At 35.7% G+C, this 72,089-nt stretch overlaps 4 protein-coding genes, 4 non-coding genes and 1 pseudogene across 8 annotated transcripts; 7 read left to right on the forward strand and 2 right to left on the reverse strand.

Annotated features, from left to right (window-relative positions):
* Positions 1 to 1,030: 1,030 nt before the first annotated feature.
* On the reverse strand, positions 1,031 to 12,756 carry LOC133874180 (calcium-transporting ATPase 4, plasma membrane-type-like). Its single transcript, XM_062312029.1, has 7 exons — positions 12,329 to 12,756; positions 6,042 to 6,096; positions 4,015 to 5,954; positions 3,762 to 3,920; positions 2,270 to 2,441; positions 1,891 to 2,189; positions 1,031 to 1,776 (listed from the first exon to the last, which is right to left on the reverse strand). Exons 1-7 carry the CDS (start codon positions 12,497 to 12,499, stop codon positions 1,474 to 1,476), a joined length of 3,099 nt encoding a protein of 1,032 aa, XP_062168013.1. The 5' UTR covers positions 12,500 to 12,756; the 3' UTR covers positions 1,031 to 1,473.
* A 13,364-nt stretch (positions 12,757 to 26,120) lies between these two features.
* On the forward strand, positions 26,121 to 26,316 carry LOC133874437 (U2 spliceosomal RNA). Its single transcript, XR_009901297.1, has one exon. It is a non-coding gene; the product is annotated as a U2 spliceosomal RNA (small nuclear RNA).
* A 2,497-nt stretch (positions 26,317 to 28,813) lies between these two features.
* On the forward strand, positions 28,814 to 29,009 carry LOC133874442 (U2 spliceosomal RNA). Its single transcript, XR_009901301.1, has one exon. It is a non-coding gene; the product is annotated as a U2 spliceosomal RNA (small nuclear RNA).
* Positions 29,010 to 31,755: 2,746 nt separating this feature from the next.
* On the forward strand, positions 31,756 to 31,951 carry LOC133874400 (U2 spliceosomal RNA). The gene has a single exon (XR_009901264.1). It is a non-coding gene; the product is annotated as a U2 spliceosomal RNA (small nuclear RNA).
* Positions 31,952 to 35,540: 3,589 nt separating this feature from the next.
* Positions 35,541 to 37,661, forward strand: LOC133873471 (pentatricopeptide repeat-containing protein At2g17525, mitochondrial-like). Its single transcript, XM_062311172.1, has one exon. It carries the CDS (start codon positions 35,615 to 35,617, stop codon positions 37,637 to 37,639), a length of 2,025 nt encoding a protein of 674 aa, XP_062167156.1. The 5' UTR covers positions 35,541 to 35,614; the 3' UTR covers positions 37,640 to 37,661.
* Positions 37,662 to 38,804: 1,143 nt separating this feature from the next.
* LOC133874169 (mitochondrial acidic protein mam33-like) lies at positions 38,805 to 42,128 on the reverse strand. Its single transcript, XM_062312017.1, has 3 exons — positions 41,683 to 42,128; positions 40,634 to 40,965; positions 38,805 to 39,230 (listed from the first exon to the last, which is right to left on the reverse strand). Exons 1-3 carry the CDS (start codon positions 41,794 to 41,796, stop codon positions 39,065 to 39,067), a joined length of 612 nt encoding a protein of 203 aa, XP_062168001.1. The 5' UTR covers positions 41,797 to 42,128; the 3' UTR covers positions 38,805 to 39,064.
* LOC133874439 (U2 spliceosomal RNA) lies at positions 42,009 to 42,204 on the forward strand. Its single transcript, XR_009901299.1, has one exon. It is a non-coding gene; the product is annotated as a U2 spliceosomal RNA (small nuclear RNA).
* A 1,241-nt stretch (positions 42,205 to 43,445) lies between these two features.
* Positions 43,446 to 60,219, forward strand: LOC133872636 (nuclear pore complex protein NUP93A-like; annotated as a pseudogene).
* LOC133872637 (pentatricopeptide repeat-containing protein At2g17525, mitochondrial-like) lies at positions 43,453 to 47,078 on the forward strand. Its single transcript, XM_062310218.1, has 2 exons — positions 43,453 to 43,587; positions 44,886 to 47,078. Exon 2 carries the CDS (start codon positions 44,963 to 44,965, stop codon positions 46,979 to 46,981), a length of 2,019 nt encoding a protein of 672 aa, XP_062166202.1. The 5' UTR covers positions 43,453 to 43,587; positions 44,886 to 44,962; the 3' UTR covers positions 46,982 to 47,078.
* Positions 60,220 to 72,089: the final 11,870 nt, after the last annotated feature.

Here is a 72,089-nt window from a genome sequence, read left to right on the forward strand (position 1 = left end):
ATGTGGCATGGTCCCCTATAAAATTGGGGGTTGACACACAGACAACTCCCATCTAACTATTGCACAACTCTAAGGCACATTGCGGTGGAGCCCACACATGGGGTCCCATCCCAATGTCCCCCACTACTTTTTGAGTTTTTTTATTTTTTAAAAATAAATTAAGATGACGGACCACCTTGTCACATAGACAAGGTGGTGAAAAGTTGTATATTTAGGTGGTAGTGAATCATTACTCAATGCTATACACCACCCCCTCATCTTCCTAAAGCTTACGTGGTATAGTCCTTCAAACCAAAAAGTTGGTGAAAAATTGTATATTTAGGTGGCATTGAATCATTACTCGTATAGCATTACTCAATCCCAAATAATATCAATTCTAGCATCCTAGCCTTGGACGCAGTTCAATAAAAATCAGCCTATGAGAAATCATATCCAGAAAGCATTTCAAGAACAACTTTTAATAGAACAGTTGAGTGGTAGCAAACCACCCCCCACCATCATTCACTGTATGTACAATTCTATTTCCCTTATTAAAATTGATGGTGGTTTTTGGTTGAATATAGAAATGCCCTTTCACTTAAAAAAAAAAGCCATTCGCTCTTATTTTGTTGCTAATATCTTTAACATATACTCTTCGTCTAACCCTACTTTTAATGATGAATTGAATGAGCTAGTCCGTTTTTAGGTATCGAAACGCTTGAAAAATACTACTTATTAAAAATGTGACATGTTATAATTGTGAATTAAGCATATTCTTGCTCTTTATATTGTAAACAAGTTTTGAGTAAAAAAAATTGTCTTTTAATTTTATAAAAAAGAAACCTCTCAAACGTGAAAATGAAGCCTTTGAGGAAAAAAAATTCTTTTTGATTGTCTTCATAATATGCGGTATTTTTAATAAGTGACATTTTAGCGTTTTGATGCCTAAAAAAAAGTCTAAATTGCATAATTTGAGAATTTAGGAGATCATGATTCGTTAGGTGTAAAAGATACATATGCTTGATGCTTCTATAATAAAATAATCACAATCTAATTGGGAATCCAAACATACCATGATGTCAGATAAAATGAATAAAATAACGATAAAAGAATAATGTTCAAGTGCAACATCAGAAACGTTTCTTTTGTAATTCTAATGTCCCGCAGGCATTAAAAAAAAAAAAAAAAGCATTCCACAATGAAATATAATGTCCAAGAAAAAAAAAATAAGAAGCGAAATCGTAGAATTTATTAAGAGTTTCTTTTAGCAAGAAAAGGGCTAGGCTGAGAGCCTGAAAGGTACTTCTGCCAGCAATGTGCCCCAAGTATAGAGAAAAAGAGGCAAATCGGGTCATCTTTATACGGGTCAGTGCAGTCACTACGAAAGGAAAATCCACGATCCATGTCATTCTACCGTCTACCAGTCAGTTGGCCTACCTCTGAAGTTGCTTCAAAAAAGGGAAAAACAAAAGCTGTATCTCCTCCTTCCCCGTCTCAAGCCCGTTCTTCGCCTGTGGGGAGCGCATCGTAACCATCATGGTGCTTAACTGTATCTCTTCCGACGGGGATGCATTTTAGGATAACAGCAATCGGCAAGCTAACCGATCCAAGTAGGACGCAGAGTAGCCATAGTTGCCAGCTTAGTGGCACAGTGCTTGCAAAAGTCCCCAGAAACTCAACTATGATTACTTGGAAAATCACTGTGGAAACCATGACTCCTAGGAATATCCAGCTGTCAAATATTCCTCGTAATATGTTTATCTTCTCTATATCCCGGCTGTTTATCTCATTAAACACCTGAAAAGAGTCAAAAGACAAACCCCCCAAAGGAGAAACAACATGCTCGTATATTATCAAACACAAAATGCATATTTCAAAAACAGTAGCCCCTGACAGACTGATACCGCATACCTGGCAAAACACAAACGAGTTGAATATCACAGTGTTGAGAACCTCAGTTGCATCAGACCCACTAAGTTTTAGTAGCCGCTCCCCATCAAAATTGAGAACTCCAAGGACAGCAAGTTGATATATACTTTGACCAATAATATTTCTCCACATGGCCATGGTGATAAAGCTCACACCCCTACCAACTGGGGGCCTCTTCAAAAGACCTTCATTTGGAGGTTCTGTAGCCAATGCCAGCGCCCCAAGAGTGTCCATAATCATGTTTACCCAAAGCAACTGGACAGCCGTTAGGGGAGCAGATCCTGAAAGTGATGTGAAAAATTGAAAATTAATCTGCCATTGCCCAAAATAAATATAATGGGTTTTTCCTAATCCAACATACCAGAGATACATGCAGAAACAAAATTCAGCACCAGGGCAACAACATTAACAGTTAACTGGAACTGCACAAATTTTTGAATGTTTATATATACCGCACGCCCCCATTTGGCTACATTTACAATAGTCGCAAAGTTGTCATCCAATATAATGACATCAGCATTTTCTTTGGCGACCTGAACATTATAACCATTAAGGGAAGATTAAGAATAAAATAAATATGGAATAAAATCAAACCACTGTGTGAAGCAGAACAACAGATAGCATTGATACAAGTCCAGAAGTTTAAAAGCCCACGCGAAATACGGGAGGAGAGAGAGGAGGTTGGGTGGGGATGGGGATGGGGGGGGTGGACTTTTCATATTACAGTCTAGTGTGAGGATTTAGAGGATATAAAGACACTAGAAGATTCCGAGAGTGCGCAACCCATTAGAAAAGAGAAGGGAAGGTGCATGATTTAGTTTTCCATGGCCTTTTTTATATGAGAAGTGGGACAGAGATATTTATAATATCAAAAGGACTAGGAACAGAGATCTAAACAGTAAGTATTGATTCAGCATTAATTGAAAGGAGAAAGTCAAGTAATATCCAACTGGAATCTCAACTTGCTCAAGTCCCCAATAAACGTGATATAACATGCAACTCGTATTTATATTTATCATCACATGCATCCTACTGTCCTGGACCTTGGCGCTTCAAAATATTAGAGAACAAAAGTATTGAAAATTTGAAATCATACATCTGAAACTGCCACCACAACCAGATTAACATAAACTAACTATATCTCAGTTTCTATTTCTAGACAAGTAAATACAACTCTGCCCCCCAATAGGATTGAACCCGTGATTCAGCCGTTCACCCCTAGTTTAAAGTGGGAGGAGATGTCATCTGATCCAAGAACCAGTGGCATATATCTCTGTTTCTATTTTGTAAGAAATGGATAAATAAGTTGGTTTCTACAAAAGCTGAAGTAGAAGAGTGTGCTGCGAAAGGTAAAGCAACAATGAAGGTGAAAGCTAATCCAAAGGAGAAGTTTGAGATCATCAGACTACGAAAAGGTTTCATATTGTAACAACATAGAGGTAAGTTTTGTTAAACTGGATACTCAGTCAGAAAGGAGTTGTTGGCTAATAAGTTGGTTGATTAAGATTTTCTCTCATAGGACCATTGGATGCAATGGTTTAAGCATATGTGATATGTTTCTAAGTACGCTACTAATCAAAAGAAAAATAAACAGTTTCAGTTGAGTTATGCATTAAAAGTTTGAATCCACGTAGTTGGAAAGAAATCTTAAAACTTAAGACATTATTAATGAATGATACTATCCAGCACACATACATCTTCATAATGCTTCATTTCATATAAGAAAGCATGATGCGGAAAGAAAAAACTAGGACTTAAGTATTAAAAAGACAAGAAGCTTATGTGGCAAAGCTAGTACGGATCATCAATATCACACAAGGGACGGGAAAAAGAAAAAAGGCAGAGACAAAAACCTCTGTTCCTGCTATGCCCATTGCAAGTCCAATGTCTGCCTCATGCAAAGCAGGGGCATCATTGGTCCCATCGCCAGTAACTGCAACAACCTCACCAAACATACCCCTCAGATGTTTTACCAAGGTGTGCTTGTCCAGTGGCAAAGACCGAGCCATAACCTGTATTCCACGGTAAGCAGTTAGGATCCACAAGTACTATCTACCACCACACATAGTTAAAGGTCAAACCTTGCCAAAGCAAAAATTTAAGAACCTGAATTCTTGGTATAATTTCCTTCATCCGCTCAAGAGACATGCTGCGAAATTCTGGTCCTTCTATGGCCACTCCATCCTCTGTGAGTATACCACACTCTCTAGCAATGGCCTTAGCTGTATTTATATTGTCACCAGTGACCATACGAACAGTTATTCCAGCAGCTAAACAAGTTTGAACTGCTTCCTTAACCCCACGGCGCACAGGATCCTTGATTCCAACAACTGCTATCAATGTATAACCATTATCAGGGATGTTGTTCTCACTGGAAGTGTTATCTATATCTCTAAAAGCCAAGCATAGAGTCCTCAGAGATTTGGATGCAAAGCCATTTATAACATCTGCGATATTCTTTTCCTGTTCTTCAGGAAGAGGAACAGATTCTCCATTGCTATCTACAACTCTGTCACACATTCCTAATATCATTTCAGATGCACCTTTGCAAAATGCACGTACTCCTCCATCAGGAAGAGCAACAAGCACAGACATCTTCTTCCTCACTGAATTGAAAGGCTCAACCTTAAGTATCTTAAATTCTCTGCGCTGGGCATCAAAATTGCCCCCCAAAAGCAAGCCAAATTCTAGGAGTGCTGATTCTGTTGGTGTTCCCAAAATGGTATCCTTTCCACTTTCATCCTTAACCACTTCGGAGCCAGTATTTTGAAATATAGCCTGCAATAGGATGCCTAGAACATTCCCAGAAATTTCCGATTTCAACACATCATCACTCGCATTACCTTTTACCTCCATAATTTTTTCAGAGATCCATATTTTTTCAACCACCATATGGTTTGTGGTCAATGTTCCTGTCTTATCCGTGCAAATACAACTAGCAGAACCCATTGTCTCACATGCGGAGAGATGCCTCACAAGTGCCCTTTCCTCCATCAATTTTTTCATTGCAAAAGCTAGGCTCAAAGTCACTGCCAATGGTAATCCTTCAGGGACTGCAACAACAATAATGGTTACTGCAGTAGCAAAGTAGTTCAGAATCGTCAGTGCATCACTTGATGACCAATCTGAGAACTCATTGTTAAGTGCTTTTTCCAATAGATACCTCCCTACCAATACCAAAAATGTCAGCACAGCAAAAGTCAAGCCAATTTTACCAATAACTGTAGCAACACCATTTAGCTTCACCTGCAATGGAGTCTCATCTTCTCCCCCCTCGTTCAGAGTTTCCATCAACTTTCCCCATTCAGTCCTCATTCCAACTGCTGTCACCAACATCTTTCCTGAACCATCTTGCACCTTAGTTCCTGAAAGAAGAAAAGGTTTCTCCTCATGTACATTCACTGGCTCGCTTTCACCTGACAAGCTTGATTCATCAATCAACAAACTGTATCCTGATATATAAATTCCATCTGCTGGAACTTGATCACCAATTGACAAGTGAACTATATCTCCAACGACCAATTCAAATATAGAAACTTTTTTTCTTTTTCCATCTCTAGTTACGTTTATAAAAATCTTCTTCTTTTCCCTATCCAAATCCTTGAATTGCAAGGACTGCCTGTAGTCACTGATGGCAGTAACCATGACTACCAAGAATATACTAATAATAATACCCAAACCATCATATATGCCTTTTGGCCACCCTTCAGTAGGAATTCCTACCGCAAGAGACACCAAAGCACAAACCATAAGCATGATTAGTGTAAGGTCCAGAAATGCATCCCACATGAACATCAAAAAAGTTCTGGAAGGTTTTTCTGTATACTGGTTGAATCCATAAATTTTTTGCCTAGTGGGTAAATCGTTTTCACTGATTCCTTCATTCAGTGAGACAGAGACTTTCCTCGCAATCCTCTCAACTCCACCATAGATTTTCAAGCCCTTAAAATCATGACCACGAACAATTGATGCAAGTTCATCTGGGTGAATACTAAAACCTGCTTCTCTAGCCTCTTCCGATAGCTTGTATTCAGCTCGACCACCAGCTGCAGAAGAACATAAAATAACCATACAAAGCTCAGATGAAAGAGATCTATTGGTTCAGAATTAAAGTGAAAACTACAATTTCATACCATCAATGAACTGTATTGCTGCTTTTTGAACATAAAGTGCGACTCGTATCTTTTCCTGGGGAAAACAAGAAATGGGAATGGTAGAATCAAATATAAGTCATAACAAAAATGGAGTTGCAAAAATGGAGCATCCTATGGTCTAGTTGCAAAAAGAGTTACTTAAGCGCTGTAGTTCTAGGAGCTTCACCAACCAAATGCATCAGTGACCTTCACAGTGATAAAGTAATGCAATTCAAGTAGCTAAATGTTGTCTTTGGACATCAAAACGAATCATATTCTAAACATTAACATAGGTTGTTATCAGCGGATTTTAGAAGACCAAAGGCTTAAATTAATCTTCAAAACATTAAGATGAGCTCTATTTTTGGTGAAAGAAGCATCTTCTTGCTAATTACATTCAAGAAATGTTTCTGACTTTTTTAGAAAGACAATGTTATTAGATATGGAACGTTTGCCACTGAAACGACCAATAACTAGATGCAAACAAGGTTTTTTTTTTGTTTTTTTGATAACGAGGACAAACCCCGTATGCAGAGCTAATCACATGAGAATTATATTGTACTTACGAGTAAATCCTAAACACTTGAACTGTCCCTGACCCAAACTCTAGTTCATTCAGCGGATTTAAATCTTGAATAAAAATACTGGTAGCATACCTACTTGCCAGCTCATGTAACCCGCACGAGACGATGCAAACAAGTTAAGAGAACAAAAATCTTGAATGACATCATTTGCTCTTCCACTAGTTGGCAGTCATATGCACAAAGAATATACCTGTGGTTGTAGGGAGGCTAGCATAATTGAAGAAAAAACCAAAAAAATAATTTCTAAACCAGGATCTACCAAAAGGCAAAAAACAATTGGTATTCAGAGTCAGACCATGCACCCTATCCCAAAAGGATGACTTCACTCAATCTGTTTTTTCTCTTTTAAATATTTTAATAGCTCTTGAATAAAAGGAATTTGAAGTAATCACTTTAACAAGATTGATTAATTCATATAAAACATGGGGAAAAAACAAACAGATATTTTCTTAAAACTTTGGTACATAAATTTGTTCAAAACACAAGGTACAAGACTACTTGCCGGCTTTTAATACTAATAATTCTAACAATAGCAAAAACGATACTTTACTTGAGGGTATAGTTGTAATCGAGCTGAGTCGAATATTGAATGTTCAAGCTTTGTTCGTTTAATTTTTTTGTTCGAACAAGAGCTCAGCTCGAATTTATCACCGAGCTAGATAACATGTACAAGCTTTGTTCATTTATTTTTTGAATAAGCTCGAACTTGTTCACGAGCTACTCAATTAACTTATTCATTTTGCATATAAAGTAAATGTTGCGATTGTTTATTTATTTATTTAATTTTTGTAAATTCATACTAATTATTAGTTATTTAATTATTATTGAGATTATTATTTGAGTAATTAGATAGATTAATTTGAACCTTAAACAATCTAATCTAGATTTTGTATGTTTATCTTATAGTATGTAGATATGAATAATGATTCACTACCACCTAAATATACAACTTTTCACCACCTTGTCTATGTGGCAAGGTGGTCCCCCACTTTAATTTATTTTTAAAAAATAAAAAAACTCAAAAAGTTGTGGGGGACCACCTTGCCACATAAGCAAGGTGGTGAAAAGTTGTATATTTAGGTGGCATTGAATCATTATTCATGTAGATATACATTACACCCACACATATATATACATATGAGACTATGAGTAATGTTTCTTACACAACTCTCACACAACTTTTGCATAACTCTAACTACTTTTTTTTTTATGATCAACCATTGGATTTGTTTTCCTACATGTGGGCCTTAAATATTCAATGGTTGATCTTAAAAAAAGGTTGTTAGAGTTGTGTAAAAGTTGTGCAAGAAACATTACTCTACATACAAATACACATATATCTATATCAAGACCCACAATTATAATAATTCAAGTTATATTTATTACATTACGTAGAGAATTCCATTTTATCTTTTAAAATACTTAACATGTTCTCATTACAAAATTAAAAATAATAAAATTAAGTAATACGAGCTGAGCCGAGTTTATACGAGTTCGGCTCATTTAATAAATAAGCCTAAATTTTTGTTCAAGCTCTATTCATTTAATAAATGAATCAATCTCGAGCCAAGCTCATCCAAGCCGAGCCCAATCTTATTCATAAGCGGCTCTATTCATTTATAGCCCTACTCGGGAGTGTTTGGCACGTTTTGGAACTATGCCTCAATAATATACGGAGATGGACAAAAGATATGTAAAAAGGAATAAAACCATACATTTCTCTTTTAAAATATATATCATGAGTTTGAAATTGAGGCGGACAAATGCAAATTGGATATGCGAACAAAGACAGTGTATTTCATTTTATAGATATAGATAATCATGTATGTGTGTGGGTGTGTTTTATTTTTATTTTTTTGGTTTTCTAATTACCAACTTATGTAATTGATATGTTTTGGGTCTTTAGAATTGTGTCTTTATTTTTAATCTTTTCCATTAAAATATTAAGTTTGATTGTTAGATTTGCAAATATATCCATGTCTGTTAAAACCAAATTATAGCATATATTACTTAAAAAAAATAAATAAAAATAAAAAAGAAGGAAAACTTCACTTATTCTTGAAGTATGTTTTGCAATCGTAACCTCGAAATATCAAAATTTACAATGATGATATTCCAAGTTTCAGCCCCTTTTAATTTCACTTCTACTGTTACGATTAAATCAAATAGCAAACACGTGAAATATCTCTTATACTCCGTAAAATTTATAAAAATAACAAATTTACCCTTAATTAACAAATCAAAAATTATATATAAATAAATAAAATCATTCCGCTCACGACTAGGGTGACCTACCGGCATGGGTGGCTGTGGGTAACCAAGGAGGCAAATTTTGACTTCTCTTTTAATGGGGGTGTTTTGATCATTTGGGTATCCTCCCTTAGGATTTAACAGAAAATTCTAAAACGGATTAATAAAATTAAAAGGGGTTGAAACTTGGAATACTGATATTGCAAATTTTAATAATTTGAGATTATGATTGCAAAACCAGTGATACTTCAGAGGGTAAGTGAAGTTTTTTTTAAAAAAAAAAAAAATATATATATATATATATATATATATATATATATATATATATATATATATATATATATATATATATAATACAAATGCTGGAAATAAATTGGAACATATTTTAAGTTGAAGTTAGACAAACTGCATATTTATCCAAACTAGTTCTATATTGACTAAGGACTAATAACGTCCATTCAAAATTAATCTGATTCTATTTCAGGTTCAATTTAGACCAAAACAAAGGGTTCGTTTGGGTTTGTAATTTTAATAAGTGTGATTTTAAAATGTGTGATTTGAAAATATGATTTTTAAAAACGCAGTTAATCGTTTAGCAAAATCATAGTTTTAGCTTTTAAAATTGTGTGTTTACAAAAATGTAACATGCGTTTATAAATCGCAATTTTTAAAAAAACGGAATTCTAAACAATTCATTTTCTACGATTTGGTTTAAAATCACACATTTTATCTACAAAATCACAATGCCAAACACATCCTAAACCAATAATGCGATCCATCAAACATCTCTTAATTTAGTTATTTGACTTTTTTTTTGCTTCATTTTTTTAGTAGTACTCTGTCATAATTTTTTTAATTACTAGTAGATAATATCGTATTTTGACTTTAAAGGGAAATTATACAAGAGCTTTATTTCGGCTACAATACAAGGAATTATATTCTTTCTATTTCAAATGAAATTAATACTATGCATTTTATTTTATGGTCAGAATTTAAAGTTGGTACATTAAATCCTTACCATAAAATAAATATTAAATATTTCAAATGAAATAGAGAACATCCTATTCTACAAGTTCTGTCCCAGCTGGCCTGAAGGCTCAAGCAAATGCCATGATTCATTAAACATAATATTCGATATCCTGTGTTGCAGCCACATTTGAAAATTTTGAGAAGTGTTCCACAAATGGTATAATCTAATTATGAACTTGATATTTCCCTATTGAGTACGATTAACAAGAATAATTAAATCATCAAGATAACTAGATAAGCTATATAAAGAAAGAGGAGAAGTTAAGCTCTATTTCTTTGTTGTACATTAAAAAAGGGACTCAACATCATACTGGTAACTAACGTGATATAGTTTAATTAAAGACCTAATAACTAATCATATAGTTTAACTAAAGCCTAACAATGACCAAGACCGCGTCTGTGTCATGATTATTATAATGAATCATATTATATATCAGGCTCGGCAGACCACCAACTACTGCTAAAACAGTTTCTATAAAGAGCAACGTTAATAAACAAATGGAAACAAATGGACCCAAGCATCGGATACCGTGTGCAAGATGGCAAATGGATGGATATTGTGAAGACAAAAAATGGTGGTGTGGGGCAAACACTATGGGGGGGGGGGGGGGGGGGGGGGGGAGCATGAGAGCCAACGATGCTCTCATACAAAAGAGCAAATGGGCAAGGGATCTGGTCCCAAAAATAAAAATAAAAAAAGAAAAAGAAAAAAGAGCATCGGGCCTCTATATAGTCACCCACACTCAAATATCCCTCAATTCATTCCATGTGATGTGATTGTCCTTTTCCGTATAAGTCACGCGTCATTTCTGTCGTTTTAGCAATTCTTCCTGACCTCTCCACATGACTTTTGCTAGCAGCGAAAGTTCCCAGAAGTTTCCTCTTGTTGGAAGATGGAGTCAAAAGTCGCTTATCTTTGATGTTTATCGAACACCTATGGCCTAGAGTTTTCCACTCAGATCGAAGCCCCCATTAAGGCATTAATGATTGCCAGAAAGAAAGGGGTAATACTTGGGAGAAGCAGATATGGATGGCATTTTTGTAATTTTCAGATGAAATTCAGAAATTTTGCTAGTGCGTAGCACTGCTAGAAAGAAAGTAGGAATTTTTTTGGGACGCGCTAGGATTTGCTTCGAGCACCGCTGGGCATGCGTAGACTTGCACAGAAAATTATTATTCCCACTTCATATTATTCTATGTTAACTGTATTTCAAAACATATTGATTGTAAAATTTATGCATATATGATTCACATATATAAAATTCATATGCATGAATCTTACGTCTTATATATTTTGACGTAAAATTTAATATAAGATAATGTAGAAAAATTATTTTTCATTTGCACAACAGGGTTTATTGCTGTTGGATATGCCACCTTATCATCCAGATCTGGCATGGTAGGTCCAATCTTACGTGGCGGCATCCTGACGTGCTAGAGCCATAGGCAGATCTCATTGCAAAAGATAGGATTTCGCCCAGAGAAATACTAGACGTCCTAATTTTTTTTTTTTAAAGTTGGTTCTCAAATGATGTGTCACAATCCTATGAGATTGTGGCACATTTTTTAAAATAATAAATCACATGAGATTGTGACACATATTTTGGAACCAACTTTTGGAAAAAAAAATTGAGATACCTAACATTCCTCTTTCGCCAATGAGATACCGACACCTAAGAGCTCAACGTGAAGACGATCAAATCGTTTCAACTAGTCTCATTGCCGAACATGCCGGCAGTAAAGGAAGCTCAATCTCAGCCGAACGACGAATACTTTTATTTGTAGAAATTAGTCAAAGAATCGGATCCGCACAGCGACTTGTGCACATGGTGCCAAAAGAAAAGGCCCCCCAGCTTTTATTTGGAACCGAGAAGAAAACCAATGGAAAATATATGAAATACAAGAAACAAATAGGTGGACGCCGGTAACTGTCCAGTGAGTGTGGGGTGCAGTAACTGCTCGTGCCTCGTGGCGAGAGATTACTCGGCATAAACCTTGATACCTTGTCTTAGAAAAGAGAAGTCCAATTTCTAAATAGGGATTAAAAAGTAAAAACTAGTTCACTAGGTTAAACTCAGATCAAATGGCAGTACCGATTTCTTTCCGTTAGGATTTTTACTTTCTAAGAACCGAAAAATTGGATATTTTGAAATTCAGAATGTTGATTCTTTTATTTTCCTCTGTTTGAGCGTTTTCTACATCTACCTTAGCCACAAAAAGGAGCATAGTCCTCTGTTTGTCTGCCGAGAAGACAGAGGAAAATGAAGGAAAAAAAATCCTAAAAGCCAGACCAGGACGCATAGCAATATCCCGAGCCTCACGTTACCAAATTCGAATCTGAATCTAGAATCCTAGATAGAAAATTTTCGTTTAATGAGAAGCTTTAAAAAAAATTTAAAAAAAAATCTATGTAAGCTGAGTGACCTGGATTTTGAGCTTCTTCTTCTCGCCCTCGGAGCGCTTGGCGAGATCGGCGACCATGCGGAACCTCCGGCGGGGATTCTTCACTATGGTGACCGCCTTCCTCCATCTCCTCTGAGCCGCTTCCGACGGGTTCTTGGCCTCCACCTCGAAGTCCTTCAGCATATTCTCCATTGTTTTCCACAGATCTCTCAGAACAGGTTCTCAGAGTTCTCCAAGAGAGAGAGAGAGACCGAAAACGGGAGCCAGTGGTGGGAACCAGACCTGACTTGAAGGCGAGGGAGCTGCGGGGACTGGCCGTTATCTTATATACCCGCGAAAATATACTTACACAACATTTGTGTACAACACAAAATACGTGGTGGAATCATATGAATATGAATGAAACCTATCACATAAATCTCGCTATATGTTTTTTGTATTGTACACGATTGTTATACACAGATCACTTCTTTATATACACAACCACAGGCAAGTGTGCAGTGGTTACCCTCTAGAGAATCGGTACGGTGCGCCGTACTAACCGTCCATTCTGTTTAGTCCGAGTAACTAATTGGTTGATAAACTCCAGCATATTATTGGAGTTGTTTGGCAAAGACATGTACATAATGAATAGTGGGTTGTTAGTTTTAAAATTAGTAAAAAATGATGACGTGATATAAAATAAAAAGAATTTGTATAAAAAAGTAAAAAAGTTTTATATTGTAGTGAATATTTTTATTTGAATAATAATAAAAAATTATTGATGTGATATAAAAAGTAAAAATATTTTGATATTGATTGGTGGTAAAAAATATAAAAAAATGAAGAAAAAAAAAAAATTACGTAAACAATAACAATTTTATGTTGTTCTGTTATGTAACTTGTCAAACAAGCTCATTGATTCATTAGCCAATAATTAACGAGTTACGACAAAAGCTTAAAAGTTGAGGATGATTAAAAAGTGACTTTTACTTTCTTTTATTTTTTTAACTGGATTCTTTACTCTTTATATATATATATGGCTTTTTTATTTTTCAATTTATCTAATGTCTTCTACCAAATATTCAATATGGGTTATTCACGCCTTGTACCAAATTTTCAACATGGATGGGATCTGATTTGGATGGTGAATAACAAAAGCCATCCATGAACAGAAACAAGCAAAGCTCACCAAATTATAAAGACAAGACGACGGAAGCTTTAAGGAGCACCTTTTTAGTTTGGTCCACAGCAGCAAGAAGCAACATCAAATCTTATGCAAGCAAAGTGGACCACATAAATCGAAGGAAATATATATATATATATATATATATATATATATATATATATATATATATATAAGTGGATTGTAATAAATCAAGGAAATATAATATATTGCATGTGTGGAGTTAAACTCTTATTAATTATGAATTCTATAATGAGCGAGAGTTAAACACTTATGATTCTGACTTATGCAGGGTAAACAATTAAAAATAATATACGCATCTATCTCTAGTGTATATTGTTTATGTTTGAATAATTGTTGTTTACATTATTATATACATGATATAAATTGTTTTATTGCTTCGTATTATGGGGTATGAAGTTATGTGTGTAGAAAAAAATAATGCAAAGGAAATTAAAGTTTGTTTTTACTACTGTGATTAAACCATTTCTAAAATGTGTGACTTACAAAAACGGTTATGACACTCTACATAAACAACTTTGATGAAAACTATGAACTGTAATAGTTGCTTTACAAAACAATGGAGAGTGAAATTTTAAAGGGAAAAGGGGCTCATATCACACACTACAATAATTTTACAGATGTCGCTAAGGAAGCAATCAATGTAGACATATATGTGTGCTTAGATTATTGTTCATGAGGCTGTTGGAGATAGGGGCAGAGGGAGGGGGGGTCGAGGGGGGTCAAATGCCCCCCTCACCTTCTAAAAACTTCTTTTACTTTTGATTTATTATTATTATTATTATTATTATTATTATTATTATATAGGTTTTAAGCGATAATTAGTATGTACATTTGCCGCATGTATGGTTGTATAAGACATGGCGGTTATTGTATTTAATTACTAACCACATAGCCTTAGGCATTTAGCATACTTGAGTAACTGTTGGTGAGCGATTTATTTAAGCCCAAAACGCACCACGGTAACCGCCTATCAAATATGAGCCTTTTTTTTACCTATTTTTGGTTTTTTTGTATGAAACCCTGTACCAAAACAAGGTCGTTTAGCTATATTAATTATATATATTATATATAAGAGTAGACAATCAACCGTTAATGATGGTTAGTGGTTATTAATGGTTAATAACTGTCCGCCTGTATAGTCCTAGCCGCATGGGGCATATTTTGATAGTTTGATTTCCATATGAAAATGGAAAGTTAAAAAGACACATTTTCATATATGTAATTGATACAAACTTTAAGTATAACTCATGGTTAAAAATGGGTTGTTCCCTCTGTGATTTGGCCAAAAAGCCGCAACCAGGGGAAGAGCTACCGAGGCCCAAGGTTGAATAAATAAATAAATAAAATTTACCCTTAAATTTTTTATTTTTACCCCCTATTTTTATGTATAGTATTATTCATTATATACGATGAAAAACAATAATGAGTTGAGACTATCAATCCAGAAACTTTTCATCGTGTATATATGTTTCAACTTTCAACCGAATAGTCTCATCGTGTACGTATAGTAAGATCAAATGAGAAAGTTAATTAACACTTTAATTATGTTCTCATAACTTTTCTTTGCACTTTATGTACTTCATGTAACTTTTCCTTAGAAATTAAACCAGCTTTAGTGATTGGAGTAATAACATTAAATTTAAACTAACGTCTCATTTTGTTCGCGAAATAAGTCATTAAATATAATGACTATTCTATTGGAATAATTATTAATTTTTTTATTTGGTAGAAACTTATTCCTTGGAATAGCTATTCCATTGGAATAATTATTCTTTTATGAAGATGAATAGCTATTTCTGAGAAAATAAACAACATTTAATAAATAAATAAAAAAAGGAAAAAATACAATTTAGCCCTTCAAACTACTACTATTTCTCTAGATGGCCCTCCAAATTACCAATGCTTGCACTCTAGCCCCCCAAATTACCAAAACCTTTGAAAAATGCTTCTTTTGACGAAATATCCCCATAATACCCATACTACGTGTTATTTTTTAATTAAATTAAATAAATAAATAAACTAAAATTTTATTTCTTATTTCTTATTTCTTATTTTTATGTTTTTTTAAAAATAAAAAATAAAAATGTGTGTATGGGGTGGCGTTATTTCCCAACCGCGACTCGATCTTATTGACACCCCTTCCGTCACTATCCGTTTGCAACGCCGTGATGACCGATTTTATAGGCCGGCTTGGCGAGTTTCGATTCGCAATCATCAGCTCGCTGATTTCGGCTGAGCTCAAACTCGCCCTACTCTGGAAAATATCCTCCACTTGAGAAAAAAACTTGTGATCATTGAACCCTAGGTAGCTATTGGCCAACGTTTTGAATGTAAAAAAATCACAGAGAGGAAAATGGATATGACCATTAATGAACAAGCTCACGGCCGTTTATTTATTTGTCAGAAACCGATCAAGGTCTTCCACAACGAGACTTGTTCGTCGTTTGTAACAAAATAAAATTCAGATTTGAATCATTCATAACCTTCAAAAGATCAATATCATAAACATCGAAGGAAAGTAAATTATCCATGTTAGTGTTCGGAGAGGCGGGGACAAGTTCGCTGAGCTACAGGCATGCATCATCCCGAACGACGATGCTGGAAAGAAGCAGTACGTCCTCCACTCGATCGAAATATATATATTTTTTTTAAAAAAAAAAAAAAAAAAAAAGTTTTTTTAGTTTTTATTTTTTTTAAAAAAAATAATTATTATTTTTTTAATTGAAAAATGACACGTGGCAGGGTATTTGATGAGTACAAAATAGTGTATAATTGTGCCCCTTAATTTATATTTGTTAAACCCTTAGTTTTGTTATTTTCTAATACTTTTTATCAGTTTTGGTATTTTAGTGTTTCGCAGGTCTTTGAGAAATAATGTCGTTATTTTTGTGGAATTGACATAAAGATGCAAGGAAGGTCCAAATCAATTTTATCTCTAGACTTGTGGGGACCAAATCAAGCACATATCTCCCTCCATAATGGGCAGCTCTACACGTTATTGGCAAAAAGGTTTTGGAAGAAAATCCTTCAAATTCCAAGATTTTAATGAAGTGACAAAATCCTTTATTTATGGAAAGAATCCAGATTGAGCATGTCACTTTATTTTCATCATAACTTTCGGCTCAAGAATCGGATTGCGTTGAATTTGGTGGCCTTGGAAAGCTAATGAAAAATGAAACAAATAAGTCAGAAATAGGTTTTTCATATTTCGGACTTTTACTATGTCCAAATTGCCCCACAATAAAATAGCCAAATCTGTGCGGATATAGAGTCTTTTTCCTCCTTGTATTGGAATTTCAAAGGATATGTATGAGTAGGGGACCATATTATGCAGATTTTCTTTCCAAAGCAAATGTCTTTCATGCACAAGTTGATTTTCTTTCCATATACTCCTGGTGATGGACGTGTGGAGCACAAATCAGATTGGCATGTCATGATTTCTTTCCATAATTTTTACCAAGACACATGAATTCACGATATGATTTATTTCCATCCTTGGGGCTGCTGTGCAATTAATGCAAGATGTGATTCTTTCCTTAGCTAGACCACCACAAAAGTACCAAAAAGACCTTGCAAGCTCTTTAAATACCATGCTTTGTTCTTCCGAAAAGGGGGATGAGCGAAGGAGCACAGAAGAGCATAGAGACGCCAAGTTGGAATTTTATTTTCTTTGTTTTTAATTTATGTTTAGTACTTTGATTATGGAATTTATTTTCATAACCACGAGTGGCTAAACCTCTAGCTAGGGTTAGAGGTGAAGCCTAGTATTTTTATTATGTATTCTTGAGACCATGTTGTTTGTTCTTCATATATGAATGATTTAATTGTGGGGTTGATTTTTTATTTGAGAGTAATTTAATGGGACAAGTTTATTTTGATTCCTTATGATTTTTATTTATATTAAATGCTTACTTTGTTTGATTTGTTATGATTCGAAAATATATTGAATGCTTAATTTATTGATTCATGTTTTTGAAATTAAATACTCAATCAACCCATGTTTAATCTATTTTATATTTTTTGATGTCTCATGAATATATAATAAAATACTAGGTGGATCCTTGAAACCCTAGTCTTTTCTAATATCATCTTCAAAATCGAATTTATTTATTTTAGTTGTATAGTTTACTTTTTAATTTAAATTATATTCATCTGCTCCACTTTCGAGTGGAAACCAAAAGCAAAATTCCTATTTTTTTTTTCTTTTATGTAAAATAGTAAAAATTATTCTCTCGTGTCTAATCATTCCTTGTTGATCGACCTTGGACTTACCGTGATTTATTACTTGCGAAAACCAACACTTGGGTTTGCACCCTTTGTGGTCCAACAGTATTATAGGGACATTTCACCAAAATGAGCATTTTCAAAGGTTTTGATAGTTTAGGGGGCCGAGTGCAAGCCTTGGTAGTTTAGTGGGCCATCATGAGAAATGATGGTAGTTTGAGGGACTAAATTATATTTTTTAAAAAAAAAATTAAAAAGTTTTTTTTAAAAAAAGATCAAAGAATTTAGATCAAATCTGTGGGTAAGTGGCCACCCACAAATCTAAGGTCAGTATTTTTTTTTTTTTTTAAAAGACTTGAGTTTTTTTTATAAAAAATAAGAAATTATGTAGATTTTTTTAGTAATTTTAGGTCAATTCCAATTGTGGTATATGTGTTGTCACCAAACTAAGCAATTGGAATAATTATTCCATTTCAATCTTCCTTATTCCTAGTAATAACTATTCATTTTCCTAATGAAATACCCATTCTACGAACCAAACGAGGCCTAAGTACTTTGATATGCGTATAATGCAATATTTTTTACAATAAAAAGCATATATTTCCCAATATATTTGACTTCCACATGACAATTGAAAGTAAAAAAAGAAAATGTGGATGCATGTTTTACATGAATATAATAGGTACGTTTGATATATTCTTACAGTACGTTAACGTTAATGTGTTTTATTGGTGTTTTTTGTTCGAAAAAATATTCTAATATAACATAAATTTGAAAACTGTTTTTGTTCTTTTATAAATATTCTTAGTTTAAAATTTGTATTAATTATTTATTTCGAAATAAGGACAAAATTTTTATCAAATAACACGGCCTTATTGCTATTGTATTACTAATTATGATCCAAGACAACAACGGTTGAAGACATTTGGGACATTTGAGACTATCGATCCAACCGTACCAACACGTTAGGTTCAGGTTACTTTTCCTTGCAAAACATTACTTCATCCTCCTCCGTTGGTTTCAACATAAAATGTTTCGATCATAAAATGTTTTTAACGAAATTAATTTTTTAAAAATATTTTACAGCGTTTGACTCGTACAAAAAATTATCAACGACCTAAAATAAGATCCGGCAACCATCGCTAGAATCTGGCGATGTCCGGCTGCTGTCGCTGGATTCCAACGAACCAGATACTGGTTTTTTGGAATCTGGCTAGTGCCGCCAGATTCCGACAATCGGATACCGAAATTTAGAGATCTTCGGCTGTACAATCATACTACCAACAAACTCTAATACTCAACGATAGCGGATTCCCGCAAACGTACGTGCAAGAATGAAGAATTTAAATTTAAGAAACGATTTAAGATTTTTATTTTCCAAAAATTAAAGATATTTTTATAGTCAAACTGAAAATGATTTCCGTTGACCATTATTTTCGCCCCCACCAAACACCAAAAATGCTAAAAATATTTTTTGAAAAACATTTTACGGCAAAACAAATTGAACATAGACAAAAAAAGAGAAAGAAAGAAAACATTACTTTAGACCATCAATTTTCTTTGGAAAATGCTACACTCACATTCAAAATCACACAGCCATTTTTTACACCATGATCTGGCATTTCCACGTCAGTTTTTTTTTTTTTTTTTTTCATTTAAAACAAAACATTTTCTCTCTCTCTTTGAATATTTTTTTTAAAAAAAAAGTTCTCTCTCTTCTTCTCTCTTGTGCCGACGACTGAAGCTCAGGACGACGGAATCTGGACGGCCATCGATTGCATCTCAGGATACGGACGATTGGGAGAGATGGAGAGAGTACTGGACAATGGGACCTGGCCGGCTGTTTTGGCCGGCCTCACCTCGGCCAGAAAGGCCGGATCCTGGCTGGCTGGCCGAGATTTGGTCGTTCTTGGCCAGAAAGGCCGGATCCCGACCAATCGGCCTGGATCTGGTTGTTCCCCAGTCAGAACGGCCGAATCCCAGCCGGATTTCAGCCTATTGGCCGGGGAACGAGTCGTTGAGTGGTTCAGGATGGGCTATTTAAGGGTTTTTGTTTTTTTGAATTCAGCCATTCAAGGGTGTCTTTCTTTGAAAAAAAAAAAAAAACTGACGTTGTAATACCAGATCAGGGTGTAAAAAATGGGTGTGAAATTTTGAGTGTGAGTATAGCCGCTCCTATTTTCTTTTGGGGTTAAATACAATTCACCCTCCTGAAGTTGTCGGCTATTTTCAATTTGGCTACCAAAGTTTAAAAAATTGCAATATACCTCCTCAAAGTTTCAAAAAATTTCAATTCAAGCACTCTGTCTGGTTTGACTGTCAAGCCGAACGAAATTTTGACCACTTTAAAACAACATCGTTTTGCCCTTTTGTGTACACCCAATAGAAAGCTAGCTGACACGTGTCTATTAAAAATAAAAAATTATAAAATCTAATAAAAATAAATAAAACAAAGATATTTATTTTTTTAAAAATAGAAGAAGGAAAATGCTAAGGCGTAGCCTGGCCACCCCCAGCCACTGGGGGTGGCCTTCGAGCCACCCGTAGATGGGTTCTAGGGGTGGCCTTCCCCCAGCACCAGGGAGTGGCCGCGCGCCACCCCCACCAACCTCTGGGGGTGGCCGAGGCCTCCCTCAGGGGCCGAAGGCCACCCGTAGATGGGTTCTAGGAGTGGCCCGAAGGCCACCTTCGGCACCAGGGAGTGGCCGCGCGCCACCCCTGGCAACCTCTGGGGGTGGCCGCGGCCGGCTACCACTAGGGGTGGTGCGCGGCCACCCCCATTGGCTGTGGGTGGTTGAAGGTTTTTTTTTTTAAAAAAAAAAAGAAAGAAAAAAGAATTGTAAACAATTATTTTTAAAAATTTGTTATTTACCCCACAAAGTTTTTAAAAATTTGAATTCACCCCCTAAAACGTTGTTTTGCCCTCACCAAAACGACGTCGTTTTGGAGTGGTCAAAATTCCGTCTAGTTTGACGGTCAAACCAGACGGAGTGCCTGAATTGAAATTTTTTGTAACTTTAGGGGGTACATTGCAATTTTTTAAACTTTGGTAGCCAAATTAAAAATGACCAACAATTTTAAGGAGTGAATTGTATTTGACCCTTTCTTTTGGTTCTTTGTCCCTTTCTTTTGGTTCTTGTCTTGCACCGTCTTTTTCGCCGACTAAAAAGAGTAATGTTTCTTACACAACTCTCACACAACTTTTGCACAACTCTAACTACTTTTTGTTATGATCAACCATTGGATTTGTTTTCCAACATGTGGGTCCTAGATATTCAATGGCTAATTTTAAAAGAAAGTTGTTAGAGTTGTGTAAAAGTTGTACAAAAATTGTGTAAGAAACATTACTCGACTAAAAAACATAACTTTAGACCATCAATTTTCGTGTCGATCTTGTATTATCTTATTGGCTGATTAAAAAACATTACTTTTCTTGTGGATCTTGTATAATCTTTTTGGCTGATTTAAAAACATTACTTTAGACCATTAATTTTCTTGTGGTTCTTATATCATACTTTTTATCAACCCATCTTTATTTTAGTCTTTTTTTTTTTGTTTTCTTGTCGTATCCATGGGCACGCTCAAACGGTCAAACCTTTGAATGTTGTCTAACAGACACGAAAGAAGATTGAATACGTTTGTTTAACTGTTCTGGATAATTTTATTTTATTATTATTTTTTTTTGGAAATGTGTTTTTATGTAACATAAATATGAAAATCGTTTTGTGTTTGGACCGTTTGTTAATGTTTTAAAAACAAACAAAAATTTTAACAAATTAACAAATTAAAAATTTTAAAATTTTCTACAAACAATTTCTATCCTTTTTTTAATAGTTAAAGATTTAATTTCATTCTTTTTTTAGCATAAAAAAATAAAAAATAAATAAACCGTTGAAAAAAATTCATATATGCTGTGGTGTTTTTTACATTACTAATTTCAAATCGGTCTTTATTATGTATTCCTGTGGGCAAAATAAATAGAATAATGACTCAATGCCACCAAAATATACAACTTTTTACCACCTTACCTATGTGGAAAGGTGATTCCCCACTACTTTTTGAGTTTTTTTATTTTTTAAAAATAAATTAAGGTGAGGGACTACTTTACCACATAGACAAAGTGGTGAAAAGTTGTATATATAAGTAGGTATATATATATATATATATATATATATATATACAGTGGCGGAGCCAGGATTTTGGTTTAGGGGGGTCAAGATTTTTATTTTTTATTTTTATATATTTTTATGAATAAAAAAACTAAATTTAAACAAAAATTGATTAAAAATATTAAAAAAATATAACTAAAAAAATTCAATTATTGTTCAAAACATATAAATGTAACATACAATTTATTCTGTCACGCCTAGCCTTTTTTTTTTTTTTTTTTTTTTTTTTTTTTTTTGTAGATATGTCATTCAAATTTAGTCTTTATCACGAGGATGGTATTAAAAAAAAAATTCTTAAGCAAAGATATGTTTGTATATTTGTTAAATCTACCTCAGCACGAGCTCATTTAGAATTTGATTGGAGCATAATAAAATTATTATTGTTCTTCATAATTTCAGGTAATTACAATTATATATTTCATAAAATTAAAATTTGTAAGCAAAATTATATATATATATATATATATATATATATATATATATATATATATATATATATATATATATATATATATATATATATATAATTAATTTAATTGAGAAATCTAAATTTAAAATCTCAATCAAAATTAAATTTTGATTACATACTTGAAAATTTTTAAGAAATGTGAAATTCAAAAAGCAATTGATTTGAATTATTAAACACTTAGAATAAAAAAGAATTGGACTACTGACGTTTATACGTTTTGAATAAAAAATAATTTTTTAAGTTGTTAAAGGAGTTTAAAGGGTTGGACTTTTGAAAAGTTTTGAAATTTGGTCTCTCAATCTCAACCAAACCCACTGGCCCGCTGCTGTTTTGTTTTTTCCTAAACCCACCAACACCTCAAATGAAAGAAGTAAACGGTACTTGAAAGAAGCCCACTCCACAAAAAGTCCCACGACACACATTTATTTAAACGGTGTGTTTAAAGGGCACCGTCCTGTTCATCTTCTTCTTCCCCATTTTCACATACAGTCCAACGACAATACCTAAACCTAAAATCCTGAAATACTGAAACTGTGGCAGAAAATCGTTTGCCCCTGAAGTTTGGTGACTGGATTTCGATTGTCCCTGATTTGCAGTTTGAGAGTGGGCAAACAAGGCATCTAGAGGTTTTTCTACCATGGGTAAGAAATATTTTTGGAGGTTGAGGGGGGGCATGTGCCCCCTCTCGACCCCCCCTGGCTCCGCCCCTGTATATATATATATATATATATATATATGCCCCCCAACACTTTGGAATCTCAAAGAAGCATGCACCCGCACATAACAATATATACGTCACCCTTGCTCTGAACGGCACGCCCATTAAAAGAACCAGGACCACAATTATGGCCTTATTGAAGAAGTTAATTGTGTACGACGTGAAGCCGTCGGTACTCTCACCAAATCACGCAAATTTTATGCATAAATTAATGGTAGACCCTTGTATTGTGCCCACTGATAATTTTAAAATGGTACTGCTACAACCCTACAACAAATTATTATTTTTATTCATAAATAAACATTATGACCACTGGCCACCTTGGTATTAAAATGATCCACTTTTCCTTTCTAAATATGTTGATCAGAAATTTTTATTTTAGGGATAACTTCACATAAGGGTATCAAATTATCAGTTATTTTAAAAAAAATGATACTGAATTTTCAAACGTCTCAATAAAGTGGAATCCGTTAGAATTTGCTATTAAGTCCAGCTAAAATTTTCAAAATACTCCTGTGTTTATTTTTTTAAAAATATTTAATTTTTTTTTTCAAAGATTTAGGCATAAGTATTTTTACAAATTTCGTTAAATTCTGATCAACACCTAAATCTTAGTAAATTTTCTTTTTCCTAAAAAAATAAGAGGTATTTTGACATAATTTAACAGCAAATCCTAAGGTATTACCCTTTCTTGAGACGTTTGGAAACTTGAATACCCTAATTTGAGACTTTTGGAAGTTCAGTGTCATTTTTTCAAAGAGTAATGTTTCTTGCACAACTCTTACACAACTTTAACAACTTTTTTTTAAGATCGACCATTGAATATTCATGGCCGACATGTAGGAAAACAAATTCAATATTGAATATTCATGGCCGACATGTAGGAAAACAAATTCAATGGTTAGTCATAAAAAAAAAAAATAATAATAATAATTAGAGTTGTGCAAAAATTGTGTAAGAGTTGTATAAGAATCATTACTTTTTTTAAAAACGGCCGATAATTCGATACCCTTTTGTGAAGTTATCCCTTTCTTTTACTAAGTATATTAAATTAATATGTATTATTGTAACACATTTAATTTTTACATATATTTTTAAAAATTTATGTGAAATCACATGCTTTATTGAAAATACATTTGAGAATCATATACTCTATGAACACATGTTATTTTAATAGATAGGGTTTGAGAACTTTTTTTATTATTATTTTTTTTTTTCAATCCAGCTCGGAGGAAAACTTTGCCCATATAAAATATGCATGATAGCTATTATGATTTTTTTTTTTTTTTTTCCCCTATAATCCTATAACGACCCAAGGAAAAGCGCTAGCTACGTCTGCGCTATCACCCCAAAAGGACTAATCAATTTGAAGCTTCCTTAGAATCCATTATAAAGTCCAGTTTCACCTAGTAACTAGATAATGTGGGACTTGGCACCCATGAATATCTATATAACTACTTACTCTATGTGAACTATTCATCTCTTCCCAATATGGGACTAGGGTGTTACAAATCTAATTTGGAAGAAAAATATATCCATATGAAAATGTGCATGATAACTAGCTATTAATTGTTCTTTTAGAACGTTGCTATAGTCATTGTTGGAGAATTATACTTCAAATTATTAGATTAGGCCTTGGAGATGGATCGGCATTGTAAAATGAACAGTTCAAGACAGGTCATAAGCCCATTAACTAATGGGGTTGGATAGGCTAAAAAATCCCTTTATGAGGCCCAATAGTATTGAGGATCTAAACGAGTAACGGTCAGACACTTAGATATCCGACCAAGATACTTGGGGGATGCTCGGAGAGGAAGAACTCCTCATTTATGACAAGCCATGCTCATTTATTATACGTGATATCAACCAGTCCAATTGTGTTTGGGTACAGAGAGAACAACAGCGTCTCGCGCCGCTGCTAATGTTAGTCTTTGAAATCATAAATGGTTAACACCTAATTTGGCCACGAGCATTAATTCTATTTTTTCATCTCTCTCTCTATCTCTCTCTCTCAAAACAACAACTAACTTAACCATCAGAGGAGGCATCGTCGGCCAACCCTAGACGGGTCTTTCTCTGTTTTGCAGATCCAAATCCACTGATTCAACTGACTTCTTCGGGCCCTCACTGCTAGAAAGACTATCCTGCAATTGACACATCATCAATAGGAAACTGTACCAACAGTCATGTTCAGTGTGGTTCAACAAAAATGAACTGTATTGGCAGGGACAAAACTACATATAGAGGAGCAAGGTGGGCTATAGCTCCCTTGGTTTTCAATTGTTGTTTCATAAAATGTTTATTAACTTAAGAATAAAAATTTCCTACAAATCGGTTTGTAGAAAATTTTCTACAACCCACATATAAAAATGACATATATCTTTTAAACATGTGACAATCACATATTTTTTTTTTTAATAATGCTATTAAAAAGGTAAGGAAGAAGCACATGCTATTTAAATAACATGTGTTCCTCACATGCCGAAAGACACATGTCCATAACTTAAATATATATGTATTTTTTTTTCTTTTTTTCTTTTTGCTTAAAAACTAAATTTTTGGTCTCTATCAAAATTAAGCTCGACTCCTCGTTCAAGTTTTGTCTCTTGAATGGGAAATTATGGTTTCACCCATAATGATCCGTGGATGTTGTACCCCATTATTATAGGAATAAGAGTTATGGTTTGTTAATTGGATAGTGTCAAGACTCAAAAAAGACATAAATTTTCCTTATATCATTACTCATGTCCAACATTTTGTCCCAACTTCGTCTTGACCTGCAAATAATAATAAAAAAACACTCAACAGACATCATGTATCTGAATAGCCTAGAAGGCAGCACAGCCAATGAAAGCAAGAGATCCTTCGCAAAGGCTTGCTAGGACTTGGGAATGCCTCGAAACCAAATGGTTTGATGCCCAAGACGTGTACATGTTGGTCTTTGAAAACGATGCCCGGAAGCTTTTAGTCCCACACCGAAAGAATAAAGAGAAGCTGGAAGTGAACTTTGGCTATAAAAGAAAAACGGAGACATTGAACAAAGCATACCTTTCTCGGCCTTTTGGCTAAGATCAAGTGTAGTATCTGTTCTTATCAGTTTAATATCTGATATGTGGCCCATCGGGTCACACGATATTAAATTAATTTCTTGAGGGGGAAGGCCCACCACAGTAGCTTGCTACTGGGGCCTTCGAGCGTCGCCCATGCGTTGCACTACTGCACGGGCCTGGCGCACCCCACCCAAACTTAGTTCAAAGCTTTTTCTTTGCTTAATTTTGCTGCTGAGTTTAAGAATGAACAATCCAGTTCTTGTGGGCATCATCTCTCATTTGGAATCCAAGCATTCTTTTTAACTGGATCCCGTTCCTCAGTATCTAAGTGGGTTAAAACACAAAGCTACGTTCTTTGATGTCAAATCTACACAAATTTATTGGAAAAATTGAAGGCATTTTTTATTCAACATATATAGACTCTTTGGGAGGAATAAAATTGGGTTACTTTGAAATCCTCTCATTTATTTGCTTCGACGAATTCTCTGTTCTCGCTTTTCATTTTCACCCTATACACGGTCCGGCTCCTGCATAACGAGAATAGAACAATTGGTTGCGGCTAAGAAGCAGCAACCACGTTAATAAGAGCTAAAATTACGCCACACATTCACAAAGAGATGATCCCAAACGCCTTTCCAATTGATAAGGCAAGCGAAATCATTCAAAACAAGCTCTAGGTCAATTGTGGAAAATGTCACCTATATATATATACCATACGGTTTTGTCACATATACATATGCATGTGAGAAATTTTATTTAACTAAGTTTATTAAATTGACATGTATTTCTTATAATATTTAGTTCTTCTATACGTTTTTAAAAATGCATGTGAAATCACACACTTTATTAAAAATGCATGTATGAATCATATATTCTAAGGCAGGGCGGTTCAATATATTTTAAGGCTTAAAGCGAGAATTTTAAACGAGGCTTCTAAGGATTTTTTTTTTTCCTATTCTATGTGGGAATTTTAGAGTCTCCTAATAGGAGAGAAAATGCACTATATTTTTGTCGGTATTAATTTTTGTCTTCTTGAGCCTCTAATTATTTATTTTTTATTAAAGTTAAAGAGTTTTCAAAGAAGATATTATGCTTCTTTTATTTTTTTCAAAGCCGTTCGATTGAGCCCCCCCCTTTTTTTTTTCTTTCAAACAAACCTATCTTTGGGGGCCTTATTTGATTGAGAAAAAACCATTTCAGCTTATGATTAGACATTTTTTTCAAACAAACTTGTCTTTAAGGCCTTATTCCACTGGAAAAAAAAAAACCGTTTTAGATTATAATTAGGCTTTTTCTTTTCCAAATAAACTTGTTTTTGGGGCATTTTTCTACTTGGGGGCCTTAGGCAACCGCCTAACTTGCCTAGTGGATGAGCCTGAAGTAGGGGTGTAAACCCGGAGCGGGTTCCCGGGTATTGGGTAAAAACCGGGAACCGGCTTCGGGTCCCCGGATTTTTTGCATTTAACACCCGGCCCCGGACCTGGGTACCCCGGGTAACCGGTTTTACCCGGATACCCGGATAAAACCGGTTATCCGGTCCGGGTGGTCGGGATTAACGATCTGAGCACTGGCGTAAGCAATAAGCTACCTTAAACATTGAAACACGTACAACAAAATTAACATAGGAGTCTACAAATTTAAGCTTTGTTCAATCACAGGGAAAAAGAACAAGCACCTAAACAAATTAAGAGCTAGCCAGAAAAGTCTTGAGCTTGAGGCTACCGTAAAAGAGAAGTCTTGTTCAACCAAAGCTGCAAAGTGCAAAGCACCGAGCACGAGCCACCTATTAAGCCAAACCCCAGAAAGTCAGAAACTCAAAGATTTTACAAAAGTTTCAAAGATTCAAGATTCTGGGCTGAAGTGCTGAACCGTCATCGGCTGAACCGCTGAACTTCGTGAAGTCGTGAAGAAGACGATTTCTGCAGGAGCTTCAATGGGCAGAAAGTCGTCGGCTGAACGTCGTGAAGCCGTGAACTGTGAAGGAGATGAACAAGCACCTAAACAAATTCGGTTATACCCGGTCCGAATTTACACCCCTAGCCTGAAGTGCTCTAAGGACACATGTAATTTTAATAGATAGGGTTTGAGGAATTTTTTCCAAACCAATTTGGAGGCCATTGCTCCCTTGGTTTTCAATTTTTTTTTTTTTTTTTTTTAAATGTTATTAAGTTAAACATGTGTACTATTTTATTTTATTTTTGCTTGAAAACTATAAAATTAAGCTTGACCTCTTGTTCATACTTTTGACCCCTCGAATGAAAAATTATGGTTTCGTCCATGGCGCATTGGTCCAGATAGGTTCTGACCTACAAAAATCTTCGGATCTGTGGATAATGTACCACATTATTAAAGGAATAAGAATAATGGTTTGTTATGTGGATGGTGTCCATCGTTTTGGACCCCCTTCCTCTTGGCCTGCAAATCATACAAAAAAAAAAAAAAAACTCCACGGACATCATGTGTCTGAAGAGCCTAGAAGGCAGCACAGCCAATGAAAGCAAGCGATCCTTCGCAAAGGCTTTGCTAGGACTTGGGAATGCATCGAAGCAAAATGGCTTGATGCCCAAAATGTGCACACGTTGGTCTTTGAAATCGATGCTCGGAAGCTTTTTTCCCACACCGAAAGAATGAGAGAAGCTGGATGTGAACACCGGCTATAAAAGAAAAACGGAGAAGTCGAACAAATCATACCTTTCTCGGCCTTTTGGCTAAGATCAAGTGTAGTATCTGTTCTTATCAGTTTAATATCTGATATGTGGCCCATCGGGTCACACGATATTAAATTAATTTCTTGAGGGGGAAGGCCCGCCACAGTAGCTTGCTGCTGGGGTCTTCAAGCGTCGCCCATGCGTTGCACTATTGCACGGGCCTGGCGCACCCCACCCAAACCTAGTTGAAAATTTTTTCTTCTTTTATTTGGGATTTTGAGCTTGTAATAAATTCACAGCCCAATAACCTAGTTTCAGTTCTTGTGTGTGCATGGAGACCTGCGACAATCCAAAGCATCTAGCGGAAAAAAGGAAAAAAGAAATTAATCTCAATAAAGTCACTCTATTCTTGTTTCTTATTGATAAGCCACTTGTTTCTTACTTCAGCTCTTGATTGAATTTCTGACCTATTGATGATTCTATAATGTTATTATTAAAGCTAAAATTTAGTCTAGGCTATATACTCTTATGTAAATTAAACATATCAACCAGAATCGCCATTAGACTTCAATACCATCACTACACAAAAAATTTAAAAGGTAGATTAAAAAAATTTGAAAAAATTGAGATTAAAGTGGGAAATAAGTGTGGTGTATAACACTACTCATTTACTTTTTAGAGGACCATACGATATATCGATGGGCTGTAAGGCCGGTCTGCTAAGAAAGCTTAAGGGGGCCTAAAAGATATACATATCAGTCTACTGAAAGGCCCATATACTGATGGGCATACACGACAAATCCAGATTCTTATGGTTTGATCAGCATACTAATCAACAAAAGAATTAAGAAACTATTGGAGGACCATACTACATGCCAAAGGGCCTCTAAAGCTTGACTATTAAGAAAGCTCAACGAGGCCTAACAGATATACATACCAGTGAGGTCAAGACCATATTTGGACCAAGCTTGGTAGATAAGTCACAAGTCTACACCATATTTGAGACTTACAACAAGATGCACCTTTGTCTTAATGGAATACATAACAGTCGATCCTCTCCTGCTAGGTCAAATAGCAACATCCCATGTAAGAAATCACCCAATCTATATATAGAGGGCAAAACTCCTCTATCGGCCAAGTAATGACTCACTCACCCTTTCAGGCACTCACACCTATTTTATTGATCCCTATGCACCACCATACTACCATAGGCATTCTCTTACATTTTGCGTACTACTAGACACATTTTTTCAAGCTTTACACTCTCATTGAGGGCTTTTACTGGCTTGGGAGTTGAAGTGCCTCCAGTTTTTTTGGAACCAACAAACTTTTTTGATGACCTCTTTCTTATTTTGCCAAAAAAAAAAAAAGAACAACCTCCTCCCTAAAAGACAGTTTGAGGTTAATGATACAAATTATATTGAAAAAGGTACTCGTAGAGAATGATGCTTTTCTTCTTCTTATTTTTCTTTTTTTGCTAATATTATCAGTTATTTTAGATTATTGAGGACACCATAGTCGCACAGTCTCACACCCTTACAATTATTATTTTTCCCTTTTATTTTTATTTTTTATATCTTATTCTGAACCTTAGGCCTTACGCCCCCACGGTTGCCCCCCCCCCCCCCCCCCCCCCCCCCCCCCTTATCTTATTCCATATATAAATGTAGGTCACTTATGCCTCCCATGCCCCTAAGTCTCACTGTTGTGACTTGTATTTTATGATATACTAGCTTATAACTCGCGCAATGCATGAAATTTTAAGGAAGAACTCAATTTTTTTATTTTTTTTTTATTTTTTGTATATATATTAAATAGACTGGTTCAATACTTAAAAGACCGGTTTAACTACTAAAAAGTATAAGTTCATGCCACATATCACAATTTTATGTCATTCTAAGTAAGAAGTCAGCTTTTATATATATATATATATATATATATATATATATATGACAAGAATTATTATTAACAATATATTGAACTTGATTATGATTGTATTGAAATTGGGATAGGGAATCATCCCATGCCCAAAGTGCAGTGCACATGAGGAATTGTAGGGACTGTGAGAGGGGTTCCTACACCCCGGCAACTTGCTCGGATAAAAGGATCAATCAGAGCTCTCTCCCAATTCTAGGAAGCAAGGAGAATTTCTTGAATCTTCAATTATAAGGAATCTCAATTCTTGAACTAGATTATAAATTTTTGGTCAAGTTAGGCACACACTGTTTCTTTCTTTTTTTTTTCTTTTTTTTTTTTCCTATTTTGCCTCACCCAATTTACTAAGTTATGAATTTGGGCTACTTAGGCTTAGCAGGTCCTCGAGAGAAATCAGGGTCAATTGAAGAAGATGGCAAAAAAAGACATGCCAAAGGGGTTCGAACCCACCACTCGACCTGCCTCATCTAAGTTTAAGAAATCAAAGCTAGTGGAGTGGATGAGTTACTTATACCACAAAAGTGCCCGAACCAAGCGAACATATATATGCAGGAAGTTAGGAGTGAGGTGTCAATAGCAGCAGTGAGAGTGGAAGGAAGCTTTGCTTCATTTTATTTTTGGATCGTCACTAGGAACTAGGAAAATGGAAGCATAAACTTACGAGTCATGTTCTAAATGCACTTCCTTTCTCCATTTCGACAAGCATTTGTTTTGTAGAGATTAGACCGAGACACAGTGCTGGGCTGGGCAAAACCCAAATATTAATGGTTCTTTTGCTCAAACCCAGATTAAGAAAAACTTTTTTCGGTACGAAAATTCGCATGATAACTATTGATTGTTGTTTTAGAACGAATCATGTGGTTGCGATTCCCTTTAATGCTATGGTGTCTAGTGTGATTCAACAAAATGGTTTTGATGCCCAAGATGAGCACATGTTAGTCTCTGAAATCGATGTCAGGAAGCTTTTTTAGTCCCACACTGAAAGAATAAGAGCAGCTAGACGTGAACATTGGCTATAAAAGAAAAACGGATGCGTCAAGCAAAGCATACCTTTCTCGGCCTTTTGGCTAAGATCAAGTGTAGTATCTGTTCTTATCAGTTTAATATCTGATATGTGGCCCATCGGGTCACACGATATTAAATTAATTTCTTGAGGGGGAAGGCCCGCCACAGTAGCTTGCTGCTGGGGTCTTCAAGCGTCGCCCATGCGTTGCACTATTGCACGAGCCTGGCGCACCCCACCCAAACCTAGTATATAACTTTTTCGAAGTTTCATTGGCCTACTGACCTTACCCGGAATTCAAAGCATTATTTTCAATCTTCTACTTGCATTAGGACCAAATTAATATCGACAAATAAAAGAAAAAAGGAAAACTCCAATAACTGAATTTATTGGACCCAACCTTTAATTCAGACCATCTTTTACAGTCAATCAATCTTCTTATTTCATTCTAATGAACCAACTCACAAACCACCCTACCTCTCACAGCCAATGCTGTCTTTGGATTCCACGGAGTCACTGTTGGAATCCACTGAGTCATTGTCGAAGTCCACAGCCGGAATCTGCCCGGTTTTAGATAGATGAGAAGAGAGAGATAAAGAGATTGGGTTTGGCTAGATCTGTGCCAGTTTGAGAGGTTAGGTTTGGTTAGATTTGTGTCGATCTAGAGGTTGGGGCAGGGTTTTGATGCTTGTGATGGTGTTTGTAGTGGTGAGATCCATCATGGTCTTCTTTGTAGACGACCTTGTTGTTGAAGGCCTTATGCACGTTTTGGTACTGGGGAACCTCGGGGAGCATAATATGAATCATTTCCATTATGTGAAGATGAGAATGGTGATCCTAGGCAGGGTTGGCAATTTTTGACACGACCCGCGAACTCGGCACGAACACGATACGAAAAAACCGGATTTGGGTTCGTTATAGTCGGGTCAACCCGATTATAATTGTGTTTGGCGGGTCAACCCGCCAACACGATTATAACTCGGTTAAAAAAAAAAAAATTTAACGCCTCACGTTCACGGTTCACCCTCTTCTCCCATTTTCTTTATTCTTTTCCCTTTTAGTTCTTCGGTTCTTCCTTCTTGCTCAAACACGCAGCATAGAAAAGAGAGAGAATCATCCTCCTCTCCCTTCTGATTTTCTTCTTCTTCCTTCCTTTTGTCTTCTTCTTTCTCCCATCCCAAACAGAAAGAGAGATAGTGAGAGAAACACAGAGAGGGAGAGTCAAAGGGAGAGATCGAGAGGAGATCCGAGTGACCCATCAAACCCAGAGAGGGACCTGAGTCACCCGACCTTCCATGATCGCCGGAGGATGCGATTTCCGGCGAATCATCGCCGGTGAATTCAGAGGAAGTATTGTCCAACGATTCTTCGTTGGATTCTCAGTGGATTTTCCTCAAATGTAATTCTTGTAATTTCTTGTGTTTAAATTATTAATATTATTTTGGATATTTTTGGATTGATAAGTTTTGATTGAGCCGTGTGGGTTCATTGGGTTGAATTGTTGAAGCTTGAATTTGTACCCCTGTTCCGGCCGATTTTTTGGGGTTTTTCTTCTTGTTTTCGGTTGGGGAATCAAATGGGTTGAAGGGATTTTTGTTATTGTGTTGCTTAGAAATTTCCTTAGGCTATTCCTCATAATGGCCGAATGAGATTTTTTTTTGATTTCTCTTGTTTTCCGATTGAGCTACCGATCGGGTTGCTTGAATTGCTTCTCCTCTGGTTGCTTCTTTTCTGTAGTCGTGTGTACTGATCAGGTTGCTTGAGCCTTGAATTGCTTCTCTTCTGTAATCGTGTGTAGCGGGTTGTGTTCGGGTTACCCGATTCGTAATCGGGTCGTGTTTGGGTCAAGGGTTTCAACCCGATTAATAATCGGGTCGGGTTCGTGTCGAACCCGTTTACATAGTCGGGTCGACACAAACCCGACCCGTGAACCCGAATTGCCATCGTAGGAAGTGGGAGAGGTTCTATTTGTGGGTAGTCTTAATTGAAAAAAAAAAAATGGAGCTTGAGGAAGATGATGGCGGTGGCCTTCGGTAGTGGCTTCGGGTAGAATCTGACAGCACCGTTGGGCTGAGAGGAGGTGGTGGTTTTTTAGGGCTTGTTGGGCTCTTGAAAGGAAAAACTATAAAGTGGTTTTTTTTTCATTAGATTTGGTGCTATGATGTCTATTGTATTTAGTCTTCTTAGATGATGTGTCGACTTCTTATTAGAAGTTAAAAGATATTACTTTTACGACCCATCCTTATATAAGGGGATCTTATATAAATTAAACATATCAGCTAAAATCATTATCAGACCTTAATACATCACTACACAAAAACATTTAAAAGGAAGATAAGAGAAACATTTAACATGACCTGTGTCCCATCCCATCCCATACCTATAGAGGTATCTCACTTTTTCTGCATTGGCATTCTTCTTTGCAATTCAAGATGCTTCCCAATCAGTCAAAGCCAAAATTTCATAATTATTCAACACAAGAGGAAGGTCATGATCCAATTCATGATCACTCTTCGCAACTCAATATGATATGACATATCTCTGGTTCTTTTGTAACATCAACCATCCAATCTTCAAGAGAGAAGCATAGAGATGGCCTTGTCAAAATTCTCGTTCTTGGTGAAAGCCATGATAGGCACCATCGAGTCCCATATTTTTGGTTTCTCCTTTGTGGATGGAGTTGGAGACCACCTAAAATTGATTGAAATTTTGACAGTTTTTTTGTGTTTTTTTTTTTTTTTTTTTTTGGGTATGTTGTTTGTGTATTTTGTGAGATTAGGAAATATTGGGTATGATTATTAATGAGTTTTGGAGGTGTTTTTTATTTATAAAGGTAAAAATTATTTTCAAAAGTGTTTTTTGGTGGGGCTCATATTTGAAAGAATAGTTTTTTTTAAAAAAAAAAAAAACTTGTTATTTATTTTTTGGGTTAAATGCATTTTTAGTCCTTAAGTATTGGAAACTTTATTTTTTAGTCCCTGAGTTTTAATTTGTATCACAGATAATACCCCAGTTTTGGGAAATGATCGAATTATTATCTCAGTTAATTTATCCATCCAAAAACTAACGGCATGCCACGTCACTGTCACTTAGCAATACTAGGAAGTCGACAACTGTCCAGTCAGACACGTCAGCATTCACTTAATTTCCAAATCACCCAAACACCTCCACATCACACATCCACGTCATTTGTTTATTTTGAGGGGAAAATATTTTCTGCAATTTAAGAAACTTAAAACTGAAACTCAAATATTCAAATATTTCAAACAAAAAATTGAAAGTAGAAGAGAATCATCGTTCATTTCAAAAAGAAATTGCCAAAAAGAAGAGGACGGAAGAACCCCAATCCCTAAACTCCCTCCTGAACTCTCTTCCATCGAATTCACAGAACCGGCCGACTTCCTCCTGAACTCTCTCCCATCGACTCCACAGAACCGGCCAGTCGGTGTTTCGTAACTTGCGATCTTTTCGCCGATTTCACACCTAACCTCGACCAAACGTAGAAGAAATGGAATTTTGCTCAATAAATCGTCCCATTCTAACCGACAACATTTAAAGGTATTTTGCTCATTTTTATTTTTTAGAGGACTTCTTAAAAGTTTGTTTTGTACTATATATATATATATATATATATATATATATATATATATATATATATATATATATATATATATATATATATATATATATATATATATATATATATATATATATATATATATGAGTTGTGTATTATCTTTGTGGGTTGAATCTTTGTTTTGTTTTGGTTGCTTGGTTTTTCTTAAGGTCCTTGCTGCTATTGATTAACTCTCAAACCTTGAACAGTTCGTCAGACTGTCGCTTTGTCGTTCGCGGATAGATTCTCTTATGGGTCACTCGTGGATCAACGTGCTAAAGTACCAATGATCAAGCCGACGGGCCTGAGGACTCTCATAACATGGACCATCCATGACAACATATCTGGAGATGCTCTTCATCTTTCTCGACCTTTTGGAACACAGGTTGTAAAACAAAAGCATTCCTCAATGCCCAAAATCTCCAACTCTTCAACTCTTGCAGTCTTCTCCCCAGAAGCATATCAAAGGTTTCTTCTTCTCCGCCGAAAATCAAAACCCATTTCATCCTCCTCCTCCTCCTCCACATCATCATATCCTGTCCCAACCCAGGAGCAGATTGCCCATTTGATACTAAACCAGAAATCGGCCTCCCAAGCCCTCGAAACCTTCAGATGGGCTTCCAAACTCCCCCACTTCAGCCACTCGCAGTCCACCTACCGTGCTTTAATCCGCAATCTATGTGCTTTCCGTCGCTTTGATACTGTAAAGGATCTGCTCGACGAAATGCCCAACTCAATCGGGTCACCCCCAGATGACGACATTTTCGTAACGATCATCCGTGGTCTCGGGCGGGCACGTATGGTTAAGCAAGTGATCAAAGTGGTTGACTTGGTTTCTCAGTTTGAAAAGAAACCGTGTTTGAAGATTTTCAATTCAATACTAAATGTTCTTGTCATGGACGATATTGATTTGGCTAGATGGTTTTATAGGAAGAGAATGATGGGAAGTGGTGTTGAAGGCGATGATTACACTTTTGGGATCTTAATGAAAGGGCTTTGCTTGACTGATAGGATTGGTGATGGCTTTAAGCTATTGCAAGCGATGAAGTCAAGGGGAATTACACCAAATACCGTAATTTATAACACATTACTTCATGCACTTTGCAGGAATGGGAAAACTGGGAGAGCAAGGAGCTTGATGAATGAAATGAAGGAGCCCAATGATGTGACTTTTAATGTCTTAATATCTGCTTACTCTAAAGAAGAGAATTTGGTTCAAGCTCTGGTTCTGTTGGAGAAGTGCTTCAGTTTGGGGTATGTGCCCGATGTTGTTTCAGTAACTAAGGTTCTGGAACTTCTCTGCAATGTTGGTCGTGTAACTGAGGCTGTTGAGATTTTGGAGAGATTGGAGAGTAAGGGAGGTGTGATTGACATTGTGGCTTATAATACTTTGATAAAGGGTTTTTGTAGATTAGGGAAAATGAAAGTGGGGTATTCCTTTCTGATGGAGATGGAGAGGAAGGGCTGCCTTCCAAATGTAGACACCTACAACATTTTGATCTCTGGATTTTGTGAGTATAGGATGTTGGATTTGGCTCTTGATCTGTTTAAAGAGATGAAAACAGATGGGATTAACTGGAGTTTTGTTACATACGATACACTAATTAAAGCTTTGTGTTCAGGAGGCAGGATGGAAGATGGGTTTAAGATTTTGGAATTAATGGAGGAGAATAAGGTGGGATCTGGGATTCGTATTAGTCCTTATAACAGTGTGCTATATGGTCTGTATAAGAAAAATCAGTTGGATGAAGCACTCGCATTTCTGACCATGATGGGGAAGTTATTTCCTAGAGCTGTTGATAGGAGCTTGAGCATTTTAAATTTCTGTGCGGAGGGAGCTATTGAGGATGCAAAGAAGGTTTTTGATCAGATGCTTGGAGAAGGGGGAGCTCCAAGTGTTGTTGTTTATGATCATTTAATCTATGGATTTTGCCAACGAGGATGTGTGCGTGAAGCGTTTGAACTGGTGAATGAGATGGTTCATCTTGGTTATTTTCCAGTTGCACCAACATTCAATGCCCTGATCAGTGGGTTTTGCAGGCAGGGAAAAGTTAGCAGTGCTTTGAGGCTCATGGATGACATGGTTGGGAGGGGTTGCATTCTCGATATAACAAGTTATAATCCATTGATCGACACTCTTTGTAGAAAGGGAAATTTTGACAAGGCTTTGGAGCTAGTTTCACATATGGTACAAATGGGGATCGTCCCTGATTATTCATCGTGGAACTCTTTGCTTCTTTGTCTGTGCCAAGAAACCAGCAATAACATGTTCCAAGTAACTCACTTGTTGCAGCAGATTGCTGAGACGTGAATTAATTTATGGGTTTTGCTTATATTTCAAAAGACTGTGTGTGTGTGAGTAGGGGTGTAAATGAGTTGGAGATGACGGAAATGGCTAACAAAAGTTTGAAATAATATTAGACTTGTATTATCTCTGAATGAATACATTACAGTGAGATATACATCCCAATATATACAGGTTTGTAAGCTGAAAATAAAAGAAAAATACATATCAATTATAATGAATAAAATTAGTATCAATCATAATGAGGAAAATCGTCTGTCCTTGTTGAGAACGAATCTGGATTATTGTGAGGAAGCCTGCCCTGCCTGTGATTTCCTTTAGTTCCACGTTGCTTTAGTTGATGTCCAGCTGTGGCTTTACTTGTATGGAGTGTGATTGGCTGAATGTTCTGGAATGTGGGGCTCCTCAAATTTTGCTTCATTGTTTGTAACAAGGATTGGTCATATTGATTGGATGCAACAAGTTTTTCATGTATGGGCCTTATTAATTTGCAGCCTTAACAACAATGGTAAGCATTGATCTTATTGTATTTTTGTTATTGAGTGGTCAACAAACGCTTATATGTATTTCACCATCATGCAAGTTTATCCAAAAATATGAATGGTTGTGGCTTGTGAATTATATTTTAAATGTTAAGTTCTTAATTTTTCATGAAGAAAAGTAACAAGTTTAGTTACTAAAAAGAACTTCTTATTGGCCACCCGAATAGAGTATACATCATGAATATTTTTTTAACAAAAAGAGTAAAAAAGTTTTGATTTTAACACCTCAAAAAATCAAAATATACTATTCTCATTTAGGCTATCAAGTCTAATGACATATAAATTTGACAAAATTATGTTCGGAAATCACCCAATAAATGGAAAAAAAAAAAAACAAAAAATATATAGAAATGCCAAACAGTTTTTTATTTTCTTCTTAAGTGAAAACTGTTTTGATAAAAATTATCCAAACGCCTTTTTGGTATTGTTTTCTGTTTTCAAACACTTTTTTAATAAAAAAAACAACAGAAAACTATTTTTTTTTTCTTGTTTCTGTTCTCAAAAACAATTTTCAAAAACAAAAACAGAAATCGATTTGCCAAACGGGCTCTTCGTTGCAAATGGACGAAACTATATGGATTGATTCTGCATTTCCCTCTAAAATATATCTTCACTTACAACAACATTGATTGGTGCAAACTATATGCTCTAAGCTTCATTATTCTAAAATTATTCCAACTGCTCATCCCGTGGTTACCAACATGACGACGACGACCCAGACTCTTCCACAAATAAATAACACTAGTGTCCCATCATTTGTTAAAAGTTGGGATCAAACTGAATAAAAATTGAAAAAACAACAAATTCTCATACGTACACCAAGATGGGGCGGGTATCAATGGGAAAGAATGAAGCACTGCATGTGTGATTTAAACCTTCCATAGTTTTTTCACTCGCCTTTTGCCACCAAGGATTCGAGTTTGTGTAACCAGTTCACGTATTGACCTTGCTCTTTTTTACGTAGGTGGAGCAAGAGGAAGTTGGTCAGGTTTTCTCCAATTCCCTTGGATACTAGATACTCCTTGAGTGCATCTTGTAGTTGAGGGTCCAAAGAGCTGAAAATAGATATAAATGAGAGAATAATAACATAGATGAATGCAATTTAAAGCACACGAAAAGGAGAAAAAAAAAATTAACATGATGAAAATGATGTGAATGAAACAAGCATGTGCACTAAAAATGTTTGAAGACAAAACAGTTGAGATTATAATTACAAAAGATTTCCAGAATTACCTTGAAATCGAGAAACCTAAAAGAGATCTAATAGCAGTATTTCATTATTCATAGTCCAAACTTTGCTATCAAAGCTAAAGCTAAAGACTGGAGGAAATATGAGTTTTCAGATTGTCATTACTATTTTCTTTTGGTTGTTTTATATCTTACCAAGGTGCAACACTATACTGGAGAATTCATGGATCACAAACTCATCAGATGAGTACCCAGAAAGCAGGAAAACATACAGTAGAAATAGCACTGTCCTTATCAGTGACAAAATTAAGACATAATTAAGTTCATTAAGATTATAGTATATCGAGACCCAACAAATAATATATTAAAAACCCAAAAGCATATAATGTCTCTCCCTCAAAAACTCCAGCATTCTCTTCTTTCTTACACGCAACAATATTTAAAAACGAAGTAAGATATCTACATCCAAGAGAAGGGTAAAAGAAGACAAAAGCAAAGATGAAAACAAAATAAATTATGAGTTACTGACCCTTTAGGCATAAAAAAGAAAACTCATCTGCCCAGTTGATCCAACACTAAATGGAATATCCTAATCCATGAAACAATGGATAAGGAAAATGCAGAAAATTAAGATTCAGTTAGTATCTAGACACATGCACATTGATCAACCTCCTTCAAGAAAAGCAAGACTGAGAGCAAATCCAGTAGAACGAGACATTTATGATTTCCATTAAAAGGGGGAAAAAATTACAAGTTTCTCCCAAAGCAGAGGGATCATAAGCCATATTTCACCTTGAGGCTTCCTCTTGGAAGTTGGAACAGACATGGAACTCTATCCAAAAGAGTCTAATCAACACTATCAATCAAACTAAAAACAAACTTCCATGACCAACCATACAGCTGGTATTTTTAATTACTCTCCCGCTGGGAGAATACTTTTCAAATGGTGAAGGCCTTAAGTAAAAACAAACCATCACTATGTCGCTTAGCATTCCACTTGAGAGAACCCAACTCAAAGCACAATATGCAGTGCAACTATTGTAACGATGCTCTCTACAAATAAGCAATAGGACACATCAAACCACATATATCTGGTTGTTGCCGTTTATGTTATTTACTTAGACCAAAGACCATATCTGACATGAACATGTGGATATGAAGGAATTAACATAACAGTAATACTATTGACAAGCAAGCAACCTCTTTTCCCCAAAAGAATATTTAAAGGTTGATAACAAATATAAACACACATACGAGGACAAAACTTCACCTAAACAACGGGCCTCTGTAGGCTGAAGAATCCACACGAGCTGATGATTGGATATAGCAGGCATTATGGATGTCAAACTCAGACCCAGCATTACCTCTGTCAGAAACTCCACAATCAAACTGCAAGATTGAGCTCAGGCCAGGCTTTTTCAAACATACTTTCATCAAAACCTCCCTTGGAAACACACTATCTCTTCCATATGTAACTGGACCCAGAACAGCCGAAACAACAACCTCTTCCCCCAACTCACATTTTCTCCGCAAAACCACATCTTGAGATTTTGATGAGTCCCATTCTACCAAAAAATCCCCCAGAGAACCACTTTGAATATTCTGTGCCCATGTCAACACACATACAAGTCAAGAACAAGGACACAATCCTCTTAATTTTACAAGGCTAGGCACACAAGTAACATAGCTTTGCAAAAATGCTTAAATTGCCAAAGGAGAAAAGAGTTGCAATCAAAATTTAGCTCTCTGTTTCTACCAGGCTCAGCCTTTTATGTAGGGAACACACTTCCTAGAGAGTGCAATACGAAAACAGGACGTTGCCGCCTTCCCATAATAGTAGGGATAAATGTTTGTCAACTTTAGCATGACTTAGAGAATCAATTTTTCATAAGATAAGCTCATAACTCTGTCAAACTGTGCTCATATATAAGTGCCACAGCACTAATTACACTCCAAATTAATAACCTAAACCCATTATCGAATTTCCACATTCTACTTTTTTGATTTTGGGGCATAACCATTTGAATCCAGTATAAGGGCCCCCCAAAATTTTGAAAAAAATGTGTATAAAAAACAACTATCTCATCAATTGCAAGCAATGGGCAATACGAAAGCCCAATTCAAGTTCATCTTTTTATAAAAATGTTAAAAAAAAAGGGTTAGATTTTCATTGCTTTCTTTTCCCATATGTTGTCTCCAGCGAATTTCAGTAAATGGTTAGTGATGGTTGGGCAATCGGTAGCGTGAGTCGCTCAATTCGATTACATTCCAATTGAAGCAGAAAAAGAATAGGAAAGGCATGGAGGGTAGAGAGAGAACCTGAAAGCGATTAGAGCAGAGCTCGTGTGTGATCTCCGACTGCAAGACTTTGAGCACGTCCGAATCTTGAAGAGCTTTGCGACACTTGCGCAACACAGGACTCACTCGCGGCATTCTTTCGCCACGTTGGCTACGCCTGCATGAGTCGTCCAATCCCCCAGTTAATGAAAGCAAGCGATCTTTGGCAAAGGCTTTCTAGGCCTTGGGAATGCCTCGAAACAAAATGGTTTGATGCCCGGAAGGTTTTTTAGTCCCACACCGAAAGAAGATGAGTAGCTGGAAGGGAACCCTGGCTATAAAAGAAAAACGGAGAAGATGAGCAAAGCATACCTTTCTCGGCCTTTTGGCTAAGATCAAGTGTAGTATCTGTTCTTATCAGTTTAATATCTGATATGTGGCCCATCGGGTCACACGATATTAAATTAATTTCTTGAGGGGGAAGGCCCGCCACAGTAGCTTGCTGCTGGGGTCTTCAAGCGTCGCCCATGCGTTGCACTACTGCACGGGCCTGGCGCACCCCACCCAAAACTTAGTTCTAAATTTTTTCCTTGTTTCATTGGGCTACTGAGCATTGAATTGACTTGGAGTCGAAAGCGTTATTTTTCGACAAATAGAAGAGAAAGGAGTACTCCCAAGCACTACATCAAAACATGGGAACCGCTAGAGGCAACTGAGGGCTTGACCAAACGGGGCGTTTTGGGCAAGCTGAGTTTTCTAATTGGACGAAACTCATATTTTTGTAAAGACTATCTGCTATACGTTTGCTTCCAAACCATTTCTAGTGCAATTTGGCAAATTGATATAGTTAGAATAGGGAAATATAATATCTAGTCAAAATTGGCAAATTGATATAGTTAGAATAGGGAAATATAATATCTAGTCAAAATATTTAGAGAGTTTGACCTTGAAAAGTTTTTAAAATTGATAGATAAAATAACAAAATATATTATTTGGCTAAAATTTAAATAAAATTTAGAGAGTTTGATATAGATGATCTTACAATAGTATTGGTTGCTGCAACACAGGATCAGGATTTGGACACTTGCGCAATACAGGACTCACTTGTGGCATTCTTTTGCTACCTTTACCAAGGCTACGCTTGCACGAGTTTAAGCAAGTGTCCAAATCAGAGGATTCGGATCTATCAGTTTTAGGTGCCCCAATTTAATCCCAATGTCTTAAAAGCAAGTTTTTTTTTTTTTTTTTAATCCCATAAACTTTCATTATTTGTAATTATTCCTTATAACTTTAAAAGCTTTCAATTTAGTATATTTTTCTTTCAATTTTTTTTTTTTAAATTTTACCATCGGTTAGGATTTAGTAGAAATCTTAACAAAAGAGTATCAACATTCCCATAATACCTATTTTTTTTAGAATTAAAAAATAAAAAATTTACAAGAATTTAGGCTTTTTGATTATAATTTGATAGTATTTACAAAAACATTTGCACCCTGAATTTTTGTAAATTTTTATATTTTGTTTTTTTAAAATAGAGATATTTTAAAATTTTTAACTAGATTTAACGAAAAATGTTAATAGAAAAAATTGAAAGGTTAATATATTAAATTAAGATTTTTTTGAAAATTATAAGGATAATTATAGAAGGGGCGAAAATTTAGAGAGTTAAGTGAATTTTACTTATTTTTTGTTAGTGGAAAGCAAACCCGACCCGCGCCATTTGGGTAGAGTAGCTCCATCGACAATGTAGGAACACCTTTTAAATTTTTTAGGGCTCGCTAAGAAACCTTCTTCCCTCTCACAGTCTCACCGAGTGGGAGCTAAAAAGTAGTAGTTGTATTAGCAATGGCGAGCGAGCAAGGCTTCAGTGGCTGGACGGACCTGCTCCACTCCTCCACGAAGCTTCTCGAACAATCCGGTCCTTCCGCTCAGTTCCCTCCTCTTCAGGTTCCACCCTACTCTCTTTCACAGTTTTTCTGTTTGGTTCCCGATAAAATGTAGGAAAATTTAAAGAATAAAACGTGATTTCTTCATGTTTTGGATTTTGGCTTGAGGTTTTGCTTGCTGAGAAAAATGAAGGAACAAGGAAGTTATTGTTAGCCGAAGATTCGTGAAATACTAATGTTTAAGTACTCTTGTTGTCCGTTTGTTCAGTCTAGACCGCCTTTTGCTTTCCGAGAAAATGGAGAAAAATAGAGAGAAAGAGTGTTGGAATTTCAATGTTTGAGAGGAATGACGGGAAAGTAAAGATATTAAAACCTAGACAAAGTTTATAATAACCTCGAGATTTGAGAATACCATTTTAGACTTAATTTTTTTATTTTGTCGCTCCTTTTTTCCATCAGAGAAAATGTAGGAAAATAAAACAAACTAATAAAAAGGATTTAGAAAATCTGTGCTCATCTGAGCCTAATGCAACTAGTTAGGTTCATCTCTCACATCCGATTCTGCTCAGTTTGTTTGCTAATAAAATGCATGAGGGGTAACGAAGTTGAAGTTTGAATTAATTGTTATTTATAATTGTTCGCGACCTTTGAATAATAATACTAAAAAAGAGTCAGTGGAGCCGAATTTAAGTCTTTGTCTAGACCGGTTGAGTTGATTACTTTTCAGAAATAAATCATTATTGTGGCCAAGATCCTTTTCAAGAATTTGCCAGCAACGGGTCAGCATGGTACAAGAAATCCTCTGTTGCTTCCTATGATACGGGGCAAAACTCAATAAAACATGATTAAACTTTGAGTGTTTTGTTTAGTTCTATGCCCCCCACACAGGAAGGAAATATTTTCGTGCAAACCAGGGCAGATACTTGTATAGCAGTCAACTAGATCAAGAAAATTTTAATTTATCTAAACAAAGCTTAAGGGTCCCTTTTCTGCATACGGAACTTATTGCTACTGAAGAAAAAGAGAGTGGTAGATATTTATAAAAGAAATTGGGGATTATTGTCATAAAAAATCGTCGGTTGGTATTCCTAGAAAAAATAACTAGTAGATGAAAGAAACTGGGCATTTGGTGTGCATATACATCTTTTTTTTTTAAAATTTTCTTGTTTCTGAGTTAAAATTTTTTAGAGGACTTCTTAAAAGTTTCTTTTGTACTATATATATATATATATATATATATATATATATATATATATGAGTTGTATATTATCTTTGTGGGTTGAATCTTTGTTTTGTTTTGGTTTCTTGGTTTTTCTTAAGGTTCTTGCTGCTATTGATTAACTCTCAAACCTTGAACAGTTCGTCAGACTGTCGCTTTGTCGTTCGCGGATAGATTCTCTTATGGGTCGCTCGTGGATCAACGTGCTAAAGTACCAATGATCAAGCCGACGGGCCTGAGGACTCTCATAACAAGGACCATCCACGACAACATATCTGGAGATGCTCTTCATCTTTCTCGGCCTTTGGGAACACAGGTTGTAAAACAAAAGCATTCCTCGATGCCCAAAATCTCCAACTCTTCAACTCTTGCAGTCTTCTCCCCAGAAGCATATCAAAGGTTTCTTCTTCTCCGCCGAAAATCAAAACCCATTTCATCCTCCTCCTCCACATCATCATATCCTGTCCCAACCCAGGAGCAGATTGCCCATTTGATACTAAACCAGAAATCGGCCTCCCAAGCCCTCGAAACCTTCAGATGGGCTTCCAAACTCCCCCACTTCAGCCACTCGCAGTCCACCTACCGTGCTTTAATTCGCAATCTATGTGCTTTCCGTTGCTTTGATACTGTAAAGGATCTGCTCGACGAAATGCCCAACTCAATCGGGTCACCCCCAGATGACGACATTTTCGTAACGATCATCCGTGGTCTCGGGCGGGCACGTATGGTTAAGCAAGTGATCAAAGTGGTTGACTTGGTTTCTCAGTTTGAAAAGAAACCGTGTTTGAAGATTTTCAATTCAATACTAAATGTTCTTGTCATGGACGATATTGATTTGGCTAGATGGTTTTATAGGAAGAGAATGATGGGAAGTGGTGTTGAAGGCGATGATTACACTTTTGGGATCTTAATGAAAGGGCTTTGCTTGACTGATAGGATTGGTGATGGCTTTAAGCTATTGCAAGCGATGAAGTCAAGGGGAATTACACCAAATACCGTAATTTATAACACATTACTTCATGCACTTTGCAGGAATGGGAAAACTGGGAGAGCAAGGAGCTTGATGAATGAAATGAAGGAGCCCAATGATGTGACTTTTAATGTCTTAATATCTGCTTACTCTAAAGAAGAGAATTTGGTTCAAGCTCTGGTTCTGTTGGAGAAGTGCTTCAGTTTGGGGTATGTGCCCGATGTTGTTTCAGTAACTAAGGTTCTGGAACTTCTCTGCAATGTTGGTCGTGTAACTGAGGCTGTTGAGATTTTGGAGAGATTGGAGAGTAAGGGAGGTGTGATTGACATTGTGGCTTATAATACTTTGATAAAGGGTTTTTGTAGATTAGGGAAAATGAAAGTGGGGTATTCCTTTCTGATGGAGATGGAGAGGAAGGGCTGCCTTCCAAATGTAGACACCTACAACATTTTGATCTCTGGATTTTGTGAGTATAGGATGTTGGATTTGGCTCTTGATCTGTTTAAAGAGATGAAAACAGATGGGATTAACTGGAGTTTTGTTACATACGATACACTAATTAAAGCTTTGTGTTCAGGAGGCAGGATGGAAGATGGGTTTAAGATTTTGGAATTAATGGAGGAGAATAAGGTGGGATCTGGGATTCGTATTAGTCCTTATAACAGTGTGCTATATGGTCTGTATAAGAAAAATCAGTTGGATGAAGCACTCGCATTTCTGACCATGATGGGGAAGTTATTTCCTAGAGCTGTTGATAGGAGCTTGAGCATTTTAAATTTCTGTGCGGAGGGAGCTATTGAGGATGCAAAGAAGGTTTTTGATCAGATGCTTGGAGAAGGGGGAGCTCCAAGTGTTGTTGTTTATGATCATTTAATCCATGGATTTTGCCAACAAGGATGTGTGCGTGAAGCGTTTGAACTGGTGAATGAGATGGTTCATCTTGATTATTTTCCAGTTGCACCAACATTCAATGCCCTGATCAGTGGGTTTTGCAGGCAGGGAAAAGTTAGCAGTGCTTTGAAGCTCATGAATGACATGGTTGGGAGGGGTTGCATTCTCGATATAACAAGTTATAATCCCTTGATCGACGCTCTTTGTAGGAAGGGAAATTTTGACAAGGCTTTGGAGCTCCTTTCACATATGGTACAAATGGGAATCGTCCCTAATTATTCATCGTGGAACTCTTTGCTTCTTTGTCTGTGCCAAGAAACCAGTAATAACATGTTCCGAGTAACTCACTTGTTGCAGCAGATTGCTGAGACGTGAATTAATTTATGGGTTTTGCTTATATTCCAAAAGACTATGTGTGTGTGTGTGTGTGTGTGTGTAGGGGTGTAAATGAGTTGGAGATGACGGAAATGGCTAACAAAAGTTTGAAATAATATTAGACTTGTATTATCTCTGAATGAATACATTACAGTGAGCTATACATCCCAATATATACAGGTTTGTAAGCTGAAAATAAAAGAAAAATACATATCAATTATAATGAATAAAATCAGTATCAATCATAATGAGGAAAATCAGTCTGTCTTTGTTGAGAACGAATCTGGATTATTGTGAGGAAGCCTGCCCTACCTGTGCTTTCCTTTAGTTCCACGCTGCATTAGTTGATGTCTAGCTGTGGCTTTACTTGTATGGAGTGTGATTGGCTGAATGAGCTGGAATGAATGTGGCGCTCCTCATCTTTTACTTCATTGTTTGTAATAAGGATTGGTCATATTGATTGGATGCAACAAGTTTTTCATGTATGGGCCTTATTAATTTGCAGCCTTAACAACAATGATAAGCATTGATCTTATTGTATTTTTGTTATTGAGTGGTCAACAAACGCTTACATATAATTCACCATCATGCAAGTTTATCCAAAAATATGAATGGTTGTGGCTTGTGGATTATATTTTAAATGTTAAGTTCTTAGTTTTTTACTATCTCCACACACTTATCACAGTTTATCCATATTTTTCATGGAGAAAAGTAACAAGTTTAGTTACTAAAAAGAACATCTTGCTAGCCACCCGAATAGAGCATACATCATGAATATTTTTAACAAAAAGAGTGTGAAAAAGAGAGTCCCTTTTCTGCATACGGAACTTATTGCTACTGAAGAAAAAGAGAGTGGTAGATATTTATAAAAGAAATTGGGGATTATTGTCATAAAAAATCATCGGTTGGTATTCCTAGAAAAAATAACTAGTAGATGAAAGAAACTGGGCATTTGGTGTGCATATACATCTTTTTTTTTGCAGAGTTCCATCAACTATGGTGATGGAAAAGGGAACTTCTAAATTTGCAGAGTTCCATCAACTATGGTGACGCGAACTATCCCTCTAGGCGTAGGAAAGCCGGTGGGAGGATTTGTCAGGGATCGGATATGGGTTCGGATTTGTCAAATTCGGTTTCGGTTCCGGATCCCGTTCTTGTCACCGAATCTTCTCATTTTCCTCTTCCGGTTTCTTCTTTGGCTTCCTCAGAGGCGGGTCGTGGGTCGGAGAATTCTGCTGTGGGTCCACTAGTTTCCATTGAGATGGGCTCGCCGGAAGGGAGGATTCTTCCTTCCTCCTCCCTGGAAGAACCCACCTCCAAGCCTTTAATTCAGTACAAATGTAAAGGGAGGAAGCCAAAGCCGGTGGTGGGTCAAGGAAAACAACTCCAGACTATATCTCCTTTGGAGTTGTCTATGGCATGCTCTTCGTATTTCGGGGAAAAGGGGGATAGAACTATGGCTTTCCTCTCTGCCCTTGATGAGGAACATAGGCGATGGGATATGATTGAAGATTGTGAGCTTTAGGGGATTAGGGTTGGGTTGTTTTGTGGGTTGTTCCTTGTCGGGTCGGTTGTGAGGCTGTTGCTTCTTGTATACTCCGTGTGTACTAGGGGCGCCTTACGCTGTTTTTTAATAAAATTGCAATTACTTATCAAAAAAAAAAAAATACATCTTTTTTTTTAAAAAATTTTTTTTTTTTTAAAATTTTCTTGTTTCTGAGTTAATGATTTGTATCTATTTCAGAGAAACTTAGATCAGTTAGAAACATTATCTAAGAAGCTCAAAGCAAAAACTGTCCGAGCTGAGGCTCCTTCTCAATCTATTGCTGCCACAAGGTTCCTCTATGATTCTTGTTGTATAATTCTCACACGTATTATTACTTGAATTTACAATTTTGTTGCCAAGAAAAGATTAGAATGATATCTACTATCTCTGTTGTTGCATTTACAGGCTTCTTGCACGTGAGGGAATAAATGCAGAGCAACTTGCACGGGATCTGAAGTCTTTTGAATTGAAGGTAAAATATTATTTGCATTCTACTTAATGTATATAACCTAGCCTTATTGGCTGCATATGGTAATTATATATGGACATGTCTTGAGTGGCTTTAGATGTAAATTTTTCAGAAGATTTTTACCACCTTTATCTTAGGTACGTATTGAACACCATGAATACATTTGATTGAAAAGAAAACTAACAAGTAAAAATATATAAAAGAATGTGTTATGTTCGCTGAGTTTTTACATTCATGTTCTTTTGTTTCATCTGATTAGGGACACTTTTGTATACTTCTTGTATACTAAAGTTGCGCCTCTCTGCGCTTTTTATGGAATTTTATTACTTATAAAAAAAAAAATATATAAAAGAATGATTTATAAAAGATATCGCCTATTAGGTTGAATAAGATCAAATTCTTATGGTTCTTATCCATGTTTATATCTAGGATACATAATTTGTTGCAAAAGGCAAGGAATATGCAGATTCCACACTCTATAATGAAATCTGGCTGAGTACATGGATATGATCTACTCAATGCATGAATTTCATTCTCCTGCCAGTGAATTTGACAATTTTAGCCCAGGTTCATACAATATGTTAATGTGATATAGGAGGGAGGATTCATATAATGACTGGGAAGTACTTTCCTCAAGTGCAAATCACTGAGACAAGCTCATAGATGCGAATTAAAATGCTAAACATCAATTATATTGATTTCAAAATATAAGAATAGATACAATATGCTTAAAACCATATATGTCTAGAGGCTTTGGACCATATAATTTTTAAAAGTCGCTGCTTTTCCTCATGCCCTCTATGTATGCTGCATGTATGATATTGCTTATCAAGAAAGAAATCCATAGTCCTATTTGCGCTTTGTTTTATCATTCTTTTGATTTAATCTCTATCATAGTAGTTGTTACTCTCAAGTTACCTTTGCTTTTGCTTTCATGGTTCTACTTTTCCTTGTCTAAATGCTTTTTTTTTTTTTTGCAATCTTTATATGATTGTTCTTTTATGAATATTATGATATCTCTTTGCTTATTATTTGATCTTTACTTTCTTTTCTTATACTTTTATGTGAAGACAACATTTGAGGATGTTTTTCCTGCTGAAGCAACAAGTGTCGAAGAGTATTTGCAGCAGGTAATTTTCTTTCTTCAAAAATTTTCACTAAGAATCTGACTTAGATTTTTTTACTATCATGCAATCTTTTTTTTGAGGAGGGGGGCAATTGGAATAAAGAAAAAAGGAACTTTTTTGTTGTTTTACCTCCAGATTTTTTGAAAAAACAAGCCCTTAGAGTTTTCCTAGCTTTGTCCCTCACCATCAGGCCTACTATCACGTCCTTTGAATTTCTTTAACCTTTGGAATGCTTTGAAGATAATTTGATATGTTTATTTGTTTCAAATTATGTGGGATGGCCTGAAATATGTATTTGGTTGGCAGTTACTGCTTTGAAAATTATGAATTACGTTGGGGATGCAAACTTTAATAGTTTTCCTGTCAAATTTTGTTATGAATTGTATGTTATGAATACAACACTTATAACTATTCGTGCGTTTGATGCTTGTACATTCTTTTGCATTCTAACTTTGGTGCTAACATGATTCAAAGACTCAGAATTACTTGTGGTATAGATAAATGACTTTTTGGATAGCTATTTCCTCCACAGTTATGATTACATGTCTGTCATTACTTACTCACTGGTACTGCAAATTTTAAAGAGTCAATGCTCATCAGCAATCTTGCTTGACTTGCTCTGTTAAATACATGACGATGCTCATATTCTGTATAGATTGCTTGACTTGCTCTGTTAAATTCATGATGATGCTCATATTCAATATAGATTGCTTGACTTGCTATGTTAAATATATGATGATGCTCATATTCTATATTTTAGTTTCAAATATACTAATAAGATACAGATTTTTTACTCGGAAGTGGCTGAAGACCAATTCAAAGTTCAAGTTTAAATTAGTTCTGGTTCTAGGCTTAGAAGAGATTCTTGAAAATCTACCAGTTGACCAACAAGAGCAAGGAACACAGCTCCCAGCTTGTTCTGGGGGTGTTTTGACGTGCTCTCTCTCTCTCTCTCTCTCTCTCTCTCTCTCTATATATATATATATATATATATTTTTTTTTTTTGGGGGGGGGGGGGGGTTCTTGTTCATATATATGTACTTTTTTTAAAAAAAAAAAAAAATTAATTCTCTGCATAATGGAAGTTCATTAGGTATGATGATGATCCTAGCTATAGATGGTAGGTTACCACTTAATGGTTGGTCAAAGGAGATGGGCATAACCTCCTTGTTCCACGCAATTAAGTTTCCAGTGTAACCAGCTCTTGCTATCTTGCCTTTGATACCTAAGATTTCTTTCATTGGTTTAAGTAATAAAGTTTAATATGTTATGAAGCAGGGCTCGTCCCCCTAACTTGTACTTTCCATTTGTTTAGGACCCCTAACAAAATTCGTTTCCTGTGAAGCTTCTAAATTTAGAATTAGTGATGAACTAACTATAAATAATGAGTAATTCTATTCATTACCCCATCCCCAAAGCCTATTTGACGTGGTCCCCCAACCAAAAAACCAATCTCCATGCACCAAATGCTATGGGGGACCAAGCCATTTTTTTTGTTTGTTTTGGGGGTGGGGGTGGAGGGGGTGATGTATTGCATTATTTGTAAATAAATTAAGCTTTGAATGTATTTCAGCTGATTTCTTAAGTGCAAAATTGTGAATGACTTCATACACAAGTAGGATTGATTTTTCTTGAAAATGGGGGAAAATCTGAATTCGTTGTAATTTCTAGGAATCTGGTTGTCGAAGTCATAAGCAAATGCCTGGTGATGTAAACAAAGGCTGCCATCTGCTTTAGGAAGTGTCAATTTTTATTCAATCTGCACTGCCCATATGCATGTTCAGAATTAGCACTCTTTGGGCCCCAGATTAAAGTGCTGGGGATCTTTTGTTTGGAAGAACTTCTTTCTCAGTCATTCTTCATTTATATGTTCACATCTCTGTTTCAAGCTCAGAGATGCATCTATTTTCCATAAGTAACACTTTGTAACGCCCCATGCATCTCATTATTTCTACTGCATCAATATGGCTTTTGGTAAAGCAGTACGGCAAGATTTATTGGGATATTTGAGAAATAATTGATTCTCTATCAGATTTTTTAATTTTTATTTTATTTTTAATTTCTTTTAATTTTGCTTTCTTTCAATCTTCAACTTTAACTTTTATTTGATGCATCTTTCTATAGATCTAGCTAATAAACTTGAATTTGCTATCGTATCGAAGTGTTGTTTCACCTATCTGTCTACTTGCAAATGAAAAGTTAGAACTGTTATAACTAAACTATTGTCTGTCTCTTTCTCCATTCCGTCCCCTGGCCTCTTCCCCCTTCCAACATGAACATGCAGTTTGATTGTGCTGTTGTAGTACAGCTTCTTTATCCTGACAAAGATTATTCTAATTTGCTTTCATGAATTTGCTTTCTTTTGAGTACCTCACAGAGTATTCAGCCACTTTCCACTTGCACTTTTGAGAGTGTTTGGTATTGGTATCTTGATAATGGTGTATGTGATATTTCTTCTCAGGTTCATGAGATGGCAATGGTCTCAGCCATTCAGGAGTCTCAGAAGCTTTAATGATTACATGATGAAAGTTTTGCAGGTTGACTTATTTTTACCCTATTCAAATTTTTGGGTTTGTTTCTTTATATTTGGACATGATGCTTTCACATACTCACATGCGCGCGCGTGCACACACATTTATAGGTATTTCTTGGAGCTGCATTTTAGCTTCAAAATTTTCATTATGTAGTATCCATTTTGGACCATCCATAATAAATCCAACATATTTTATTAGGATTTTTCTTTTTGTACTGGGCTTTTTAACCCTGATTGTGAGTTGATTTCCTTGCTTATTGCGCTTTGAACTTTGAATGCTGTGTATAATTTTATTTGTAATAACAGGACGATTGGCAAAAGGAAAAACGCGATTTTCTTCAGAGTTTAAGCCGAATTTCAACATTACCCAGAACTAATATGATTGAAACCCGCTCCGGGGGTTCTCATCCTGGTCAATCAGTGTCCATTGCATCTAGCTCTCAAGTTCCACCCGGTCCATCTAGCATGGATCTCATACCTCTAGCAAACAAGCCTATCCTCGATAAAAAGGCAACAGTCTATGCTGAAGTTGTGAAGAATCTGAACAATGCGAGGGAGCGTGGCTTACCATTTAAGGTAAGGATGGTTACTGCCTTTTAAATTATTACTACATGTTGAAAGGCATCTAAGCTCGAGTGGCCTGATTGCTTTTTTTTTTTTTAATAATCAGCTAAGTATTGGTACGAATGGTAAAGTTACAATTGAACATGAGATGTTGTCATCTTAATGCTTATTAGGAATCCAGTTTGCAGCATATCTGTACTTCTGATACATCATACTGTTAAGTTATATTGCCTTTTTCTTTCATTGTACTTTTGATCTTAGATTGTTTTACTTGAAGTTGGCTTCTGTTATGTGTTTCTTAGGCTCTTTTACTTTAGGTGACAGGTTCTTTAATTCAAAGTTGGCTTTGTTGTGTATTTTATATTTTCTATATGAATGATGTACTCGCTGTTTATTCTTTTTACTAGTCTGCTACAGCTTTCAAGGGTGCTTATGAAAGTTTGGGCATTGAGGGATCTAGTGGAAAATCTGTTAACATGCAGAAGATATGGCACCTCATTCAGGTGTAAGCTCTAACATTGCGCTTAGCTTGTTTGATATATTCTAGTCTGTGAGCTTGTTATTTTATATATAATATTCTCTTTTTAATACAAGTAGTTACTCGCATTTCATTTTTTACAGATGCTGATGTGTGAGGATTCAACTATGCAACATAATGTTTCAAAGAAGATGTCACTAATCATTGGTGCAAGGCGCCACCTGGAATGGGGGCATGAGAAATATATCATGGATACAATACAAAGTCATCCTGCACAGGTTATAATTTTGTCGAGTATTGTATTATTTTAATGCTGATGTTAACATTTCCAAACTGAATTTTGTTAATGAATGCTTATGTGTTTTGTTATAGATCTTTTAGTTTATTTGATTATTGCTTCTCCTTCGTTGGTTGAACGCTTGATCTATTGTTGCGTGTTCATATGAACTTTACTTTTGGTAATGATTAAAAAGCTTCCCCCACCAAAAAATATTTATTCTATAAGCATCTTGCTCATTCGATATGTATGAAAACATGAAGTACAGATCTCTTGGAAATGGTTGTTTCAAAGCTTATATTTGCATTGGTTATTTCTACACTCATGTTTTGTGAACATCTTTTGATCTCATATAGGCTGCTCTTGGTGGGGCTGTTGGAAATTTGCAAAGAGTCCGCGCCTTTCTTCGGGTTTGTTAGCATTTTGCCATTGAATTTTCTGGAATCACATATAAGACGCGTTATATCATCCTGACAAAAATTAATTATGTTTTAATTTTATTTATTTTTGTGCAGATTCGTTTAAGGGATTATGGAGTTCTGGATTTTGATGCAGGTGATGCTCGTAGACAACCTCCTGTTGATACCACCTGGCAGCAGGTCTTGAATACTTATATTTTTATTTTGTAATCTAGCTTGCATTTCGTTAATCAATCTACTTGTTTTAATTTATGATATGAAAGAAAGTTTTCTTCTGCCCCTATATTTTTTTTTCATGGGTTCTCAAATTTTTTCAGATTTCAAGTTATGTATAAAGCTGATTAGTTTGAAATACGCAATGCAATTCACAAGTTCCAATCAATGACTGATGTCAAATTTTGAAGTAATCCATTGCATGACTGCTAAATTTGGTCATGTTTAAGCTATTAAGCATGTTAATTTATTATTTGAAGAACTTATAAGTAAGGTGTCCTGGTACTGGTAGTTTGTGCATGTGATATTTATGATCTACAGGGTTCGCATCGCACTTCTAAAATAGATTTTGTGGCTGCGGTCTCCCGTAGTTTCTCCTTTAAAGCCTCGTGAAGTTGTTTGAAACTTCAACCTCTAGTCCTTAAGGCTATCTTGCTTTAAAGGAGGGTAACTGAATCAGATTCAGAGGCGTCTCAATTGTTGAATTGTTTCTGCACTTTTTTTTTTCTTCTCTCTTTGTCAAAATAGGCTGTTTGGGAATTGTGGTCCACACTCTACTGGCCATTATTTTTAGATATAATTTAAAGGAGATATTGACTTGTTTTTAGTGTATCTTGGGTCTGTCACTTTTGAAATAGTAAGCAAGAGCAGTACCATATGAAAGCACAAATAGACGTGGAATAGAAGCTACCAGTTCCCTTTTGTTTTCTGAGAATTTTTTTTTTCCCTCTGATAGATTTGATTGCTTTACATGTTAAACTTATATTGTTTTAGTTTTTACTATAGACTATTTTTTCCCTACTTTCAAATAACTTTGTTTTTTACTAAATCCTATTCTTTATGCGTGACAGATATATTTTTGCTTGAGGACTGGATATTATGATGAAGTAAGAAATGTGGCTCTGTCATCCCGCGCATCACACCAATTTGCTCCCCTGGTATGTATTGTTCACTGGTTATTGATAAGACTTTATTTTAGGGTAAAATGAACCTATACATATGTCCCTGAATGCAATATTAACATCCCTTTGGTTTTCAATTTTTCCAATCAAACCTCCTATAGTTTCCAATTGCTTTGATCAACTACTTCAATTCTCTTTTTGTTAAAATCATTGATGGTTATTATTTAGCTGTGATGCTGGTGACCCTAACCCTCACTCAACCCTCCCTCTGATATTCCATTAGTCATATGAGAATAACTTTTGTTCATGATTAAAACAAGAAGATGATAGAATTAGTTGATTAGGACAACAGGATACCACTAGGATTGTGAGTAGAAAAATTGGAAACTTAAAGGAGTGCCAATAGAATCGCATCAAAAGTCAGTGATTGTTGGGGTATTACCCTATATTTTGTTTGACCTTAGTCATTCTTCCTTTTTGACAGCTTGCAGAGTGGATCAATACTGGAGGGATGGTGCCAGTTGAGACTGCAGTTGCTGCATCAGAAGAGTGTGAGAAAATGTTAAGAATGGGTGATCGGGTTGGACGAGCTGCGTATGACAAGAAAAGTTGTTGTTGTATGCTATCATATCCGGTTCTCGCAGGCAAATTGACCGCCTGCTTAGAGATCTACCAAATCTGTTCAATACTATAGAGGATTTCTTATGGTTCAAACTGTCTGCAGTACGAGACTACTCAAGTGGAGTCTCATCTGTTATTCAGAATGAGGGATTGGTACCATACAGTTTGGATGATTTGCAGGTCTACCTGAACAAATTTGATCCATCATATTATACCAAAAATGGAAAGGACCCTCTGGTATACCCTGATGTTTTGCTTTTAAGCATCCAGTTGCTACCGGGTGTCTTATACTGGTCAAAGGAAACAGGAGATGAAGGATATAACGTTGATGCTGCCCACATGTCAATTGTGTTAGCAGACCATGCTGTCCTTTCTGAAGGTGCTGGTGCCGGGCAAAAACTGGGAGTGATGGATGCTTATGCTGAGGCATCCAGCATAATTAGGCAGTATGGATCTGTGTATTTACGCCACAGTGATCTATCAATGGCATTAGAATATTATGCCCAAGCTGCTGCTGCAGTAGGTGGTGGACAGTTGTCATGGACAGGAAGAGGTAATGTGGATCAGCAAAGGCAGAGAAGCTTGATGTTGAAGCAACTCCTTACTGAGCTGTTGTTACGGGATGGTGGGGTCTATCTTTTACTTGGTTCAAGAGGTACTGGAGAAGAAGGTCAACTAGGAAGGTTTTTGATTGATGCGAAAGCAAGACATCAGTTTCTGCTTGAAGCTGCTCGCCAGTGTCACGAAGCTGGGCTTTATGACAAAGTAATCTTAATTTCTTTACTTATTCAATTTCTTTATTTCTGGAGTTTATTATGAATAAATTGTGAATTGTTTATACCCTCATTTACCTTAGTATTAGTGATTTTCAGATAGCCATATAGGATCTTTATGTTTGTTCCTTATCCTACTTCTTAATCTTAGTGGTGGGCCATATTATGTTTAATCTGCAAAAGGTGCTAGTACCTTTTGGGAGTGGGAATGACTTCATGGTTCAACTATTCTTCAGACTCGTAGGTGAACAACGTTTCCTTGTTAAAATGAACTTGGAATGACTCCATGATGTAATTATTTGTTGACATTTCATATTGGTTAAAAATCTTGAATGGTATTCTTATATATACATCTTTTACACACATCTTTATGTCTCGAACATCTTTACTTTCTTCTGTTTTCCCCTTAATTTAACTTATTTATGGTTTTTTTCATGCTTCTGCCATCTTCAACAGTTAATGTTTCTTTCTTTTATTGGCGTTGCTTCAACTAATTTCTTTTCCTCTTTCAGTGTTAAATAACTTTATGTTTTGGTCTTGCTTTGTCCCTTACATTTTGATGAAAATTCAGTCTATAGAAATTCAGAAGAGAGTTGGGGCATTTTCAATGGCACTGGATACCATCAATAAGTGCCTCTCTGAAGCAATATGTGCCCTCTCACATGGTAGATTAGATGGTGAGAGCCGGACTGCTGGCCTCATTCACTCTGGCAATGAGATACTGGAGACATACAGATATTATCCTGAAGTCAGGTTATTTCAATACTCAGCATTTCAATATGTTCTTCTTGGTGTTTATGGCTAGTCCTGGCCAATGTTGTTCTTGTATTTTGTCACCTAAGGTCAATGGTAGATTGAGGCAAAATGTTTTCAGCTAGGACGAACCTTCTGAGATGTTAGGGGCTTTAAAATCAAGAGCTCATATTCTGTAATGGATTTGAAGTTCAATACTTTTAAAATTATGATGCAATTTTGAATTGATGTAGTATAGAGTCATTAACTACATCCAGGTTCAATTTATTAAGCAAATGAGTGACAGTACTCAAGTTGACCCCAGCTTAATTAGCACTAACGCTCATTTGAGTCTAAAATGGCAAAAATTGAGTTTTGCTGTTATACTTTCATAATTAGCAATTTATTCACCATTACAGTGAATTTTAAAAATAAATGCCGAATCCTCTTTGAAATATCTGGATTTTTCAAAAATTGTTAATGGAGTTTTTGCTTTAATTTTTATTAATTTTTGTTTAAAATTTATTCCTGAAGCTATTGGTGAGTTATGTTGCTGCTGCCTTCGTCAGACTTTTATGTTATTTTTTTTTTGGTTTCTGCAACAATTATTTAGATATTTAATTTTCTCGGCTTCGATCTAGTATTTTTGAATTACTGGGACCTTCACACTTGATCCAAAAGTCAATTTTGATTAGTAAATTTAGAAAAATATGACTGAATCTTTAATAGTTTTGAACTGTTAACTGCCATTGTCTATGATTTCTATTAATTATGTATGTCATGGTTTACATTTATGTACACCGTATTTTATTTAATGTTTTCCCCAATTAAAGATCTCTTGAATTTGCTGTGCAGTCCTCAAGAGAGAGAGCATGTTTTGGAGCAACAAACTATGTTAAGACAACTTGAGGCAATATTGTCAATCCACAAGTTAGCAATAATGGGCCATCATCTAGATGCTCTAAGGGAAGTTGCCAAACTTCCATTTCTCCCATTAGATCCACGAGCGCCAGATATTACTGTTGATGTGTTCCAGAATTTATCTCTTCATGTACAAGCTTGTGTTCCAGACCTTCTGAAGGTTGCTCTCACTTGCTTGGACAATGTGACAGATTCTGATGGATCACTTCGTGCTTTGAGGGCTAAGGTATGTTGAAATAAATGAATAAAGTTCTCCTGCTATCTTTCTGTTATTCTTTCATCGGTGTTCCCTGCAACTATTGTTTTGCTTATAGCCTCTTGATAGCTTAAAACTTGTACTTTGAAGGGCACTTATTTTGTTTTGTTTTATATTGCCAAAATGGAATTCGAGGATGCTCATAAAAGTGAGTCGTGTTAATTTGCTGATGTGTCATGGAACTCCATTATTCTTTCAAGTGGAGTTAAAGGTGGTTAGCTTGTGTATCTAACTTGTAAAGTTTACTGATTGGATTTGTTGAAATGAGCTTGCTTCATTCAAGTTCAAAAAGAGTTTATGTTCTCATTCAATGTTTGAGAGCTGTGTTCTCTTGAATTTAGCTTCTTTAGGGTTAAACAGGTCATGCCTAGAATGGTGGAAGACACATTGGCTAGTTGGACATAGCATTTTGGGAAGCATAGCCAGTAGTAAAATTTAGAATGTTGTGCTTTATGTCGTATATTTGTGTCTGGAGGGTTTGTTTACCCAATTTGTTAGAGTTTGTGGAGCTTATGGACTTTAGGAATTAATTTTTATTTTCTTTCTTATAGGGTGCTTTCTCTTGCATGTGTCATATGTACCAGGGTTGCGCTCCTTGTGCTTTTTTAATTGAGATTTACTTACCTAAAAAAAGTCGTGTATCTGATAATATTTGAAATTGCAAACTTCATTTTACTTGAGAGAGAATTAGAGAGAGAGGCCTACTAGGCTACTAGGAGAATGTAGCAATGGTTTTGGATTCTGAAGTAATTATTGACGTATACTGGAGTATCATCTGGATTTTGGTATGTGCTGTTCTTGTTTAATGATGGGTGAATATTTTTGTCTCTGCAGATTGCAAGCTTTCTTGCTAATAATTTGAATAGGAATTGGCCCCGTGATTTGTATGAAAAGGTTGCTCGGAGCTTGTGAATTAGCTTACAAAGCATGGCAGATTGAAATGTCCCAATCCGGCATAGCAACTCTAACAGGATATTGGGTTGAGGTATCAAATATTTAGCTTTTTCTGTAAAAAAAATCCATCAAGATAGGCAATCTTACTATACTAACCAAGGCGTCGTGAGATACTAGTAGAGAAAGATATATGCGTTGGTTATGAATTTCGTAACACTTCCTTTTTGCTAACTAGAACCTGTGTACAATCTGCTCATTTCCATTTTCTTTATTTGGTCATACTTGTATAAGAGAGAACGAGAAAGCTGAAAATAGTGCATTGCTATCCATCATGTCTTTAATAGGTCGGAGTGACTTCCATTTGTTTCATGAGTGACCCTGGTTATTTTTATGATTTGATATTCCCTGGAGTGAGTTAAGGGGACATAAATACCATGGTTTGCACCCCTTATAATCCAGTTTGAAAGAAGCCGTGGTATTTATAAATGAAAAACATGCTAAATATTTTGCGAATCATAACTTTTGTTAGATTTGATGCTGAACCTTGATTATGTTAATGACCCTGCTAGTTTGTTACACCAAAATATTGGTCTTTCATATATACAAGAAGAATTCCCACTTGTTATTCTTATATGAAATTGCTTATTTAATCTGGAAGATTTAGTGTGTAGGCTAAAGCAATAGTAACACAAGCCTTTCCATTATCAGGATTCTCTCCGTTACATTTGAAGCTTTTGAATTTGGGATGGGTGGGTGTCGAGAAGCGGACACTTTAATATCTGCAACTCATTAGCCTATACTTGTGCTCTATATATATATATATATATATATATATATATATATATATATATATATATATTGCCTACCATTAGTGTGTGTGAGTTTTCTGGGGTGTTGCGAGTGTGATTCTACTTGGTCTGGAGTTCGGAATCTATTTGGCGATGAAGTAATCAGTACTTTCTTAGTCTTTGCTCAATGATTGTAACGACTGTCTATAGGTAAATTGTAGAAATTAAAGGTTTGATGAAATGTGCATTGGTAGAAAGGGTGTTGACCAACTGAAGAAATTCTGCCTACAGGTTCGGAATTCAGACATCAATAATGTACCAAGTCAAAAAAGAAAATAAAAAAGAGTAATGTTAGAACCTACTTTTTTATCCAAAAATTATTCCACAATACTAATATGGCAATCTCAACTAATTTTTGGACCAGTCATTATTAAAAAAAAAAAAAAAAACAAATGGTCTTAGAGAGGGTGGTGATTAGAACCAAGAAGTCTCTCTTACAGTCTTACCTATTGATAGGAGATTTGCCCTGGTGCTATTGCTCCTTGCATGAATCATTTCACTTCAACTCAAGTGATTGAATTTTGTCAGAAGTAAACCTTCTCGAGAGCTTCTATTTGTGCAGTTATTCATCTTTCGTGATGATTATTACCATGATCATTTTGAATCATGATAATAAAAGGTTGACCGGTAAAAGCTCCGAAAAGAAAGGTAACATTTTGAGATTTTGAGAGGTTCAATCTTCTCAATTGTTTAAATTACAGAAGATATCTTGTTATTAAAACTGTAGCAGGTAAGCGGGATCCTAAAACGAGAGGTATTTATCGACAACAGAACCACCCCTTTCCCAAAATTTCCTCATATTCCAAAAACAAAGACGAGAAGGCAAAAAAAAAATCCTAGAAAATCTTTGTCCAATCACAACTTGACGTAGCGGAAGACTAAGGTAACTAATCAAAGAACAGCGTCTTCGATTCTGCAAGGAGAAGCGTCTTCGTCTTCTACTCCAAAAGATAAAACAAGCCCGTAAGCTAAAATAAAGATAAAACTCCGCAGAGTATTTGAGAGATAATTCTCTGATTTTATAACAATTCAATTGATTCTTTTACATAATAAGCAAGTCTATTTATAGGAGAGAAATACTTGTGGAAAAAGTAAACCTATCCCTAGTAGTAAAAGTAAACCTTTCCTAATAGCAATAGTAAACCTTATTCTAGTAGTAAAAGTAAAACTTATTCTAAAAGGAAAAGAAATAAAACAAATCCAATCCTAGTAAGGAAAGAAATAAAGCTACTAGCAAATCTAGTCCTAGTAAAAAAAAACATAAAGTCTTGGCTTGACGATCAAGTCTTTCCTTTTGTACTTCCATTGTCTGCGAATAGGTAAGCTTCTAATCAAATGGTGCTGCTTCAGTATTATTTTGGACATCTTTTCTATTTTCATTTTCATCGAAAATATTAATAAATTCCGTCCTGCATTAGACACCCCCACTTGAAAAAAACTCGTCCTCGAGTTTTCTTTGCGATAAGTCACACGAGGCTCTTCCAAAGAAAGATACTTGAAGAAATCTACATAGATAGCGTGCGGCTCTTCTGGAGAAATATACTTGAAAAAATCTATGTAGATAGTGCCAAGACACGACGTTTCCTTTTTGTCTCCTTCTATAATAATTTCTCCAAATATTTTTTTCTTGATGTCACCTTCAACTTGATTGTCTTCTTCAAAAGAATCACCATTGTCATTTATTTCTGCCGTGATCGTGATGGGCTGCGCTTGTGGTGGATATTCTTCCAGTGGTATAGTAGTTGGAACCAATGGTTGTGGTTGCACATGTTGTTTCTCTAACGACAACTCCACTTTTTTACTGTAACTAACATTCTCTTTATATACGGTTTTCTTATTCGGGAATTCATAAATATGGTTAGAAATAGGTTGAACGCAACTTACATCATTGTCACCAAAATCTTCATAGACCGGTGCTCGGTTTATGGGTGCAAGTCGTTGGAGACGAGTAGGCCTCACTCGGATCCCATAGTCAACATGGGTATCATTGTACATGTGATTACGATTAGGACTTATGTGCATGCGCTCTATCATCTCCCACATCTGGCGCATCTCTTGTTGCATCTCTTGTCGCATCGTCTGCTGGAACTTTTGGAAATCGGCTCTCCAAAGAGCCTCCCTGTCACGAACAACGTCTTTATAGAAGTTGTTACTGTAGTATAAGTTGGCCATCGAATCCGGATAATGCCGGCTCGGATACCCCATGAGTTTGGCTCTCAAAAGAGCCCCTCCCCTACAAACAGCGTTGTTGGAGAAGTTCGTCACCGTTGTGCTGATTGGCCATGATCAGGATAAAAGCCTGCTCTGATACCAACTGACGTAGCAGAAGACTAAGGTAACTAATCAAATAACAGCGTCTTCGATTCTGCAAGGAGAAGCGTCTTCGTCTTCTACCCCAAAAGATAAAACAAGCCTGTAAGCTAAAATAAAGATAAAACTCCGCAGAGTATTTGAGAGATAATTCTCTGATTTTATAACAATTCAATTGATTCTTTTACATAATAAGCAAGTCTATTTATAGGAGAGAAATACTTGTAGAAAAAGTAAACCTATCCCTAGTAGTAAAAGTAAACCTTTCCTAATAGCAATAGTAAACTTTATTCTAGTAGTAAAAGTAAAACTTATTCTAAAAGGAAACGAAATACATAAAGCAAATCTAGTCCTAATGAGTAAAGGAAATAAAGTCTTAATTCTAATAAGGAAATAAAATAAACTCTTGGTTTGAATATCAAGTCTTTCCTTTTGTACTTCCATTGTCTGCAAACAGGTAAACTTCTAATCAAACGGCTTTGCTTCAATATTATTTTTGGCATCTCTTCTATTTTCGTTTGCACTGAAAATATTATTAAATTCCGTCCTACATCAGACACTCCCACTTGAAAAAAACTCGTCCTCGAGTTTTCTTTGCGATAAATCACACGAGGCTCTTCCAAAGAAAGATACTTGAAGAAATCTACATAGATAGCGTGCGGCTCTTCCGGAGAAAGATACTTGAAAAGATCTATGTAGATAGTGCCAAGACACGACGTTTCCTTTTTGTCTCCTTCTATAATAATTTCTCCTAATATTTTTTTCCTTATGTTACTTTCAACTTTATTGTCTTCAAAGGAATCACCATTATTATTTATTTCTGTGGTGATCTTGATGAGTTGCGCTTGTGGTGGATATTCTTCCACTGGTACAGTAGCTGGAACCAATGGTTGTGGTTGCACATATTGTTTCTCTGACGACAATTCCACTTTTTCACCGTAACTAACATTATCTTCATATATGGGTTTCCTATTTGGAAATTCATAAATATGGTTAGAAACAGGTTGAACATCATCGTCACTAAGATCTTCATAGACCGGTGGTCGGTTTATAGGTGCAAGTCGTTGGTGACGAGTAGGCCTCACTCGGATCCCATAGTCAACATGGGTATCATTGTACATGTGATTACGATTAGGACTTATTTGCATGCGCTCTATCATCTCCCACATCTGGCGCATCTCTTGTTGCATCTCTTGTCGCATCGTCTGCTGGAACTTTTGGAAATCGGCTCTCCAAAGAGCCTCCCTATCACGAACAACGTCTTTATAGAAGTTGTTACTGTAGTTAGCCATCGAATCCGGATAATGCCGGCTCGGATACCCCATGAGTTTGGCTCTCAAAAGAGCCCCTCCCCTACAAACAACGTTGTTGGAGAAGTTCGTTACCGTTGCGCTGATTGGCCATGATCAGGATAAAAGCCTGCTCTGATACCAACTGACGTAGCGGAAGACTAAGGTAACTAATCAAAGAACAGCGTCTTCGATTCTGCAAGGAGAAGCGTCTTCGTCTTCTACCCCAAAAGATAAAACAAGCCCGCAGGCTAAAATAAAAAAGATAAAACTCCGCAGAGTATTTGAGAGATAATTCTCTGATTTTATAACAATTCAATTGATTCTTTTACATAATAAGCAAGCCTATTTATAGGAGAGAAATACTTGTAGAAAAAGTAAACCTATCCCTAGTAGTAAAAGTAAACATTTCCTAATAGCAATAGTAAACCTTATTCTAGTAGTAAAAGTAAAACTTATTCTAAAAGGAAAAGAAATAAAACAAATCCAATCCTAGTAAGGAAAGAAATAAAGCTACTAGCAAATCTAGTCCTAGTAAAAAAAAACATAAAGTCTTGGCTTGACGATCAAGTCTTTCCTTTTGTACTTCTATTGTCTGCGAATAGGTAAGCTTCTAATCAAATGATGCTGCTTCAGTATTATTTTGGACATCTTTTCTATTTTCATTTTCATCGAAAATATTAATAAATTCCGTCCTACATCACAACTTCTTATTATTTTTAGAATATCAGATGCTTCTTATCCTTGAACGTTCCAGTTGTGGCTTAGATTGCAGAAATGGAAAAAAGTAGTCTCAATAGATATACTCTTTAGTCCCACAATATGATCTTATCATCTCACGCTTGAGTTGACAAAAACGACAAAGGCTTTTGCCTTCTACATTTGTTTCGGCTACGTGTTGCCATGAACTAGCTAGTTTCCACTTTCAGGTATGAGATGAACTGTTGCCATGATCTGTTATCCATATCTGATATCTCTCAGCTACTTCAGTTGCCAGTTCATCATCTTCCTCATCCACTGTAAAGATAAGATCGAGTTTTCACATGTAGATAAAATTGATTGTAATTTGTAGAGATAAATTTTGTTATTGCAAAGGGTTCCAATCGAGCTTCTTGGCTTAAATGCAATCTTTAACTTGTTCAAATCAATTGTGACCGAGACTATTGATTAAGCTTCTCGGGAGCCAGTCTTGATCTTCAATCTTTTTCAATGGAACAAGTTCGTTCGAATGGATAGAGGCCAAGCTTTCCGACTGAGCCTCTCGAGATTCCTTCAGGAAATAGTACTAAGCATCGTCGTTCGGTTGAGCTCCGAACAAGCTTTCCAACTGAGTCACTCTAAAGTACTTCTTAAGTAGCTCGTTCTAAGATAGCTCATTTTGCCCATTTTTAACCTACCAAACCGAGCGAGTTCCTTGATTCTTCAACGTTAACCAAACTTTTAAAATTTGGACCAAGTACAAAACTTTTTAACATATTAAAATTAAACTTGCTCTACATTATCAAATTAATCAAGATAAAACCTAATAGATTCTTCTGATCTTAAAATCAAAAAGTTGAAGACCAAGACAAAATACAAAGTTAAAGAGTCGTTGGTAAAAGCAATGGAAGGTTGTCGAAGCTATTTGATGGGTGGTGGCACAATCTACGTCTATGTATGGAAGAGAAAATTATGACCTATAGCTAGTGTTGTGTACAGAAATATTGCATCATCCACAGTTGCCTGTGTTTGGATGTGCTGGATTTGAGAATTAACGGAGTTGTCATTAATGATAGCATAAGGTTAATTGATTTAACAATGAGAGGTGACAAAAGAATTCATGTAAGATCATTTTTTTCTGACCATTTATCTTAAATCCAAGTAAGAATTAAAGTTTATTTAAGCTTCGAAAAGAAGCGGCCCTCAAGAATTTGATAAAATATTTCATTTATCATCTCGTTTGATTAAGAGAAAAGAAAATTATCATTTGAATTTGAATTTTTTTTTTATATATATATATATATATATAAGAGAATGCGAAAATCATGTATTGAAGTATATTAAAATTTATTATAATGAACCTCTTTAAAGAGAGGTTAAGGAGTGGTGAACAATAAAATTTAGATTAAACAAAGAAAAAAATAGCCCTTAAAAGACTAAAAAAATAATATAAACTTAATATAAAGAATATAAAATATTTGAACATTAACATTTATATATTCTAAAATATTTGTTACTTATTTATTTAGTCTTCGTTTGACAATTTAACTCGCATATTTTGAGAGATTATGGTTTTAAGAAAATGAGAAAATTAATGTTATTTGTATTTCACTTGGTTGTCGAAAAATTTGTCTTGTCAGCCGCCGCTTATCCTCTCGTGTGATGTCAACTGACTCAACTCGAACATTTGTGCATCTTAGTTAGTGTCTGAAAGCCTTAAAAGGCCACTTGTTTGGTTGGCACTTAACAGAGATGTGATGGTTTTGATGGCCCCTCTCAAATTGAGATGGAGATGATTGGCTACAGATCTCTTCAATATCAGTTCAATGTAATTAGTCATGCAGTTGGCCTTGACTAAGGGGTGGAGAGGTGTCAGGTGGGCTGTAAATTGATTCATGCTTGATCACGTTGTTGTCAGATAAAAATTTAAAATTAAGCTTTAAATTAGCATTTAATTATGATGAGTTGATGCATGCGCCGGAATATATGCGGAAAGATTAGGATCTTTTTAAAATTATTTATTTAAATTTGAAAAAATTTAGATAGGTGGTTGAGAGAGACCACTTATAAAATTTACCTGATCGGATAAATAGTTGAGCAGCCCAATTTTTATTTGACCAGGTGGGTCCCATAAGTGGTTTCTCACAATTACCTACTCGAATTCTCTCAAATTCGGACAGATAATTTGAGAGGATATTGATCCGTTGTGAAGTATGTTTCTTAAATGGGGGTAGGTAGATGTTAGAACAGTTTTAAGTCTAGTGACAAGTAGATCTTTGATTCCCTGTGTTCTTCGTAATCTACACTCTTAGTGAGATGAGATAGAGGTTGAGTGGGAGAGTGAGACACTCTTCATAGGATATTTTAATCATGTATCTTATCCCATGTGTTACAAACATAGCCTTCAATGTGTTATAGGATTCTATTAAATCCTAGTGATTGAGTGGATCAAGTTGGGCCAACTGGGCTTTGGTTTGAATATAGGCCCATTTGCTTAGGAGATGATAATTTCCCAACAGTAGGCATGCACGAGACTAGGATTTTCAACAATTTTTTTTGTTCAAATTGTTAAGAATTTGAATAGTGATTGTGAGAGAGTCAATATGAGATTTGTTTGCCAACCTACTTATTTGGATAGGTAGGTCTTATAGAGCTAAACTTTCTCACATTTACTAGCAATTCAAACAACAAAAGTTGTTAAAGATCTCTATCCGCATCAAACACTCCCACACCACTCAAATAGTCAAATTAGAGACCATGGGCCATATCAAGTTAATAAGATTAGACTATGGGAGGTATAATCTCCTTTCCTTTTTCTTTTTTTCTATACATTTAATAGATTAACCGATGAAGTCACAATCCATTTTAAATAGAGATAATCTCTGACAACAAAATTGTTGAGAATTTTTATCCGCATCAAATACCCCATGCCACTCCAACGGTCAGAGTTAGGGGTGTGCATGGGGCGGGGCGGGGCGGATTTTCGCCTTTTTTGGCCCCGCCCCGCACCTTTGCGGGTTGGAAATTTCCAACCCGCAAACCGCACTTTATAAAGACTAACCGTGCGGGGCGGGTTCGCTCGGGGCGAGGATTGCGGGTATTGCGGGGCGGGTATTTTGAGTGGCATTTACGTAATTTTGATTTTATTTTGTAAAAAAATAAAAATTCAATAAAATACTAGTTTTTTAAATAAAAAATTAAATTCAAATTTCCATTCAAGAACATTTTCCATGGAATTAGCCTTTTAAACTAAAAGCCCTATTAATTATAAGATAAAATTCTAAAAAACATGATTTCTATTTTCTCCCATCAACAAAGCATAATTGAATAAATGTAAAGAATAAAAAGTTATAATATTTCACTATTCCATGTAATCAATTTTCTTGTCTTTTTCAGAAGTAATGAAAAGATTATTTCAAATAACAATACAATAAAAATGTGTACACTTTAACATTCCATGAAATTGAACCATAAAAATTGTATTCCTCACACAATAAAATAAGCTAGTGGATCCATTTTTTATTTTATTTTTTATTTTTTTCTACTTTGTGCGGTGCGGTGCGGGGCGGGGCGGGGCGGGGCGGGGACCCGCATTTTTTAAAAGGCTAAACCCGCAACCCGCCCCGCATAAATTTCTCAAATTAAGACCCTAACCCGCAAAAAAACCTGAAAACCCGGTCCTCTGCGGGGCGGGGTGGGGCGGGAGCTGCGGGGCGGGGCGGGTGCTGCGGGTTTTGCACACCTCTAGTCAGAGTAGTGTCTATGGGCCATGCATATCAAGTTAATAAGATCAGACTATGGGAGGTATACTCTCCTTTCATTTTTCTTTTTTCCTATACCTTTAATAGTTTAATATATAGATGAAGTCACAATCTAAATAGAGATAATTGGTGTATCCAAACAAATCTCTTCAATAAATCTTCTTTATTTGGGTTTATATAAATACCGCCATTATTTATACTAAAAACAAATGGTGTACGTTAATATTAATCTCCTTGTGAAAATAATTTGTCTTGAGGGATAAAAGATGAGTAGGAGCTAGCCAGCCAACTGCTATATGTAAAGCCCATAGCCAACTAATATACCCTCTTTCTTTTACGTCAGTTGGAACATAATGAAATTGAAATCTGTTAATTCTCTCTCAGTTGGAGATCGACGTGTGAGGTTGCTAAGTGTCACGTCAGCGTCTTCGATCTTCACAAAAGCTAGAGCTAGCTAGCTTAGCCTTAACGAGTGTAAAAGTTTTGTGCATCTACTCCGACAAGTCGTAATGGAATTCCGAGTCAATTTATCTTAACCCGATAGACAAGAGACCCGTACGTACCGGCAGCACGTCCTAATGTCTAGGAGTAGGAGCTGTCGCCGATGGCCCCCATACTTTTCCATGCGCATCCACGTGTGCTTTGTTAATATGTAATGACGTAAGAAAAAATGATACTCATATTTACATTATCAATTCAAAAAATTATTCAATTTATAGTTTTTTTAGAGTTTCTTATAAAATTTAATTTCACTAAATAATTAAGTAATGCGGGATTTAGAACTCATTACTAGTTTATAAACTACCCACTCAAATTATGGGGCCGGGGTATTCATTTTTCTAATATAGAGCGGGAGTGTTGCATAACAACTAACTAACTAAATTGTTGATGTCGAATTTTCCGCAGTGATGTGTCAACAGAAGATTGGATTGCAACAAAAGAATTGATACACCAAATGGAACCTCCAAACTCTGTTTCTTACCTTGAATCTGCAAAACAAAGCGTGTCGGGGTTGTTCCGGTGACGCTCCCTCCAAAGGTCAAGTTAGAAAGGAATTAGCCAAAATGTTCCAAAGAGAGAGAGAGTGTGTGTTACCTCAATAAATGTTGTTCTTATATATCATCTGTACTTCCGTACCCTCATTTATGGTCTGCAGATATTTCAAATCTTTTCCTTTAACTCCTTTCCATAAAAGTTACTCAGGGGGTGAAGATCCGACTTCACCTTCATGTCCTGTCTTATATTTAGGAGCAAGCCGAAGTCGGGGATCAAATCATCCACTCCCTATTGTCAGGGGCGGAGCCACACTATGGCTTGAGCCCCCCCAAGCCAAAGGGCTCCCCCCCAAAAAAAATAATCTAAAAAAAAAAAAGAACAAATATAATTTTTATCCCTATTCTTTAAAAAATTTGTAGTTTTGGCCCCCCCCAAAGCCTAAAAGCTGGCTCCGCCCCTGCCTATTGTACTTGTTTTTCAATTCTAACGACGGTAGACAATTAATTACCAAGATCTTAATAAATGAAATAATCTTCAGCTATTAATGCTCTTTGTTCTTTTCCTTGATAGCAGCCACCTCGGTCTATGACTGGTCAATCAATTCCGAAATCTAATTTCATTAATTAAATTCTATCTCTTCCATTTCAAACAGTGGCAGAGGGAATTTTCTCAATATAAATTAACAATAAACTCTTAACTAAAATCCGGCTCATTCAACACGTACATGTTTTGTCCATTTATCTCATCTAACACTAGTTGTTCAACAAAAGAAAATACAGATAAATTTTATGTTGAATTAATAGAGTTTCAGTGGCTAGTGCCGGCCAGTAGAACTCTCATTGCATAAGAAACCCGAAGCAATAGAACTCCCCGTGCAGAACTAACCCAGAGGAACCAAAAACTTACTGCTTGCTGATGCTGACAGAATTGGTAAAAGGATTAAACTTGTTGGTGTTTAATACTTTGACACGGTGATGCATAGTTGATTCTGCCAATTTCTGCATGCATTATCTGTCTGAATATGTCTCAGATAAGTAGGCCCGGCCACCAGGAGACAAATAATTGTTGGAGTCTTAGTTCACTTCTCCAAGTGGCAAATTCGTTGAACAAGGCAGTCCCATACCGCACAGGTGGAGATCGATGGTTGTATTATCGATTTAACTCTCTCCTTCTCACGGGGATTTTTCACTTTGACCCACCCCAAAGTGGCGCCTCCACTACCTATAATTTTTTTAAAATTTTTAAGTGGTACTATTAATGTGGCGGCAGTTATTTGATAAATTTGACGTGACGGGCCGTTAAGGTTTTGGACAAAAATACCATGTTTATTTATAAAATATCAACGAGTACCATTTATGATAATTTTACAAAGCAAAATGGCCCACCCACTTATCTTATGAAAAATATTTTTCAAACTTTTAATTGGGACAATATTTCTCCAAACAATCAAAAAGATTTTAATGTGCCCTAATAAATACTCTTAATAAAATAAAAAGAGAAAAACTTAAAAGTAGAAAGAAAAGAGCAAGCGAAAGAATGCCCCCAGTAGTGCCTCATTGCCGGCCGTCCTCTTGTAGCTCCTCAGGTTCAATTTCATCCTCGACCGATCCAATACTGTCGATCACCTGAGCCTCAACAGAATCTACGGCCAATTGATTACAAATGTTATTATTTGCAGCGGACGGAAAAGGATGAACATGCATCACCATAAAGAAAACCCTTTTTTTTTTTTTTTTAATTTTTTTTTTCAATGTTTTTCACGTTGCAGGCTAGGCAAGCCGTCTTTTTATAGAAATTAATAGTCGGCAAAAAGATGAAGTCGGTTGTCAATCAAAATTCAAAAAAAAAAACACAAATCCTGTAGGCTGTAGCCACGTGACTTGAGAAAATCAAGTCAAGTCAACTTTCACACGGAATTCGCGTGAATGCAATTCGATCTGTACAATTGAAGAGACTGCTATTCATCATTGTAGCCCGTAGGGACAAACAAAAGGAAAGTAGTAAAGCAAACAACATTAATTATTAATAAAAGGAAAACAACGTAATTTGTGATGACAAAGAAACATTTATTATTAGAATGATAATTAATAATTATAACAGTAATCTAAGTATCAAATAAAAGGAAAAAAAAAAACACTACCACCATTTATTATTAATTATTTTTCTTTAAAAAATAGAAACCATATTTAGGCTCAAATTTAATTTTTAGGAAAAAAAAGTACACATCTCTCCCTTAAACTATCATTCAATTGTCAATGTCTCCCCAGCTATCAATTGTGTCAATATTTTTTCTCAAACTATTAAAACATGTCAATGTCACCCCTAGGACCAACAAAAAAACAAAAAATAACCTTAATTTTTTTTCAACAACACAAAATTGTCTTTATAAATTCAAAAAAAAAACACCTAAAAAAAAAATTAAAAAAAAAAGAAGATAAAAACTAAAAACTAAAAAAATAACTTTTTTAAAAAAAACAAAA

The sequence above is a fragment of the Alnus glutinosa genome, chromosome 7 (genome assembly GCF_958979055.1).
Source record: "Alnus glutinosa chromosome 7, dhAlnGlut1.1, whole genome shotgun sequence".
Classification (NCBI taxonomy): domain Eukaryota; kingdom Viridiplantae; phylum Streptophyta; class Magnoliopsida; order Fagales; family Betulaceae; genus Alnus; species Alnus glutinosa.

Coding starts and splice junctions, on each gene's coding strand:
- LOC133874180 (XM_062312029.1), bottom strand. CDS start 12,499: ATGGAGAATATGCTGAAGGACTTCGAGGTGGAGGCCAAGAACCCGTCG. Junction 2,442..3,761: donor TGGGCATAGCAGGAACAGAG/GTTTTTGTCTCT, acceptor TATAATGTTCAG/GTCGCCAAAGAAAATGCTGA. Junction 2,190..2,269: donor TGTTTCTGCATGTATCTCTG/GTATGTTGGATT, acceptor CATCACTTTCAG/GATCTGCTCCCCTAACGGCT.
- LOC133873471 (XM_062311172.1), top strand. CDS start 35,615: ATGATCAAGCCGACGGGCCTGAGGACTCTCATAACATGGACCATCCAT.
- LOC133874169 (XM_062312017.1), bottom strand. CDS start 41,796: ATGCCGCGAGTGAGTCCTGTGTTGCGCAAGTGTCGCAAAGCTCTTCAA. Junction 40,966..41,682: donor TCTGCTCTAATCGCTTTCAG/GTTCTCTCTCTA, acceptor ACATGGGCACAG/AATATTCAAAGTGGTTCTCT. Junction 39,231..40,633: donor TACAGAGGCCCGTTGTTTAG/GTGAAGTTTTGT, acceptor ATCTATTTTCAG/CTCTTTGGACCCTCAACTAC.
- LOC133872637 (XM_062310218.1), top strand. CDS start 44,963: ATGATCAAGCCGACGGGCCTGAGGACTCTCATAACAAGGACCATCCAC.